This window comes from Canis lupus, chromosome 28 (assembly GCF_048164855.1).
Source record: "Canis lupus baileyi chromosome 28, mCanLup2.hap1, whole genome shotgun sequence".
Classification (NCBI taxonomy): Eukaryota; Metazoa; Chordata; class Mammalia; order Carnivora; family Canidae; genus Canis; species Canis lupus.
The window spans coordinates 2,060,412-2,121,359 of record NC_132865.1 but is presented as its reverse complement, the minus strand read 5'-3'; the positions used below and the strand labels follow the sequence as shown (position 1 = coordinate 2,121,359).

Here is a 60,948-nt window from a genome sequence, read left to right as displayed (position 1 = left end):
TCACAATAAGCTTCTCTGTTACATGCGGGCTTTTCTGTGAAGATACTTTGAAGACTCTTACTCTTGATAAACCTCACAGTAGTGGGGCTGCGTTGTGTAGGGACGCCGGCCCCCCACCCGGCTCACTGCTGGGCAGCTTTACCGTCCTTTCCTACTGGCTGCGTAGGCATCTCCCACCCTGGGGGGCCCCCTGCCTGGGGCTCCCCCCAGCCTCCCCTGGGATAGCCTCCCCTCCTCCTGTGTCCTTCGCTTGTGTCTCAGCAGGTGTCACCTCCCGCCTGGGCCGCTGTCCTTGTTATATGCTTCAGATCACACCCGCGTCTGCCAAATGGGCCCCCCTTCCCTGCTCTTGTTTTTTGCTCTGTCAGGAAACTCATCTGTCCCATTCTCCCCACACCCACCCCAAGCTGAGATCCATCGTCTTTATTTTCTCCTGGATGCTTTTCCGGAAATACTCCCATCCTCTTATGCATCCCCTCCCCCCTTAACTCTTCTTTTCTTTCAGGCAAATGAAAATAGCTCACTTGTTCCTCTTCCCCTTCCTTTTCTGTGCATTTCATGGAAACCCAACTCTGCCCACCTCCTAATTTTGTCACACTCTTGGGCAATTTGCCTGACTGTAAACAACTGGCGGTGTTCATCTTTCACGGTGACCCTTTCTCACATCTACACCGGTGTTCCCAACGTCGCGTGGCACTCAAGAGTTTTGAATCACACCTGTGTGTCCTCCACTGTCTCTAAATGGAATTATCTAAATGGATATTTTATTTTTTATTTTAAGAGGGGCCTTGGGTTTATTCCCAGAGCCCAAATACAATTCCCAGAGGTGGGAGCAGCAGAGCTGCCTTCCAGATTCCCTGGACCTTAGCTTTCTCTTCTCCGTGAATAAGGACACCTTGTCTTCACCGGGTGTTCCAGGCCTAATTCCTTTAGTCTCCTTTGGGTCCCAGGTTCCTAAAACTGTCATTTCTCTTCTTCTCCACTGGGCTCGAAGGCTCCCATCTGGCTCTTCAAATCTGAAAATTTCTCATGTTTGTTCCAATAATTTGCTGGGAGGTGGGCATATGGTTAACCTCAAGTTCTCCATGAACGTAATCTGATTCCATACTAATCATCTCCAGGCTCGGCCCCTGAACTTGGTCAGCACCTTTTATTAGGCTCACAAAGCCTTTCAAAGTAAACAGACTCACTCATAGGCACCCTTACCTGTGGAGATAGTATCCAAGACACACCTGACCCTTCAGCCACACAGGTGTGAACAGCACAGCTCTACTTAGATGCAGATTTTTTTTTCAATAAATATATAGGAAAATTTTTTGGAGATTTGCAATAACTTTTTAAAAAAGATTTTATTTATTTATTCATGAGAGACAGAGAGAGAGAGAGAGGCAGAGACCCAGGCAGAGGGAGAAGCAGGCTCCACGCAGGAAGCCCAACGTGAGACTCGATCCTGGGACCCCAGGGTCACACCCTGGGCTGAAGGCAGATGCTTAACCACTGAACCACCCAGGCTGCCTTTTTTTTTTTTCTCCTGATTTGTGATAATTTGAAAAAGTTTTTTTGATTTGTGATCATTTGAAAAAGTTGCAAGCTGCATAAAAACATCATGTCGTGCATATTTAACATACATGTAGATTCTAGTCTATCACTCGCTACCAGAAAATGTATATGACTCCACTATAAAAAGTTAAAATTTATCAAAATCTATGCACACGAACACTTAGAGGCTGCACGTGGGGCTATTCGCGTGGAGGAAAGTGTCAGCGATGTAGAGACGCGGTATTAAATCGGAGCCATACATTCCTGGAGTTCTGTGACCATCTCCTAGCCGCCCCCTGTTGCTGCCACGTGGAGCTCAAGTCACGGGGATCTGCTTAAAATGTCACATGATGCTAACTATGTCCCTAAAGAGTTTGTGTCTCCAGGATTGTGTATCCGTGTAAGAACTGACCCACTGTCCCCACATACTTTCCGTCGGGTTCAGTACCGTCCTGTAGCCTGAATAACCTCATGGCACCGCGCGAAGTACCACGAGTGATGCCGCAAGTGCTCCCCAGAGGCAGAGAGAAATTGCGACATTGTGAGAGAGAGCGACGGGCTTGCCACGTCCACAGCCTGAAGTCTGCACCTGCAGTTGCCCACCATCTCGAGATAAATGAATCCAGGGTTAGGATCATCATAAATAAAAAAATAAGAAAAAGAAAGAAGAAAAAGAAAAGAAAATTCGTGAAGCTACTCTGGGGCTACACCAGCAGGTTGCAAAAAGCTTGCACTCCTTGCAAAATACCTTTTTAGCTCATATTGAAGGTGCAGCTTTTATGTGGGGGCAGGACTGCTCCGAGAGAGCCGGACCTACGGGCTCCAATGTGACTTGAGAAAAAAAATGAAGTCATTATCTGGCTGGGGATAAATACCCTATGATTTCGCTCCCATGGGGCAACTAAAAACCAAACCAACGAACTTTGCTTTTTTAAAAATTTTAGTTATTTATTTACGAGAGAGAGAGAGAGAGGGAGAGAGAGAGAGGCAGAGACCCAGGCAGAGGGAGAAGCAGGCTCCATGCAGGGAGCCCGACCTGGGACTCGACCCCAGGACCCCGGGGTCACGCCCTGGGCCAAAGGCGGTGCTAAACCGCTGAGCCCCCCGGGCTGCTCCCAACAAATGTTTTAAAAAAGCTGGAACAGACCCGTCAATACAGAGGACAAAGTGGTGGCTGCCCGCGGGAGGGCTGGGAGGGCTGAGGGTGCACAGGACGGGTGAGGGTGCGAGATGCAGGCTTCCTGGAGCGAACAGGCCACGGGGCCGAAAGGTGCCGACCGTAGGGGGTCGCGGGGTGCGGTGACCCACGGCGGTGAGAAGCGTGGGGGTGTCGGATTGCGAGGTCGTGCCCTGAAACCCATGTGACGTCGTGTGTCAGCTGTAGTTCAATTAAAAAAGGAAAAGAAAATCATTGAGGAGAAAGGATACTAACCAGAAAAATTTATTTTCCTCCTTCCTTCCTCCTCCTCTTCCTCATTCTTCTCCTTCCTTTGCTCCAGTGAGCTCTGCAGCCCGCGGGGCGCCGCCTCACGCCCCAGGCCAGCAGCCCGTGGCAGCCCCGCGCCCTACCGGGGACTGTTCGCGTGAAGGTGCAAGTGTCCTATTTTGGAAAAAAAAAAAAAGGAAGGCCCCAGGGGCACCTGTTCGTGCAGAAGGGGCGGGGGCGCCGGGGCTCGGCGGGACGGGATGCGCCAGCTTCAGGGGTTCGGGCCGGTGCAGGCGGGTAGCGGCCACACCGCCCCTCCCGGTGAAGTCGCCGGCCCCTTCGGCTTTGTCCCTGACGCCAGCAGGCCTTGCCAGGCAGGGGCTGCCTTCCCAAGTTCTTTGCTTGGGACAAACGCCCCTGGCCACGCAGGACCCGTGAGCTCAAAGTGAAGCTGTCAAAATGATCCACTTGCCCCCAAATACGACGTTTCTAGGTCAGCGTCTAGATCAGGGGGTCTAGGGACCTCTGGAGCCCCTTCCTCACCGTCCACCCCACGAGACGCAGAAGCGCGAAGGTGGAAGGGTCGCCCTGTCGCAGGTGTCGCTGTTATGGAAAAAGCCTCGAAGCCCCCAGCCCGAAGCAACGAGTTCCTGCCAGAGAAAACCATGTCTAGGTGTGGTGACCCCGGGACTCACAACGGAGCCATCAAGGGGGCCCCGGGGCCGGGGCTGCGACTGGAGGCGTGGGGCGGGCGGCGCAGGGTCCACATGCGGATGGTGGAGAAGGTCAAGAGCCAAGAGATGCCCCAGAGGAAGGAACAGGAGGTGGCCCGGTGGAGCCGGGTGACTCCAAGCCAGTGCCGGGGGCGGGGACGGAGCTGCCGGTGTTCGGAGCTGCCGCGGCCCAGGGGCCCGACCGTGGAGGGAGCCAGATGCTGGACACGTGGTGGAGGAAGAAGGTGCGCCTGCGTAGGTGGAGGGTCCCCCGGCCGCCAGAAAGGACCAGTGCCCGCCACTATGTGGACGTGGCCGGAGCCGGGGGCATCATGTGGGGTGAAAGGAGCCATCGGAGGGGGACACTTGGGTCTAGCCTCGCTCGGGTGTGGGATGCACGGAACCGCGCAGGGGGCCGTAGGGGACGGGAGGGAGAGCCGGATGGGAGTCCCCGGGAGGGGCGACGCTTAACTCCTGGAAGGCCACCGAGGGCGCTGGGGGCGGGGGGACGGGGTCACCGGGCCACGGCATGAGGGGGCCCAGGTTGGGTGTGGGTCGCGGCTGGGGGACCTCTGAACGCTGCGCCTGAAGCCAGGTGTGAGCTGGATGGTGGCGACTTGAATTCAGATTCTAAAAAGGCCCAAAAAGGAATGACGAGGAAATAATCAGATATGTACGCGTATTCCTTAAAAATATTTATCAGTGTTGGGAAAAAAAAAAAAAAGGAAAGAGATTGACAGGAGGCAACCGGCCGAAGGGTCAGGCTCGGGACGCCGGGAGCCTCCTCGGATGGGCCTTTGGGGCGACCCGGGCAGCCCCCGTGGGATTGTCTCTCGGGAAAGAAGGAGCAGGCAGTCGGGTGGGTCACGCTGTGACTCCCACGCAGTTCCACTAAGCGAGCCGCCTGTCCGGCCTCATCCCCACCTGCCCCGCACCTGCCCGTTCTCGCCGCCCTGACCCGGGGCCTTCCCGGCTTGCGACACACCAGGGCCACCTCCCCGGCCGCCCACCTCTCCCCGCACAGCCCTGCGCCGCAGGAACCCCGTGGACCCGGGTGCAGCCGCGGAGGCCACCACGCGCGAGCTTCCGTGGCCTGTCCTTGCAGGCACAGACTGAGTGACTTTCGGTTTCTTTTTTCCTATTTTTGGAGAGAGAGCGAGAGAGTGAGCGTGCACACGAGTGGGGGTGATGGTGGGGGAGGGGACAGGGAGCTCAAGGGGCTGCCGGCTGGTGGGAAGCCGGGCTCGCGGCTCAGCCCCACGGCCCCAGGTCCCCGCTGGGACCTGCAGCCAGAGGCCACACGTCAGCAGAGCCCTCGGCGCCCTGAGGTCCCTGACGTGTGAGGCACAGCGACCCGGCCTCGCCTGCAGGCCCCAGCCTGACCTCACGGGGGGCGGCCTGTGGGCACGCAGCGGCATCAGTGGCATGACTGCGCCCCGGGTCACGGCAGGTGGCCGCTGCCGCCCGGCTCGTTCCGTTCGGTTGTCTTGTAAGATGTTATTCACTTACTCATTCAAGACCCACGGGGGGGGGGGGGGGTTAGGGACGCAGGCGAGGGACAATGGGGACCTGACACAGCCCCGATCCCGGGACCCGGGGTCACGCCCTGGGCCGAGGGCCGACGCTCCACCGCTGAGCCCCCTGGCGCCCCGAGTCCTTACATCCATAAATAAGAATCTGCTTCCTCGTGACCTCATCTGCTCACTCGTGAAGTCTAGCGGGAGGAGTTCACGGCGGCGCCGGTGGCCTGGCCGGGGGTGGTGTGGCCGCAGCCACTCGACGGTGACTCACCGGCCGCAGGTGACGGGGGCTTGCGCGCTGTCTGCTGCTGCTCATCCCCTCCCGCTGGCCAGCCCGCTGCTGCGAGGACACGGCCCACAGCGGCCACGGGGCACCTGTCGCTCACCGGCACCTGCAGCCCCGGCTGGGGAGGTGCAGGGCAGCAAGGGCCGCGCGTGGACACCCGGCCGGCACCCCGTCCTCGGCGTCGTGGGGGGCACAGCTGGGTACTGATTTACACCTTCTGGTCTACACTCCACGACCCGCTCAGGTGGCAATCAGGGTAATTTGGCATTTCAGCAACGGGCCAAGCGAAGGCCGCTTCCGCTGTTTTGTCCTGGATTCTTTCCGCTCTCGTGGCCTTAAAAGCTACCTGGCATAGTCTCGGTCCCAAAGTCTCTCTCTCAACCCCCCGAGGTAAAGACGTCACGCTGTCGCTGTAAACCTGCTGCTCTGACCACGGGGGATGCTTCCCTATTACGGGATATGAATTATAGGAAATCGATCACGATTTCACGTCGCTCACGTTTATACATCGGACGTCATTTTCACCCTTTTTTTCAGGCGAAGCAAGCGACTGGTGTGGGGGGGGGACCCTGACCTTCGGCAGTTAGCCTCCGTCCTGCCGCACGCCGTAAGGTGGCCCGAGAAACGCTTTTAGAAGATGGAAGCGTATAAAATTGGAGTCATCACACCCCCGAATATGCTTATTATATGGAAATAAAAATAAGCTGGTTTCCAAAAGAGCCCACGTGTTCAAAAACACAATCTCTTTTAACCCCGTCCTTGCTCCGGCCGCTGGCTCTGCTTTTTCTATTTCCGGACACGTGACTCTGTGATTATTTTCACAGTCAGCAGCCCGCCCGCCCCTACCGCGAGCACCCGTGTTGGCCCGTCTTGCCCTTCGGAGACACCATCCCGCCTCCTCGCGGCTCGAGCCTGGGCCAGAAGTGTCTCAGGAGCGGCCGCAGGGAGCTCCCGGGGCACCGTGAGGTTCAGACCCCCCCAAAGGCTTCTCATGGGGCCTCTCTCTCAAGGCTGGATGCATCCCCGTCATGAGTTCCTCACCCAGACGGAGGCCCCAGGTCTTCTCTGTCGGGGCCAAACCCCCAATAAGTTGACCTCTGATCCCCTTAAGAAGGTAAACTAAAGCTCGGAAAGTCACTGTACTTTTTAATCATCCTGAAAGAAGAACAACTGGGAACCACCGGGCTCGTCTTGGGAAGCCTAGGGCTTGGGTTCCGGGGCGAATGTCCACCCACCTCGTGTAAAACAGTGGTTTCCAAGTGGGTGGAGCCGGGCGAGCGAGGGCTGGCCTGGTTGCTGGCTCGCCACCGTCCCTTCAGCCGGAGGAGCTCCCACCTCTAGCGTCATCGGTCCCAAGTGTAGACGCTGCCACCGTGGAGTTTGCTGTGCTTGCTTTTTCCGCTCTGCCCCCCGCTGCCCTGCTTCCTGTCGGATACGATGTGCAGCTCTGCCCTAACGCGTTAGGTGGGCCGGAGCAAGGCAGGGGCCACGCAGAGGGGCGGCCGGCGGTGCAGGGCGTCAGAGGTGCAGAGGGCGTGTGGGGGGAGCGGAGGGGAGGGAGCCTGGGGCCGGGTGTCCACGTGGGGGAGGTGGTTAGAGCTTGAGCAGAGTGAGGAGGGAGGGTGCCCGGCTCTCCGTGGGGTGGCTTGGCACGTAGATCTACGCCCAAGCACGGCGGAAAGGGGGGAGGCTGGAGGGCTGGAGTCAAAGATCCCACAGGAGGAAGAGGGGGCTCAGGCATGAGCACGAGGGGAGTCGGAGAGTGGGAGGTCAGAGCTGGGGGGGAGGAGAGGGCCCCACAGGCAGGGGGCCCACCGGTGAGGACTGGACCCCTGGCGTGGGGGATCCCTGTGTGAGGGCAGCCCGGGACGAGGGGCCGGAGAAGCAACAGGGGGAGCGTGTTCACCGGCGCGGGAGTGGGGGGCCCAGCCTGGGGTGTTGGGGCCTAAGGGGGGGGGGCCCTGGCGGGAACAGCCTGTGCGAAGCATCAGAGCCCGGGAGGGTTAGAGGCACCGGCGTGAGACAGAGGACGCGGTGGTGATGAGAGGCAGATCACGGTCACGGAGACTCATCAAATAACTTGACTATACTAAAGCTGGGGCGCCTGGGGGGCTCGGTGGTTGAGGGGCTGCCTTCGGCCCAGGGCGTGACCCCGGGGTCCCGGTTTCGAGTCCCGCGTCGGGCTCCCTGCGTGGAGCCTGCTTCTCCCTCTGCCTGGGTCTCGGCCTCTCTCTGTCGCTCTGTGTCTCTCATGAATAAATAAACAGTCTTTAAAATAAAAATAAATGCACTAAAGCGAATGAGACCCGGTCTTTCACTGTCGGAGAAGAGAGAAACCCTGTGGTGTTGCTAGAGTCGGAGACCTGAGCATGAGGTCACGGATGCCGACACAGACGCACACGGAAATCCGCGCGTGAACGTGTGTAGATAGTGCACGTAGGCGCACGGTCCCTAGCTCGGGCTCCAAAGGAAGCCGAGGAGCGGGGTCTCCCCAGAGCAGCGGGCACACCCAGTGCCCACACCTTGGCCTTTGAGTGTTGGCCACCGGCAGACCCAGGGCTCCTGGAGACCCAAGGCCAATTCCTGGGTTGGGGCGGGGAAACTTCAGGATGAGTCTAGAGCGTCCGACTGTAGCCACAGGAACCAACTGGCCTGCAGCCAAACTGGGGACAACGGGAGCATCAAAATAGATGATGATAAAGGGTAACGGCGCGTGGCCCCCGGGGACTTCCTGGCAGCGCGGACTCCGGCCCCAGCGTCTGGGCCGGACGAGCCGTCCACGGAGTTCCCGCGCTCGGGTCTGAGAACCACTGAGCCCGGGACCACGAGTCCGCTGGAGAAACGGGGAGAGTGAAAGTTTGCCGAGGGACGGAATTTGTACGCAGCGTCCAGGGCACCCCGCACAGGACGGTCGCTGTGTCCCCGCCACTTTACGACGGAAAGGGCCGGACCGCGCCACCCGGTGAAGTGACACGAGTGCCGCGGGAGGTGGCGGGACAAATGAGGTTGAGCGGACGCGAGGGGACAGCGGTCGCGTAGTTGATAATGAGGAGGAGTCCGACAAGCTCCTTCTGAGGGTGAGTCTACAGAACCGCGGGCGCATTAGATCTAGAGACACCCAGGTCGGCGGCCCGGGGGGCCCGGCGGTTCAGCGCCCGCCTCCGGCCCAGGCCGTGACCCCGGGGTCCCGGGATCGAGTCCTGCATCGGGTCCCTGCGTGGAGCCTGCTTCTCCCTCTGCCTGGGTCTCTGCCTCTCTCTCTCTGGATCTCTCATGAAAAAATAAGTAAAATCTTAAAAACAAAAAACAAAAAACAAAAAACCCAAGGTCCTGAAATCATGCGAATCGCCAGGCAGAAGAGCAGCTCGTTCCTTCCAGGGCGGCAGACACGTCACAAGCGCTCAGTAAATGTTTACGAGCTTTGCTCGCCTTAAGCAGCTCTGGAATTCTCGTTTCTTCAAGTCACTAAAACGTCCCTATAAAATACACATAAAAAAATCTAAACTTTACAATTTTGCTCTCTTCAGCCAGCCTCGACCTTGATGCGCCCCGTGTGGCGGTCGGAACCGTGAAGCCCGAGTGTACTACGGCAGCCCCGGGTGACGACCAACCGCGTCCTCAGGGTCCGGGACGATGTGTTTCCGGAGTCGACCCGCCACCGCGGGCAGTTCCGAGCTGCCGACCTGGGAGAGGAGGCCGCTGCGCCCGCCGCCGCCCGCTGGCCTGCAGGTTCGCTACCGGGTGACCCGATTCACCGGCGAACGGTTCCCTCTGCTCTGCTGGAGGCGATACCCGGGATCCGCCGGACCACGAGGCCTCACGGGGCTCAGCGTGGGACTGAAGCTTCCCGACCTCGACTTAGGACTGAGTGACGCGCAAAGCACAACCCTTGTGCTTGAAACGGTACCGACGACGGGAGCCCAGGCCTGCGGATCGTGCCACGGTGGGGTCTGTATGCGGAGCCTACGGGTGGCCTCCTGGCTCGTGACGGAAGCCGTGAGCAAGGGACCGTGACAGCCGCCTCTCCCGAGACCACATGCAGGCGGCCGGCATCCCCCGAGGACGTCCTCAGCATCCTGAGCCGCTCGGAGGGCCCGGGGGGAAGCGGGGGCCCCCACGAGCCACGGCAGAGGCAGCGTGGGGAGGGTGGGGAGCCCCGGGGCCTCCGGACCGCGCAGCCACCGTTGCAACAGCTCAGCCTTTCCTCCAAAGGTCAAACGCAGAGGACGACACGGCCCAGCAGCCCCTCAAGGCACACGTCCCAAAGGAAAACGTGTCTACACGAAGCTTGAATGCGAATGTTCGCGGCAACCTTGGTCCTAACGGCCCCGAAGTGGAAAGGGCTCAGACGCCCACGGGTGGACAGTGCAGCGCAGCACGTCCCCTCCTGGGGTGGCCCCGCACCATGGGACACGGGCGAAGCCTGAAGCACACGGGGGACAGACACCGGTCGCGGGGGTCCACACAACGCAGGCTCTCGTGGCGGGAAGTGGGCCACGGCGCGGCCCGAGCAGCCGAGCATCCGGCCGCGGGGCCACGGCCCTCCCTGCTGGGGCCGCTCGGGGGCCGCGGACACGCCGGGAACCAGCACACTCGCGCCTCGGCCCGTGGGGGCGCGGATCGCAGCTGCGGGAAATGAGGTGTGCGGGGCCCGCACGGGCCCTGAGGGCTGGGGACACGACCTGCCGCCGCGCCTGGGGACAGCTGGCCGGGCTGCCCGCCCTCACCTGAGCCAGTGCCAGTAGCGCGGACACGGGACGGTGTCAGCGGGGCTGGAGGCCGACTCCCTGCGCTGTCCCTTCGCAATGACCTAGGGCACAGCCCCCGCGGCTGTCCCCCCAGCTGTCCCCCCCGAGCTGTCCCCCTCCGGCTGTCCCCCACGGCTCTCTCCCCGAGCTGTTCCCCCACAGCTGTCCCCCCATGGCTGTCCCCCCCAGAGCTGTCCCTCCCGAGCTGTCTCCCCCCGAGTTGTTTCCCCATAGCTGTCCCCCCACGGCTGTCTCCCCACAGCTGTCCCCCCCGAGCTGTCCCCCCCATGGCTGTCCCCGCCACAGCTGTCCCCCCCCGAGCTGTCCCCCCGTCCCCCCTGAGCTGTCTCCCCCCGGATGTCCCCGCACAGCTGTCCCCCCCCCCCCCAGCTGTCCTCTCCGTGGGCTGTCCTCTCCGCGGGCTCCATCCCCGAGGCCGGGTGAGCAGAGGCCGAGTCCCTCACCGGGGGTCACCCGGGAGCCGGGGGCACAGTTCTCTTGAGATTGGTTTTGACTTGCTCTTAGAGGGTGCGATCGGTGGTGACCTCTAGGGAAATGTGCCTTTAGAGTCTAGCACGCCCAGCACCAGATCTGTAGAGCCGGACATAAACTAAGTGTTGATTGGTCTTAGTTTTAAAAGAAAGCCTTGGATTTACTGTCAAAGTACAATTTCATGTATTTTAATCCTAGACTTCACTGTGAAATTCCGCCTGTGTGACGTGTAGCAGTCTAATCCGTGTGGACACGGGAATGGTGGCTACTATGCTCTTTAAAGCTACGAGCTCTATTTATTTGAGAACAAAATCGGCATTTCTGAGAGCGGAGTGTGTGGCTAAAGTACTGGAGAATCACTGGGCATACAACCGAATACTACCTATTTGTGAGAATTTCAGCATGAAGGTAGTAAAGACATAAATGACTTTATATTAACTATGGACATTTTACGCACTTGACCCAAAGGCAGGAATTCCTGTATTAGTATTTTTCCTTCTTATCTACAGAATCTTGCTTCCTCTACATCAATAGTCACCAATTTTGGTTAATGTGCTACAGTAGGTCCAATATAGACCAAATATATTTCATTCAAGAGAAATGGCATGAAAAATAGGCACCCAAATAATCTCAGGTTTAAATGTAACTGAGATTTAGAAAAGCTTTAAAAATTACAGAACACATTCTGGAAGAAAACATATCTTGGATTCTATCGGCATGTAAATTCCATGAAGAGGAAGGAAATTTTGTTTACTGCCCTGCCCCCGGTGCTCAGAACAATGCCAGCACATGGAAGGCACCTCACAGCTATCGAAAGAGGCAAAATATGCAAAGTATCCCCATTACTTTAAAAAGGGGAAACAAATCTTCAAGTCACAATATGCACAGAACAGATAATTATGTTGTAAAATATTTTTTATTGTAAAAACAGTGTCAACAGAGGTTGACAATGCAAATGTCATCCCAGAACATTTCCCCTTGGTTCTTAAATTTGCTTGCTGGGTTCCTATGTACCGAGCAAGTCTCCATTAGCACTTCTCAGGTTTCGTAGTCGTTTTGATATGTTGATTACTTATGTGTATATATTGCTTGGAAACAAATGTTCATCTGATATCAAAACAAATAAAAAAACTGTTGTGTCTTTGTTTCACATTTCCTACAGGGAAATCTATGTATCTCAGATACCTTCACAATTTAATAGTAAAGTTAGTGCCTTTACCAAATCCCAAAATTCTCCATTATTGACTCAAACTTGTGACATCTGCAATACACCCAGATTTAAAAGTTTAAAAACAAAAAGTCTGGAATTTAAAACAAACCTTAGGCTGATTTTTTTTTTCATATTTGAAAGACTGTAATTATTTGCAGCATACAAACGGAGAGAATAGTGCAAAATGCATCAAGTTTTATATGATAAATATACTTTCAACCTAAATGGCTGCCTCAAAAGCAAAGAGTGAAAAATTATCAATCCTCAAAAGCAATCTAGACTGACTCAATAAAGTTTACAATTTAGAAAGATCAATTTCTACTCTATTTCTACAGATTGCAAAAGGATTTCAGAAACAGATTAAACATACAATTGTTTTACAAAAATAGAAATATCGTTTGGGACTTTACAAAACTTTATAAAATATAACACTATATTTGCAAATTTAAGATAGTTTCACACTGAAATAGGCAATTCTTCCACTGACATAAAGTCTCATCAAACTTAACTGGTCTGTCTTGATCATTCTCTTACACATTATTTCTTCCAAGTCTTCAGCCTAAGTAGGTCTGTGCTCTATCATGGGATTTTCTTAAAGAGATTGTTGAATTTCAAAGGTTTTATAAGATTTTTCATTCTAGAAATAACGTTAAAGCAGATGAATTTACACTTACAAATGTTTTACTAAAAGTAGAAATTAACGCAATGTGACAATTCTGTATTTGATAAGTTCCAAACCAAATTCTTAAGAATGAAAAGCTACCTATTGATTTAAAATATATATTTGACAATTATAATTTGGAATCTATAAAACATAAAAATATAATTGCAACTATTTCATGGAAAAATAATTATTCATATAGAATGAAGAAGCTCTAAATTTAGTTATTGGCAGATGAGAAGTATTTTCTAATTACACCCATTCATAAATGCTCATTTTATCACTTCAAAGAGCACCAGTGTTATTTTCAAAAACTAAAAGTGAGAAGGTAAGGGCTTATTTCATGTAACAGTGCTATTATGATAAGGCACCACATGGTATGTGAAAAAGCCAAACAAAGTATTTTCAAATCACTTTTTTTTTTTGTTACTGGTGTCTTAACCATTAGATAGGATGGTCAGGAAAAAAGCTAATAATGTTCGCTAACTGCATTATCCTCCTTTCCCCATCATTTTTTGCTTTTAGTTTTTCCATATAACAGAACATATAATAAACAACAATGTAGTACATGATCTGTTAAATAAACATCTCTTCCCAACCTTCCAACAAAATACTCTAAAATTAAACAATAAGAAACCAAAAATTTATCCGATATACTTTGCAATAATCTATCCCTGGAGAAGAGTGGGGAGCTGGGTGGAGATGAGGGTGAGGACACAATGACAGGACCTATTTTCTATAGAATATACTGAGGCACATAGGTTAAAAGTTTCTCAGGCAAATTCATGGCTAGAGCAAAACTGAGAGAAAGCTCAGAATTTTACATTCCCCCCCAGAGCGGATTTCTCAGGTAGTCACACCCAATTAAATATTTCAAAATATGTCCTTAGTCACTGCTATCATCATCATCATCATCATCAGATACGTCGTTTAAAGGAGACTTCAGTGACTGACTGTACGAGTCCGATCTGGCGGGCTGGCACGTGGCCATGTCTCCCGTAGAAAGCAGGTCATAGCAGAAGTCACAAATCCGCACGGGCTTAGAGGACTGGCTTGGAAGAAGAAACCTCTTCTCAGAGCAGGGCCCGCAGACGACAAAACCACATTTGCGGCAATGGTGACGACGATTAACGGGTGTGAATTTTGCTTTCTGACAACGCATACATACGGTTGCTTCAGAGTCAGGAACCCAGACAGCAGCATGTTCATTACTGGGTGTCTTCCCACTTTTGGAGAGCAAATCAGTAACACATTTATTTATGTGATTCATCCACTCGGATTTCTCAGTGGCAGTGGCAGCATAAACTGCAAATGATTTAGTTGGTGTCTTGATAAGCCATCCGTTCCTCAAGTCCCCCTCGTCTTTGATGGAATCAATAGTGACATTTTCCAGGGGAATAATATGTTGTTTGTTGTATTTTTTCTTCTGGATGACAATATTGCCATATACAAGAATATCATTAAATAAGAAAAACTGCCTTGCTTTGGGCTTCTTTCTGCACAACTTAGTCAATACTCCTTCTCCAATAAGAACCCTTCCAGGTATAGTTAAGGGTTGACCAGCTGCTCCAAAACAGTTTTCTACTATATTTATACGTCTAGTATTTGCTTCACTGTTTGCCAAGCGATCCACCATCTTTTGCTGATAGCCTTTAAAAAAGAAAGAAAGAAAGAAAGAAATTAGCACATAAAAGTTATGAATTCATGTAAGTTAAAAATTATATAACCTAAATTTAATCTAACAAATCTTTACTTTTACTCAAAGGCAAATGCTCCCAAATGGTTACCAAGATAATCACCAAGCGTACCAAAAGGGTTAACATGTCCTGCTTTTATAATCATCAAAAATCTTACTAGTCCAAAAATCCATATAGCACTATACTAGTTAAGTAGATATTAATAAAAGCATAAACTTCTTACAGACATAAAGGAATAAACAACTGGACAATGAATATAAGTCTTTTCTGCAAAATAATAATCTCAGTTCCATGAAATTTAATCTCAGAGGGATTCTGAAGAAGAGGGCAAAATTCTGTAAAAACTAAGAGAAATTAAGAATTTTTTCTGGTAAGCTATTCCCAATGAGCTAAAGCCTTAATCCTCTCACCTGGATTACCAGAACTATTTGCCAATGTGTCTTTGGTCTTGCCCCCTAAATCAGTCTTCAGGCAGTGATTTCTCAAATGCAAATCTCACCATGTCATTATTCAAAAGAACTCTCCTTGACCTACAAAATGCAGATTTTCAAGCATGGCACACTAGGCTGTTCGTTATCTGGTTCTTGCTTACCTTCCCAGACTCATCAAGTCACTCTTCAGCTCAAACTTTATGTTCTAAGAAAACTCTACTCCTCACAGTCCACTTCATCTACACATGCCTTCTCTCATGCTGTCGTATCCTTTACTACTTGATACTCACAGTTAACTCTTATTGATCCTTTAGGACTCAGTTTAGGTTATCGACTAACTCACTTCCAGTTGAGTGTATCAAAGCCAGGAGTCTCCTTTAAACATATTTATTTACTTATTAAAGATTTTGTTTATTCATGAGAGACACAGAGAGAGGCAGAGACACAGGCAGAGGGAGAAGCAGGCTCCCTGCGCGGAGCCCGATGTGGGACTCGATCCCAGGACCCTGGGGTCACGCCCTGAGCTGAAGGCAGATGCTCAACCACTGAGCCCCCCAGGTGACCCTCTTTTAAATTCATTTAGACTAAACACCTTCCTCTGTGCTCTTCACATTCCATATACCTTCTGGCTTCATTCTTACCAAAGGATTGAAATCTGTCTCCTTTAAAGGCTGCAATGGAACCTACAAGATAGACCATCTGCAATCTACCTTTGAAACTGACCCCCCCCCCCCCCCCCCCCGCCGGCACAGCAAAGGTGTTCAAAATTGTTGACAACGTTTTGGCATTGTGTAAAAAACTCCTATGAATCTACTCTTAAATGGTCACAGATTTAATCATTAGATTCAACAGTGACTTCATTCAAGTCCTTGAGTTGTGTCCTATTTCAGACCTACTAACCTAATACTACCACAACTAAGTCATATTCAAGAGAAGAGGAACATTTAAAGTCTAACAGCATAGTCTAAATTCCAGTATTCAACTCACAAACTGATGATACTGTACCCTTTTCTGGCCTCCACTATAAAGATTCTGATTATTCCTGAATTTGTCTCCTCTAATCATGGGTCCTTATAAAGCCCCTTTGCTCCCCACAAGGGTAGGCTCTATCCTGAAAGCTGTTCCCAAGAAATTATATGATAATACAGGGCTCCAAACTATGACTCTTTTTCTAATTACACCAAACATGCCAGCCAATTAAAGGTTTACTGTCCTACACACTGTGCATCATGGAAGAAGAAATAAAAACAGTCCATAAACACAAAAAGAGGCTCAATCCCACTCATAACCCAAGAAATGATAATATGACATTAGGATATTTTTTTCACTTACGAGATTAACAAAAGTTTTTAAAATTTCCTCAGGCGCAGTACTACTGAGGATACAGGGAAATGGTGCCCTTATACACTACGGAAGATACGGGTACTCACTGATCTAGGTGTTTTATCAAAAGAAATTCCAGTTGAGTGTATGAAGACGTGCACAAGGATGTCCAACACAGCATGGTTTACAACACACACACACACACACAAAACTGGAAAAGCTCCAAATGTCTACCATGAGGAACTGGTTGGACAATTTATGATAACCCATAATATGCTAGATACCTGGGAATAAGGAGATAGATCTAAATATAGTGATATGGGAAAATGGTCAAGATATTTAGGCGTGGAAAGAGTGGAACATCATAATCTCATTTGTTTCAAATATATATCGCATTTCATCAAATCTAAGATGCTACAGACCTTAAGACACATCTTCATTTTATGTGCCACTGGAAATGAGAAAGGCTGCTAGTTACCTCACGGCATACCTCTGATTATATGACATCTCAATTTCAGAGACATAAAATATACTAAACCATGTTCATCTTTAGATTCAATGAAATATAGTATAAACGCGTAATCACAGACACTTGTGAACAAACACGTAAGCATACACACAGAAAATAAAATTAAAAAAGTATATACCATGGTGTCAACAACTGTTATTTACCTTTGAGAAGTACAATCATGGATAATTTTTCACACTTTACGCTATCTTTAAACATCCAACAAGTATTCACTCTGTTAGGCACTGATCTAAGTGCAGGGAAAAAATATACAACATGAGCAAGGTCCCTGTTCCTCAAGTTTTACACCCTAGTTGGTCAGGAGTGAAACAGAAAACAAAATTGAGAACAAAATAGTAAGTCAATGTTACGAATTTTAAAAATGATTTACAAAAACTAGCTGGGAAGCTATTCAGACTGGATGGTCAGGGGAGGCTTTTCTAGAGCGGAACTGTTCAGCGGGTAAGTGGGGACTACACATATGGACAGGTGTGGGGACAGAGAAGGGTACTTCAAGCAAAAGGAGTAACTGTGAAGGTCCTAGGGTAGAAAGAGCTTCACACTTTTAGGGAACGGAAAGTACTTATTTATTCCCATCAAAATCAACTGCAGAATCTACTCCTTTGGACACAGAGTTATTAGTCAGCTCGTGTGCACTGCAATCAGTTCCCTATTGTTGCCGCTACTGGAATTAGGACCATCTAAATTGGACAGTACTTTTCACATTTATTACCTTCTGATTTTAACGGTCTCAATTTCCGATGAAGTAATTACAGAAGTTTTTATATCTCCCAAAGAAGCTAGTATTAGCTGAAATGTGAGCTGAAGGAGAAACTAAGGCACACGGAGAGAGATTCAATAACGTTCAATGCAGAACAGCCCCGAAGTAGTTCTACTCACTGGGAGTCCAGTAACCAGCTGAGCACTTTGAATGCAATACAGTATGTCCTACTCACGGCAACTTTACAATAGGTATGCATTTTATTAGCTCCATTTTATAGATGAGTAAACAGATAAAAAGAAGTTAACTACTCTGCCCAAGGCTGTCACAGAACTAAGGCTCCAATCTGATCCCTTGGTGCCATTACCAGTGTATTAGGGTACACCAGTCACTCCTTACGGCTCCACTGACTCTATAAGAACTAAGAAAGCTACTGCTGACCCTTGGACCTTTACAGCAAACCCTACAAAGAAGAAAGAAGAGAATACTAGATTCAGCAAATAATCTGAAATAATAGGTCATCATGATATATTTAGTCAGACTCTTGAATGTTTCGTTCTGCAAATTCTGCAATGTATTAAGCCTGAATTTCTGCTCATAAATCTTGTCCCATTTAAGAATGACGCAACAAAAGAAAAGCTTGTGCATCATTAAGTGGTATTTGGCTAGAACAAATAGCTTTCAAAGTTTGACAGTGACCCACATAAAGAGTACATTTCATACCGCAAGGTTACAAATACATACTCATATAATTCTTTCAACTATAAATAATGTATTCTATTATCTCCATTTCTTTTAATCATAGTCACGGTCCACTTGATTGATTTTCACTAATGGATTGTGACCTACACTGGAAAAACAATGAGCATGAAGAATTTCAGAACTTTCCGTTATCCCTGTTGGTCCTAAAATATTTTCTGTATGTGTCTGATGTGAAGAAGGGAAGCACTGAGCTTAAAACAACAACAACAACAACAACAACAACAACAAACAAATAAAAAACCCACCTCAGGAATACAAAAATGCGTCCTCCCCGCCCCCCCAACACACACATAGGAAAGAGATAGCTGGGTGTCCAGCAGGGAGGGCATAGACAGGGATGGGAGAAGAGAAGTTACCAAAAGGGAACTCAAAGTACCACTTTTAGCTGGGTTACTGCTGGGTACCCCAAAGCAAGCTGCTCTGGTAAACTGGATGAGGGTACTACCCTTTGGCTCAGGGCCTCTGCTTTCCCCCACACCCAAATTTACCACCAGCACACTGACCTCTTTTAAAGGCTTTTGTGACAATATTACAAGATCACTCGGCCAGGCCACGCAGTGTGCCCTCTGCATAACTTACTCACTGAGCAGCACAGAGAGGAAGCAGAAGACAACGAGAAGACAAGGCCCAATTAGATTTCTGCCTACTTTTCTTAGGAAGGAATACCAGTGGCCATAGGAAGAGGTAAGACGAAAGCTTCCGCATTCTCTGGCAGAGATGACTTCTTTAGGACAGTTTCCAAGAAGAAAAATTACTAGGTCAAAAGGCATGAATGTTTAAGGCTCTTGCTACCTTTTACAAAATTTCCATTCTGAAGCGTAACACCAACGTACCAGGCAGCACAAGGACTGTACCCATCCCATCTCGTCTCACATATTTTTCTTTAAAAATATAAGTAAACAAGATAAATTTCAAAAATGGCATCTCATTTTATTCATTTACTTCTTTTTAATGTATCCAACATTTATTGAATACTTTTTAGATGGCATCCATATTCCTTTCCTCTCAGAGCACAGAATCTACTGGAGGAAGCCAACAAGGAAGCGAACAACAGGTGATTCTGAAAGGTGAAGTGCCAAGAAGGAAGTCAACGTGTCACCAAACTAGGAAAAACTGAGTGATTCTCAAAGGCCTCACTGAGATGCTGCTATACACGGAGTCCTAAAGCATGGGGAGTCGGCCATACAGAGGAACTAATACTACAGACAAAGGTCCTAAGACAGCAAAGAACAATACAGTACTTTTAGTTTAATGAAATCTTTTATTTCATAGCTGTCTAGTGAAGGCAACATTAGCATGTGTTTATTGACCCTGTATATTTCTAAACTTGTATATTTAGGGTTTATTAATTTATATGAGAGTGTTTTACACAGAAAGGCTATAAACCCATTTATTTCTTTGCTGTAATAAGCTGGTATATTAAGCTGTAATTTTATGGTGTTTGACATAGAAGCAGTTTTATTTCTTTAGTTAAACTTACCAATATATTCTTTTGCGATTTTTCTTCCATTACTCCTAAGCTCTCCTTATCCAGAGAGCAGATGCACCTGCTACAGGTTGCCTCTGCTATCAGAAAGTAGAGCATTCCTAGGAAACCTTTTGTAAGCCGAAAGGCTTAAAGCAAAAAAAGCCTTTTAAATCCCCATTAATTTACATAGAAAAATTTTTGAGTGTTCCCAGACCCCCAAAACCCCCCACTTTAGGCTTTTCTGATACCTTAGGACACATCTTGCTAATGGATATACAAAAATAAATCAAGATAAAACATAGATGCTTTATCAAAGACGCAGTCAAAACTACGACAGCTTGATGTGCAGATGCTGAGCTCCAGGAAAGGAGCTTGGTGGTGCCACTCCTGCTGCTCAGGGTATGCACTGCCTCTCTAATGGCTCACTGCAAAACAAACACTATTTTCTCTTTTTTAGTATGTCTTTTAAAGTAATCTCCGTGCCCAACATGGGGCTAGATCTTGATCAATGGGCTTGATCTCAACCCTGAGATCAAGAGTCGCATGTTTCAGTGACTGAGCCAGCCAGGTACCCCAAAACAGACACTATTTTTGCTTGTTTCACCTTTTTCCATAAAAGTAAAAAAAAAAAAAAAAAAAAACTTCTTTGGGCTTCTTTCAGCTGGCAAAAACAGGTACTAATGTAGGTCTTTCATAAAAGTGAGTGGTGTAATGCAAAGTTCAAAAGGTGGGGAATGCCTGTATTTATTATTTATATTTAGGAAATGAGCTTTATATTTTTTATCCATCTGAACTTTATTGATGTAGTTTTTAAAAGTGTCCCCCCTTTTAAAAAATATTTACATTTTAGGGCAGCCCCGGTGGCGCAGCGTTTAGCGCCGCCTGCAGCCCAGGCGTGATCCTGGAGACCCTGGATCGAGTCCCATGTCAGGCTCTCTGTATGATGCCTGCTTCTCCCTCTGCCTGTGTCTCTGTCTCTATGAATAAATAAGTAAAATATTTTTTTAAAAAATATTTACATTCTAAAAGAACTAAGCAACTGCTTCAGAATCACCAAATACCATGTGACCTCAGGTTTCCTCACTTGTAAATGGGAACAATAATAGCAGCGACAACTATGTTAGGAAGAGGATTAAATGATAATGTGTGTAAAATGTTCATCAGCACATAGTAAACAAGTGGTAGCATTTATTAATGGTATTAATAATCTAATCTGTGAATTTACAACATTCTTTTTTTTTTTTTTATAAATTTTTATTTATTTATGATAGTCACACAGAGAGAGAGAGAGAGAGGCAGAGACACAGGCAGAGGGAGAAGCAGGCTCCATGCCGGGAGCCCGACGTGGGATTCGATCCCGGGTCTCCAGGATCACGCCCTGGGCCAAAGGCAGGCGCCAAACCGCTGCGCCACCCAGGGATCCCTACAACATTCTTTATATTAAACTCTTATATATTCTAACATCTGCTTCTCGGCTGTTTGGTCAAATCCATTAACCTGTTTTCTTATTCTTATGTGAGTACCATGCACCTGGTCAGACTAATCTAGGCTATATTCCCATAACTTAACCTTTAAAAAAAGTCTTACCCATGGGGACCCCTGGGTGGCTCAGCGGCCTTCGGCCCAGGGCGTGACCCTGAAGACCCGGGATTGAGTCCCACATTGGGCTCCCTGCGTGGAGCCTGCTTCTCCCTCTGCCTGTGTCTCTGCATCTCTCTCTTTCTCTTATGAATAAATAAATAAAATCTTAAAAAAAAAGTCTTACCTAATCTCCTCTGTTTATCTGTCCAGATGAAGTCTCCATAGAACAGTGGTTCTCAACCCTAGCTGCACACTGCAACCACAGAGCTTTAATTCTCAGTATACCAGAAAAAATAGCCATTGCAATTTACTGAGTCCTATTTACTCCTTATATTTAATATTTTAAACCATTTTATGACTACTTTATAGAAATGAGAATAAAGGAATAGAAAAAATGACTTTAAGAACAATGTTTATAAAAATTTAAACATAGAAAATTTCTTTTTCCACATTTCCCCGTTATTGATGTATATATATCCAAAAAAAAAAAAAAATCACCCTTTGAATGCAACTAATTGCTCATAAGCTATCATGCATCAATATGTAATACATTCGCTTCTGTCTTTAGGAATACTGTTTAATGATTCTGAGTTTGCAAAAGCTCATCAGGAAAATCATCTGAACACTAAGCCTGAGATTTTACTTAAAATGATTCACCAACATTATTAGTTTAAGTGTTGCTGTTTCTTTATACTCATCTTCTGATTGGTAGCTCTGAAATGTCTAACTTTTCTGATTTTTTTCTTTGCAGTTAATGATAGAAAATGAAAATTTAAAAATCTAAATTCTCAAATATGTTAAACGAAGGGTTAAAAAAAAGAGAAAACAAAAAGGATGAATATCTCCAAACTTTTTTTGTATCTTTTTGAAAGATTATGTAGTACTTTGGGCAATGCCACAATAAAACTGAAAGATGATAAATACTGATGATTTATTTTATCCTTGTATCATCCTTCTAGCCAATGACCTCAGTCATCCATTTTTTTTTTTTTTTTTGGTTAAATAATTCTTAGGACATTGAAATAGTGAACAGCTTCAAAATACAGAAAAGTAAGGTCAGTAAGATTCTGTACTGTAGATTTATACATGTCTTATGACCCCAGATAGTGACTGCAAGCTAGAATGAATTTTATTCTATTTTTTTAGTAATTTTCCTTTTTGTTTTACAGATCTCTAAGAAATAATAAGTTACAAAATATCAATTACTATAAATAATTTGAACTACTTAAAATAGAAACTCAAAAACCAAAATGGAAGCCAATGGACTCTGATGATAAAGGGTTACAGAAATACTGATCCCTAGGCCCCTCCTTCAAAATAAAATATTCAGATTTTATTGGTTTGCAATATAGGAAGTATGGCTGGATACTGGAATATCTTATGTAATTTTTTTTAAGATTTATTTATTTATTTGAGAGAGAGAGAACATGAGCAGGGGACAGGGGGCAGGAGGGAGAGAAGGCTCCCTGTTGAGCGGAGAGTCTGACATGGACCCTGAGATCAAAACCTGGGCCAAAACCAACAGTTGGACACTTAACTGACTGAGCCATCCAGGTGCCGCTGGATTCTGGAATATTTTAAAGCTCCCCAGGTAATTCTAATGTGCAGCTAACATTCAGAACCATTTTTCATTTACAATATATAAATTAAAGAACAAACAAAATCCACTAAAATTTTTATGTAACTCATACTACACCCATACATTAATTTAGCCTAAGTTAACATTTTCATAAGCTTTTTACAAAGATTTTATTTATTTATTTGAGAGAGAGAGAGAGCATAAGCAGGGTACAGGGGCAGAGGGAGAGGGAGAAGCAGACTCCTCACTGAGCAGGGAGCCAATGTGATGCGGGACTTGAGCCTCAGACCCTGCGGTCATGACCTGGGCCAAAAGCAGACACTTAACCAACTCAGCCACCCAGATGCCCAAGCTTTTTTTTTTTTAAGATTTTATTTGTATATAATCTCTACACCCAATGTGGAACTCAAATTCACAACCCCAAGATCAAGAGCTGAATGCTCCAATGACTGAGCCAACCAGGACCCCAACATCTTTGTAAGTCTTTATTGTTCCTAGTCAGGTTAATAGTATCTCTTCCCAAGGTTTCATCTCTTCTTTTGTGGCCCAATAATTTTGCAGGTTTCTTCTCACAAGACAATTACGCATTTCACTTTTGGGGGGTGGGGGTGGAGGAGAGGGTCAGAAGAAAGAGAATCCTAAGCAGATTCCACGCTGGGTGCAGAGCCTGACCTGGGGCTTGGGGCCTGATCTCACAACCCTGAGGTTATGACCTGAGCTGAAATCAAGAATCAGATGCATAACCGACTAAGCCACTCGGGAGCCCCTACACATTTTTTAGTAGGTTCCCAGGTATTTCATATTTTTTGTTGCTATTTTGAATCTAATCTTTCCCTCATTATATTTTCTAATTTGTTACTAGTATTGATCAGAAAATTCCTGATAATTCTGTCTTTTCTCCCCCATGTCCAGTCATTTCACAGAATTCTATAAATCCCCAATTTTCCAAATGACTTCCCCTTTGTCCAGTGAACAGTGTCTGGCAGTGCTATTTCATAGCTAAAAATATAAGAACCATGGAAAAAGGATACAAAAAAACCCCTTTAAATTTTATAAAGCTAGATGTGTATACTCATTTAAAAAATTAATCCAAAGTTTCAAGTTATCTCCTTCACAACTATAGTGGACAAGAGCTGCATTTGAATTGTCCAAGCTCCACTCCAGGCTTCCGGTAACATCTTGTTTCTGAATGTTTTCCAGTGGAGCATCTACCACCTGTTAAAAATGTAACATTAGAAGAGGCAAAAAACTCTTCTAAAAAAGAGACAGAGTACCATTTACAATGGAGAAGAGAGCCCAGCTGTCACAGAATACTATGGCCCAATTCTTACTGAAAATCAAAGCTTCTTATCTCCTCTTTACAGTTGAGTTTAAAACAAAACAAATCATCTAATTAATTTCTTACATGTACCCATGACATCTGAGATCAGTGAATGTCAATATTCGACCATGCAATATAGTTGGAAAAACCAATAAACTATGAACCAAAAGACTTGGATTCTAGTCTCAGTTTAGGCACTACAATAACACAGCTCAAAAAATTTACCTTAACTGCTAGGGAGGTGGAGGGGAGAAGGAGAAGCAGTGGCAGTCACTGCCTTAAATAAAGTAATCTCTAAAGCATCTTCTGTCTTTAAAGTAATAAATTCTGATTGTAGTTGGGCCATGTTTCTAGTTTACTGCAAGCCTGACTTGGCTACAAATTTTCAATCAAAATTTTGATTGTGTCTTTGTATCAATCCAGATTTTAAAATCTGTGGTTAACTGCTGAATTGAGACTACAGAAAAGGGAGACAAGCAGAAAAGTGAGGAAAGAAGAGGAAAAAAAAAAAAAAAAAAGGCAACAAACTGTCAGAGATACATCCTCCCTGGGCAAATGTAAAGGTATTAAGGCAAACTACCCCTTCTCCTAATACAGGTAAGTCAAATCAACAACTATTCTGTGTGCCTACCGTATGCAAAGGACAGGACCATTCTCATATTCAAAAGTTCTATAGTATAGTAAGCATAACAACCATAATCAGGAAATTCTAGGTAAGATTTTCAATAAGGTATTAGGATGGTAAAGCAAAGAATACTTTAATTTGCTAAATTTTAAAGTAATTTTTAAAATTCTAATTCCAGTATATTTTACTTCTCCCATCATCAAGAAGAGACAAAGTTTTGTTCTCCCCTTTCCAATAGGATTTCTGCCACTATGACAACCAAGTACACAACATGTATTCTTTTGTTGAGATATGATTAACATATAACATATTAGCCTCAGGTGCACAATGTTTTGACATTTGTCTACATCACAAAATGATCACCACAGTTAAGTCTAGTTACCAAGTGTCACCATACAAATTTGTTTTCTTGTGGTGAGAACTTTAAGATTTACTGTCTTGACTTTAGAATGTGCACAACATTGACTACTGTCACCATGCTATACCTTCCCATGACTGAAGTTTGTTCTCCTTGACCCCTTAACCCATTTCACTCATCCTCCTGACAACCACCATTTTATAATTTTTTTTGTTCATCTTTGCTTTTTTAAGTTCCAATTATAAGTGAGATCATGTAATACTGTCCCTACTTGACTTACTTCATTAGCATGACATGCTCAAGGTCCATGCATGTTGTCACAAATGGCAAGATCTCATTCTTTTTTATGTCTGAGCACTATCCCATTTTATATAGAGAGAGCCATTCTAACAGGTGTGAGGTGATATCTCACTGTGGTTTTCATTTGCATTTCCCTGATGATGATACTGAGCATCTTTTCACAAGCCTGATGGCCATCTGTATGTCTTCTTTGAAAAAATGTCTATTCAGATCCTCTGTCCATTTTTTATTCAAATTGATTGGTTTTTTTTGGCTATTGAGTTGTAAGAGTTCTTTATATATTTTGGATATAAATCTCTTATCAGATATATGATTTGCTACTACTATTTTCTCCCATTCAGTAGGCTGCCTTTCTATTTTGTTGATGGCTACCTTTGCTGTGCAGAAGCTTTTTAGTTTGAAGTCTCTTGCAGGCAACATATAGATGGGTCTTTTTTGTTGTTTAAACCTACTGGTTTATTTTTACTTTTGTTCCCTTTGATACTGGAGTCAGATCCAAAAAAATTGTTGTTGAATGGATGTCAAAGGGCTTACCATGTTTTCTTCTAGGAGTTCTATGGTTTTAGGTCTTACATTCGAGTCTTTAATCTATTTTGAGTTGAATTTTATGTATGGTATATGACAGACCTGTCATTTCATTCTTTTGCATATGGCTGTCCAGTTTTCCAAATACCACTTTTTAAAGAGACTGTCCTTTTCCCATTACATATTCTCACCTCTTTTAGTATGGTTTGAAATCAGGGAGTGTCATGCCTCCAATTTTACTCTTCTCTCTGAAGATTGCTCTGGCTGTTCAGGATCATTTGTGGTCCCATACAAATTTTAGGACTGACTGACTGTTCTATGTCTATGAAAAATACCATTGGGATTTTGGTTAGGTACTGCTAACCAAGGTACTGAATCTGTACATTACTTTTTGAAATATGGAGATCTTAAGAATATTCTTCCAAACTATAAGATGGCATATTTTCCCATTTATTTATTTCTATGTTCTTCAGTTTCTTTCATCAATGTCTTATAGTTTTCAGTGTGCAGGTCTCTCACCTCCTTGGTTAAATTTATTCCTAGGTATTTTATTCTTTTTGATGCAGTTGTAAATGGGGCTGTTTTCTTAAATTTTTAAGAAGATTTTCTTAATTTGAGAGACAGTGAGACCCAGAGAGAGAACACGAGCAGAGGGGAGGGGTAGAGTCAGAAGCAGACTCCCCACTAAGCAGGGAGTTTTATGTGGGGCTGGATCCCAGGACTCTGGGTTCATGACCTGAGCTGGAAGCAGATGCTTAACCACCTGAGCCACCCAGGCACCCCTTAATTTCTCTTTCTGATAGTTTATTGTTACCATATAGAAATGCACCAGATTTTTTATTTTCTATGCTGCAACTCTACTGCATGCAATTATTAATTTTAATAGTTTATTTGGCAGAGTCTTTAGCATTTTCTCTATATAAAAGCATGTCATCTGCAAATAATGGGTTTTACTTCTTTCCAATTTGGACAGCTTTAATTTCTTGCCTAACTGCTGTGACTAGGGATTTCCAAAACTATGTTTAATAAGAGTAATTAGAATGGGCAGGCATCCTTGTCTTTTTCCTAATCTTAGAGGGAAAGCTTTCAGTTTTTTAAAAAAGATTTTATTTATTTATGCATAAGACAGACAGAGAGAGAGAGAGAGAGGCAGAGACACAGGCAGAGGGAGAAGCAGGCTACATGCAGGGGGCCTGATGTGGGACTCGATCCCGGGACTCCAGGATCATGCTCTGGGCCAAAGGCAGGCACTAAACCACTGAGCCATCCAGGGATCCCCCAAGCTTTCAGTTTTTTACTCTTCAGTACAATCTTAGTTCTGGGCTTGTCATACATAGCTTTATTATGTTGATGGATATTTTCTCTATACCCACATATTCAGAGTTCTTGTCATAAATATACACTGAATTTTGACAAATGCTTTTTCTACATCTGTTGAGATTGCCATATGAGTTTTATCCTTTATTTTGTTAATGGGGCATATTACATTGATTTGCAAATGTTTAACCATCCTTGCATCCCTGGAATAAATCCCACTCAACTATAGTGTATTATCCTTTTAACATAGTGTTGAATAGGGTCTGCTAATATTGTGTTGACAATTTTTGCATCTGCGTTCAACAGGAATATTGGCCCACATTTTTTTGTGTGATGCCCCTGTCTGGTTCTGCTAAAGATAATGCTGGCCTTGTAAACTGAGTTTGGAAGCATTCCCTCCTCTTCCATTTTCTGGAAGGGTTTGAGAAGGGTAGGTATTAACTCTTTAAATGTTTGATAGAATTCATCTGTGAAGCCCTCTTGTCCTGAGCTTTCGTTGGGAGGCTTTTGATTACTGCTTTGATCTCCTTACCTAATCTATCCAGATTTTCTATTTCTTCATGATTCAGTCTTGGAAAATTGTGAATTTCTAGAAACTTTTCCATTTCATCCAGGCTGTCCAATTTGTTGATGTATAAGTGTTTATAGTAGTCTCTTTGATCCTTTGTATTTCTGTGGTATCAGCTGTAACTTCTCTTTCATTTGAGTCTTCTCTTTTCTTCCTTGTGAGTCTAGCTAAAGCTCGGTCAATTTTATCTTTTCAAAAGTCAGCTTTTAGTTTCCCTGATCTTTTCTATTGTCTCTTTAGCCTCTTTTTTATTTACTTCTGCACAGACTTTTATGTCCTTCCTTCTACGAACTTTGGCTTTGTTCTTTTTCTTTTAGGTATAAAGTCAGATTATTAGAGAACTTTCTTATTTCTTAAGGTAGGCCTATAATGCTATGAATTTCCCTCCTAAAACAGTTTTTGCTGCCCATAATAGACTTTGGTAAATTGTACTTCCATTTTCATTTGTGCTAAAGTATTTTTTTTAATTAAAAAAATTATTTAAGTAGGCTCCACACTGGGTATGGAGCCCAGTGGGGCCTGAACTCTGAGATCAAGATCTGAACTAAGATCAAGAGTTTGGCACTTAACTATGTGAACCACCCAGGAGCCCCTCAAGGTATTTTTTCTTCATTGATATCTTCATTGACACACTGGTTGTTCAGTAGCATGTTGTTTAATCTCTAAATATGTGTCGTTTTTCTAGTTTTCTTCTTACAATTGATTTCCAGTCTCATACTACTTGGTCCAGAAAGGATGCTTGATAGGATTTCAATCTTCTTAAATTTTTTGAGACTTGTTTTGTGGGATAACGTATGATCCATCTTGGAGAATGTTCCATGTGCGCTTGAAGGGAATGTGTATTCTGCTGCTTTTGGATGGAAAGTTCTTTATGTATCTATTACGTCCATCTGATCTAATAAGTTAAGCTGATGCTTATTGATTTCTTATTTAAGTGATCTATCCACTGATGTAAGTGGGGCATTAAAGTCCTCTACTATTATCATATTGCTGCCAGTTTCACCCTCTAGGTCTTTAATGGTTGCTTTACATATTTAGGTGCTCTTATGTTGGGGTGCATAAATATGTACAAATGTTATAATCCTCTTGTCGGATTGACCCCTTATCATTATGTAATGCCTATGCCTATCTTTTTTCTTTTACTACAGTCTTTTTTTAAAGTCAACTTTGTCTGACATAGGTAGAGCTACCCCGCTTTCTTTTGGGTTCTATCTGCATGAAATATCTTTTCCCATCTCTTCACTTTCTGTGCATGTCTTTACATCTGAGGTGAGTCTCTAGTAGGAAACATATAGATGGGTCTTTGTTGTTGTTGTTTAAACCTATTCAACTGCTCTGTCTTTTGGAGAATTTAGTCCTTTTACATATAAAGTAATTATTGATAGGTACTTATTGACATTTTGTTAATTGTTTTCTGGCGGTTTTATTGTTCTTCTCTGTTCCTTTCTTCTTTTCTTGCTCTCTCCCCCTTTAATAACTTTCTTCAGTGTTATGCCTAAATTTCTATGTTTTATATATCCCTAATAAGTTTTGCTTTGCCATTACAATGAGGCCCACATATAACATCCTATATGTAAAAAACAATCTATTTCCATTTGATAGCAACTTAAGTTTAAATGTATTCTTAAAACTCTACACTTTACCACCCCACCCCCAGTTTTTTTTTTTTTAAGATTTTATTTATTCATGAGAGATGCAGAGAGGCAGGCAGAGACACAGGCAGAGGGAGAAGCAGGCTCCTTGCAGGGAGCCTGATGTGGGACTCGATCCCAGGACTCTGGGATCATGCCCTGAGCCAAAAGCAGATGCTCAACCACTGAGCCACTCAGGTGTCCCCCATGTTTTGTTTTTGATGTCATCTTATTTTGTGTATCCTTTATCAGATTATTGCAGTTACAGGTTAAAAAAAATACTTTTATTTTAATCCTCGGATTAGCTTTATAAATAATTTATCTACTGTCTTTATTATATATTTACCTTTACCAGTGAGATTTATATTTCCAGTGTTGTCTTGTTATTAATTAATGCCCTTTCTCTTCAGCTTAAAGAAGTTCCTTTAACATTTCTTATAAGTCTGGTTTATTGGTGATCAACTCCTTCAGCTTTTGCTTGTCTAGGAAAACTCTTTACCTCTCCAATTCTGAATGATCATTTTGCCAGATAAAATATTCTTAGTTGAAAGCTATTATCTTTCAGCACTTGGGATACATGGTACCACATTCCCTTCTGGCCTGCAAAGCTTCTGCTGAAAAATATGCCTTATCTTGTTACCAGTTGTTTTTTCTCTTGCTGCTCTTAAGATGGTCTTTAACTTTTGACATTTTAATTATAATGTTTCTTGGTGTGGATCTTTTGGGGTTCATTTTATTTGGAACTCTCGGGGATTCCTGGATATGGATGTCTGTTTTCTTCCCAGGTTAGGAAAGCTTTTAGCCATTATGTCTTCAAATAAGTTTTTTGCCCCTTTCCTTCTCTCTTCTCTCTCTGGGACCCATAAAATGCAAATGTTATTCTGCTTGATGTTCCATAGGTCCCTTAAACTATCTTCATTTTCTACAATTCTTTTGGCTACTCTGTTTGGATGAGTTACACTGCCCTGACTTCTAGATTACTGGTCCTTTCTTCCGCTTCATTTAGTCTGCTGTTGAATGCTAGCTCTAGTGTATTTTTCAGTTCAGTTACTATGTTCTTCAGTTCTGTGAGTTTGTTAGGTACTTTCTTATTTTTCTATCTCTGTTGAAGTTCTCATTATATTCATTCTTCTCTCAAGTTCAGTGAGCATCTTTGTAACAATTACTTTAGCAGGGCAGAGACCCCTAGCTTCTCAAGGAGTGGCTCCATTTGTGAGATCCATCTTGAATGTGTGTTGCCACAATAGGTGGGGTTTCTGGCAAGACTGCACATCTGCCTCTTCTACCTGTCTCAATGTGGCTCTATTACTGCCTGCTATGAAGGGGTTGTTTGGCTAGTTTTCAGATCTTATTCAAAGGAAATTGTTCCATAGGTAGCTATAAAGTCAGTGAGTCCATGGGCAGGGGGTATAGTTCCTATACCATCATCTTGAACACACCTTCCATAACATATATTGTAGAAATTAGTAGTGATTTTTAAAACGGTTTGTTTCTTAGATAAGAAGAAAAAAGGGATGAGCATTTATATTTTAAACTCATAAGCTGGACTGAGAGAATTGAACAAAATTTTGAACCACATTTAGAGAGTAGCCATAGTAATTTTTTAAAAAGTCTCTCCTAGACAAATCTGCCTATTATTGAAGAGTAAACTCAAATGCATTATTCTATAGGTGTAGCCAGAAAAGGAAAAAAGAAAAAGAACATTTACTCAACATCTATACACGTGCTAGGCACTTCCACATTTTACTATTTTTATGATTTAAATTTTGTTAAGTGGTAATTACATACATTTTACAAAAAAGTGAATTGAGTCATATACAGTTAAAGTTTTCCCACTATCTCACAGCTAGTTTTTATAAAAATGCATGATTTTCTATTATACTTTGCTACCTTCAGAAATAAATATTACAGAAATATTTAACTTATCTAAACCTTATCATGTATTTAGGGAAAGCCACTGATAAGAGTAAAAAATGAAATTATCATATGAAGTATAAAAATGCTAAAAGTGATCATTCAAATGCTAAAAGGAAGTGAAAAGTAAAGCTGTGACTAATTTAGGGTGTCAGTAAAAGGCAATTTCAAATAGGTTAGGTTTGATAGAGTAATTTTACCAAGGTGTGTAAGAACCAAGCCACAGTTGAGGATTTTAGACAATTTGGAAAACCAGAAGACCTGGGAGTTACAAAAGCTCTTTAGAGAGGTAGGAGACAGATGAAGAATATGGACCTCAAGTTTGACTTTTCAAATTTAAAAAAAATTTTTAAAGATTTTATTTATTTATTTGAGAGAGAGAGAGAGAAAGCAAGCAAGAGAGGGAAATCAAGAGAGAGCACACATAAATGTGGTTAGTGGCAGAGGCAGAAGCAGATTCCCCGCTGAGCAGGGAGCTCAAGGTGGGGCTTGATCCTAGGACCCTGACTGAGCCACCCAGGTACCCTGACCTCAAGTTTTAAGCAAGACTTTCAGATTTCAACTAGCACTTAAGGCATACAACACAAAGCAAGATTTAAAAAAAAATTTTTTTTTTTTGAGAGAGAGAGAGAGAGAAAGAGTGCCTACACACACATGGTGTGGGAGAGGGTGGGTAGAGGGAGACAGAGAGAAAGAATCTCTAGCAGGCTCCATGCCCAGTGCAGAGCCTGATGCAGGTATAATCTCACAACCCCAATATCATGCCCAAGCCAAAATCAAGAATTGAATGTCCACCCAAAAGCTCCAAGATCAATATTCTTTAACTACACCATCATCAGGTAATCCCTATTCAAAAACCAAAGGTTCCCTGGCCAACCAAATTAAATCTAAAATCCTTAATCTGGCATTCAAAGCCCTTCATGGTCAAGCCCCAGCCTGTCCTAGTCTACTTTTTCAAGTTTTACCTCTTTCTATATGTTCTCTCTGTTATAGTCAAACCAGAATACCAGCTATTCCCAGAGTATGCTCTGAGTTTCCTCACCTACCTCTTGAGACCAATATGCGCCTCCCCCTCACCACGCTATTCTGAAATTTTGCCAATTCTTAAAGATGCAGTCAGTTAAGTAGCCTCATAATTGTTTCATCTTTAAATTCTCATACCATTTTATCTGTACCACTTTATGGCACTTATGTTCTACTAGGTTTTATTTATGTTTTTATTCTTTATTTTTTTAAAGATTTATTTATTCATGAGAGCCACAGAGATAGAGAGAGAGGGGCAGAGACACAGGCAGAGGGAGAAGCAGGCTCCATGCAGGGAGCCCGACATGGGACTCGATCCCAGGTCTCCAGGATCAGGCTCTGGGCTGAAGGTGGCACTAAACCGCTGAGCCACCCGGGCTGCCCTACTAGGTTTTATAAAGATTTGTATACCTGCTTTTCCCTCAAAAGATTGAAGGTTCCTAGAAACAACTCTGTGCTCTTTAAAGCACCTACAATAATGCTTGCACATATATATGCCATGAATCTGTACTGAGTATGACCAGCAGTTAAAAGCAGCAGCAGCTTCTCAACCTAGAGTTTGACAAAAATCAAAGGCTTCATTTTCGACATCTGTACTAGTATTCACAGAAAACAGGAACCACACCCTACACATCAATTGCTTCACTAGACTGACAGATTTTAAATTTACAAGCAAATGTCCGGGTGCATTTAACTAGTATCTAATTATGAATTCTAAGTATTGAGCACGGCAGAGCCTATTTAAAAAAGAATTCAATCTCATGATAATATACAAAAATGACTTCTTCTCTTGCCAAGAAGCACAGCTGTTTAGTTAGCAAATAAAAAATGATGATGCATGCATATATTCACCACCAACAAAATTTAGATAAAAAAGTGCATCATTTCAAAAAGTATCTGCACAGGGACAGCTGTACAGTGCTGACTGCTGTAAAGAAACCACTGTATAATAATGAAAGTAAAGCTAGTAAAGCCCAAATAAATACTACTGTGGAGCTGGTTATTCCATCACATCCCTAACAAAGCAATTACAATCTTCTCACCACACTGCAAGGTTTCACACTTTGTGTTAGAGGGAAAAAAGAATGAAGGAGACACTGGAATTTAAGACATGCACCATAAAGTTTTAATAAAAGTACAATGAGATAAGCACTGTGATAAAAAGAGTAGCAAAGAGGTAAGGAAGCAAAAAAGGAAGAGTGAAGGTATGGCTTGAAGAATGTAGCATTTGAACATTTGAAACGAGTGTGAAGAGTAAGTGGAACCTCAAAGGCAAAACAACGGTAAAGGTACAAAGCTCTGCAAGAAAATGTGTGTTAAGAAAATTTACATGTACAGAGACAGCAGAGGTGAGAGGGAGTTAGTAGAAAAATTGGAGAAAAAAATAAGACCAGATCTTGTTGGTTCCTGAAGAGTTCTTTGTGAAGCTTCTGGAAGGAGTGGTCTGATGAGTTGGTAAGAGTGAAGTTTGCAACAGGAAAATAAAGAATAGAGATCAGGTCAGGACTGCTCTAACTACAAGTGGAAGAAGAAAGCTGAAATAAACCCACAGGTTTCTGGTCTAAGCAATAGGGAAGCCAGTAAAACCACTATTAGTTTTCCATAAATTTGAAGTCGTAGCAAACATTTGTTGACCATTTACTCTGTACAAAGCGGTAATGAAACAACAAGTACTCTAACAATCTCTGTGAAGGTGCAGTCAGTCGAGTAGCCTATAGACAGCTATAAATCCAAGTTTACATGCATAAAACTACATGTAATTCATGAGTGACATATTAGGGAGTGTGTCTACAGGAAAGAGAAGATGGGAATAAATGATAAAGAAAACAAAACATAAGACAAGAAAAGAGTGTGATACCCACGCAGGTGCTATGAGCTAAGGAATATCATTAACTTAAATCTGTGCACTGAGTCTAAAGGAGCAGAGAAGAAACAAACCAAAAACAAAAATAAAATAAAGTAAAATAAAATAAAATAAAATAAAATAAAATAAAATAAAATAATAATAAAATAAAATAAAATAAAATAATAAAATAAAATAAAATAATAAAATAAAATAAAATAAAATAAAATAAAATAATAAAATAAAATAAAATAAAATAAAATAAAATAATAAAATAAAATAGAAGTGAAGTCCAGGGGCAAAGTGTTTAGTTAGGAGGTAACTGTGGCAGGGGGAACATCTAGAAACAACTGTAAAATGACTAGAAATTCAATCTGGGCCTTAAAGTCAAAGTAGCAGGTCAAACTGTTTAGGGGCGAGGGTGAGAGGGAGACAAGGCGGACAGACGATGGTGCACAAACCTAAGCCTCAGAGAAGGAACAGTCGCACCCCGGCTGGAGGAAGTAGGGCCAGGAGACAGCACAGCGGGAGAACAGAAATCTGGTAAGACGCAGGAGAGTCCAACTGCAAAGAAAGTATGCATGAGACTACACAGCTCAGACACTGAACAGGAAGACTAAGGCTTTCAAATAGGAAAATATTAGTCAGTGCACAAAAGCAGGACACAGGACAGGCTGGAGAGACCACTGAAGCTAGAGTGAAGGCAAACAAAAACAAAACAAACCCCCAGAGGGTTTGTTTGAGTCACAATAACTGACAGCAGAAATAAAAAGGGGAAGAGAGATGTACTGAGGTATAGAGGACAGGGTTTAGAATATACGGAGGAAAAGTGAGTGCAAGGGGACTTCAAAGGTCTAAGCACAAGCCATTGGCAGACACTAGCTTTGCTTCAGGAGGGAGAAGGGACCGTGGAGTACCCTCAGGGTATCCGCCAGACAAACACAAATGCTGGCATCACCAGGGAGCCCCAGGCCCGAGAGACTGAGCAGTGGGGCAGGCCTGCTGGGGGATCTGCGGAGGGACTAAGAGGGCAAAGGACTGAACTCTGCGGGAAAGCCTCGTCCAGAAAGCGAGAGACCAGCAAGAGGAGAGAGAAGGAGGGAAAGAGAGCACAAAGCACCTTTTCAACATGCTTTCCTTTCACATGTCTCACAAGTCTCAGAGACTAAATAAATAACCTTATTGTGCCAAAAGGTCACAATAAGCATTGAAACACGTGGAAAAATTGAAGACTAATAGTAATGAATGTATAATAATAAAACGCTTCAGAAAGCACTGCCCTTTGACCCTGGAATTTTTAACCAGAAACTTATCCTGAGAAAGAAAAGTCTTGTGGAGGAATAGGGGGAGGGAACTATTTCTAATAATGAAAAACAGAATCCAAATTTCTATCCATAGAGAGGAAAGGCTAACTATACCACGAAAAAGCCAAATGTCTTAAAAGAATATATTTTACCACATAAAATTTTTAAATGTCAACACTGAAGGGAAAAAGCATTAAAGAAAAATATCTGTAACATAGGAAAGGTGGGGACGCCTGGGGGGCTCAGTGGCTGAACGTCTGCCTTCGGTCCAGGTCAGGATCCCAGGGTCCTGGGATCGAGTCCCGCATCGGGCTCCCTGCATGGAGCCTGCTTCTCCCTCTGCCTGTGCCTCTCTCTCTCTCTCTCTCTCTCTCTGGGTCTCTCATGAATAAATAAATTCTTTAAAAAAATGACAACGGGTCTATATTTTTTAATATATAATATTAAGCCAGTAATTAAACCAGTAAGAAAAAAAAGGAAAATACCCCAAAGAAAAATGGCTAAGATACAAACGGCAATTTCTAAAACAACAAATAAAAATGACCAGTAAATAGAATAATGTTGGTTCTCAGTGCTAATCAAAGAAATAAAAGTGAAATGATATATTATTTGCCTCTCTCACATTAATAAACAGCACATGCAATATAAACTTTTTTTTTAAAGTCTGGAAATATATACACCAAAAATGTAGTGCCACTTGTCTCTAAGTACTAGGATAAAATATTTTTAAATTGCCTAATTATTTTATAATGAACACATATTCTCTCATACACAGAGAATACTTCATTGCTGAAGTAACAAAATGCGAAGAACAGACAGAAAAATTTAGGTGTACAAATAAAAAGTTATAGGTACAATTGATAAAAATATGAAAAAACAGTAAAGATCTTTTTAATTTCCCCCAACTATTGTCTAAATGAAACAAGTATAAAGAACTAAGTATAATTCTACCTAAAAATAGAAAGGATGAAAAAGTTGATGCAAAGAAGAAAACAGAAAATTCACAGCACAAAATCTTAATCATTTTTAGAAGGAAGCAAATTTATCTCTACGGGTCAAGCGTTTCAAGATCAGGGTTAGCAATCTGAGTTAGACTGAAAACACAACAGAGAAAAGGAGTCAACTTGAGTCAACTTTGGGATGAGAAAAGGATCAGAGAGCAACTAGTACACAGGCCGCTGGAAAACAAACCCTCAACAGTCACCGAAGCTGTGGCTTTTTCCAGGGGTGCTGGGCAGAAAAGGAAATGGTGGTATTTACAAGTTGAGAATTGACCAGATCTAGAGAGCCAAGGTCAAGGAGAGGACCACGAGGTGCCAGGGAGTTCACAGAACGTGAACTGCAAGGCTCAGCACCGGAGAGAAGACAGAAAACAGCCTGGGAGGCGACAAGGAGGACAAAAAGCTGGTTCATCAGGTGTGATGGAAAACAGCAACACAGGCTCTTGAATCAACACCTCCGGTGAGTTTAGGCCTTGAGACAGTTCAAACGATGACAAAGGTTAAAAAACTCGGTCATCCATGTGGGCCGCTCACGTGGAGCGGAGGTGGAAGTCACTGGAGCTGGCCCACCTTTCTGGTCTGAAATGAATGTACCTGTTACGTCAACCTCTTACATCCTTCATTTTCCTCTGACTCAGATACATGCTTTCTCATCTGACTGATAGAACTTGGGTGGCACTTAACCTCTCTGCACTTTATTCAACCACAAAATGAAGAGTAAGGAGATGGGAGAGTCAGTTCTATCAATGATTCTCAAACTTGACTGCACATTAAAATCACAGGTGCTTTAAAACAAACAAACAAGCAGGCAAAACTACCTATGCCTTGACCCCCAAACCCAGTAATTCTGACTTGGTTCTTGGGTGGAGTTCAGGCATCAGTATTTTTAAGACGCTCCTCAGGGAATCCTAATGTGTAGCCAAGCTTGAAAAACTAAATTACTTCTTTCTAAAGGTTGCTTCCTTTTTTTTTTTTTTTTTTTAAGATCTACTGATTTGAGAGGAAGAGAGAATGCGCGAGTGCATGTGTGCACAAATGAGCGGGGGGAGGGAGAGAGGATCCCAGGCAGACTCCCTGCTGAGCGTGGAGCGCCACGCAGGGCTTCATCCCACCACCCGGACATCAGACCAGAGCCTAAACCAAAAGTCAAATGCTCAACCAGCTGTGCCACCCAGGTGCCCCTAAAGGTTGCTTCCTTTTTAAAATTCTATGATTCTAGGTAAAGGACAACCACTTTGTTCATTTACTAATAAAACTACTGTGCACCAAGCACTCCCACAAACATCTTTCAGTAAATCCTCACAACACTTTGAGGCATGTATGTGTGTTCATCTCACACACTGTGAAGCTCAGAGAAATGAAGCAACTCGTTCAAGAGTCACAGGCCAGGAAGGCACAGAGCTAGGACACAGGTGTGTTTGCTCCAGTCCACCCTACCTGCAACCTGCTGTCTCCAGCACGCACAGCAACTATCTGAATGCCTTCTCTTCCTGCCCAGGACCTCAAAATTGGGACACCAGTTTGTGGTTTGTGTATTGGAGAGAAAACTAATTTGGGTGGGGGCAGGGAATTAACAGTACAAATTCTACAGTAATCTCATTGTAGAGTTAGTAAACACCTTCACCTAGAGAGCTCTGCAACCCGACACGGCACTCTGAAAGTCTATCTACGAAGCATACTTTATTCAGTTAAGCCAACAAGAACACTGCTATTGAGCATGCAGCTGGCGTACAAAGAAGGTTCTCAAAGATAAGCTTATCAATAGAAAAGCAATTTTTATATGCTTTGCATTAAGTAAGGCATTCTAAACCAAACTCTAAGATAATTCTGACAAAATAATAACTGACAGAGAAATTGAGTTGTTCTATCAAAGAGCTTAAATGTATAAACACGATCTTCAAATTTATCCTCAGGAATTACATCTATTTCCATCTAGCACAAATAGGTTCACTCACACTTTCTAATTATTATTATTTTTTTAAAAGATTTTATTTATTGATTCATGAGAGACACACCACAGAGAGAGAGACGCAGAGACCCAGGCAGAGGGAGAAGCAGGCTCCATGCAGGGAGCCCGACGTGGGACTCCATCCCGGGTCTCCAGGATCATGCCCTGGGCTGAAGGCGGTGCTAAACCACTGAGCCACCCGAGCTGCCCACACTTTCTAATTATTATTCTTTCATTGACACATTGCTTCTTCTTTGTTGATTATACTTAAATCTATTATCTACTTGGAAATTTCATAAACATTCAAATTCTGTATTCCCAGGCCAAAATTCATTGAGTTGGCAAAATAAATTCTCCCCCAAAAAAAGGAAAAGAAGAGAAGAAAAAAAGTATTAGGAAAGATTTAACTTCTATGCTCACGGAAAGGGCAATTTATTTTATTTTCAAGATTTTATTTATTTTAGAAAAAGTGTGTGTGAGCATGTGAGCGAGTACAGAGGGGAGGCGCAGAAGGGAAGGGAAAGGATCTCAGGCCGACTCCTGGCTGAGTGCGGAACCCCACCCGGGGCTCGATCTCACGACCCTGAGATCATGACCTGAGCGGAAATCAAGAGTTGGACGCTTAACTGATCGTACCCCCCCCCCCCCCAGGCTCCCCTGGAAAGGGCAATTTAATAAGACATTCATAAAGTACATTTACAAGGAACACAGGAGTCCTCGTCCATTCAAAGCTTTCCTGAGCGTTCGCTCCGATCTCCACACAGGAGGGATGAAGAAGCTAAGCAGGCTCCGCAGGTACCGGGGCAGCCCAGTGTGGTGCGTGCTGGACTGCAGTGGGGTCAGTGGATTAGTCTTGGGGAGAGGAAGGGGCTGGGGTAAGAGCAGCCCAGAGGAGGTTTCGCAAAGCACAGGCTCAAGTGAAAAGTTCACTACAAGATTCCTTGTAAATCGGCTCTCCGGGAAATAAGTAAACTGAGGAACTAAAATCAGAGAGAAGAGCCACGACAGGGGAAACCAGGTAGGCCGAGCCCGCCGGGCAACAGCGACGAGGTCCTGGAGTCAATGCTGGAGGGAGAACCAGGGGCTCAGGGTCCTACAGGCCTCACTTACATACCGGTTTGGCGGCTCAGTTTAAGAAGTTCGCTAAGTCCCCTCACTCCTCGGTTAACTCTTCATCCAGAAAAACAAATGTGTACCGTGGTGTTTGCTTGACAATGAAGCCACACAAAAAGGATTTTTTTTTAAGAACTAAGGAAATTAGGGGCCCCGGCGGCTCCGTGGTTGGGGCGTGACCCGGCGGCCGGGCCCAGTGGGGGGGGGGAGCCCGCTTCTCCCTCGGGGTCTCTCCTGAGCACATACATAAATGAAGCCTTAAAGAAAAGAACTACGGCAACTAGGAACCAAGTCTGAGCGTGACCTCCACTCCCACCTCTAGACTAGGGCGGGAAGTTGTCCAGGACGTGTCTTAGGGTCTATCCTGCGGCCCGGGGAGCCCGGGGTGCCGGGGAGCGCGCAGCCCAGGCCCTTCTCGCGGCGCCGGCGCGGGGCGCACGGTCACCCGGACCCCAGGGCCGCCGGCTCCGCCCGGGACACGCCTAATCCCTCGGGGCTGCCAGCGCCCGGGCGGGGTAAAAACACGAGGCAGCTTCCCTGGCCCGGGCTGACCCGCCGCCCCCGACCCCCCCCCCCCCCCGGCGCAGGTGCAGCTCCCCCGGCGGGCGCGGGGCGGGGCGGGGCGCGGGGGGCCCGCAGGGAGCCCGGCCACTCTGTCCTCAGCCCGGCCGCCCGCGGAGGGGCACGACCCGCCCGGGGCCGCCGGCTCCGGCTCCGGCTCCGGCTCCCAGCCGCGCCTTACGGCCCGCGGAGCCCGCTCCCCGCCCCGAGGCCCTGGGCGCTCCGGCTCCACCACCAGGGCCCGACGTCCCGCCCGCCAACTCCGTGCCCACGACGCCACCGCGGCCGCTCCCGCTCGGCCCGCAACCCGCCGCCCGGCCCCTGGTCCCCCAGCGCCCCGGTTCCTAACCCCTGGTCCCTTGGTCCCCCGGTCCCTAAACCCCCAGCCCCCCGGTCCCCAACCCCCCTTGTCCCACAACGCCCCCCCAGACCCCCGGTCCCTAAACCCCTGGTTCCCCAGCTCCCCGGTCCCTACACCCCTAGTCCCCCGGTCCCTACCTCCCTGGTCCCTACGCCCCCGGTCCCTAACCCCCTGGTCCCCCAGCCCCCCTAGTCCCTAACTCCCTGGTCCCCCGGTCCCCAAACCTCCAGTTCCCTGGTCCCCAACTCCCTGGTCCTCCCGTCCCCCCCCCCGTCCCTAACCCCCCAGCCCCCTGGTCCCTACCCCCCTGGTCCCCCCGCCCCCAACTCCCTGGTCTTCCGGCTCCCAGGTCCCTAACCCCCAGCTCCCTGGTCCCCCGCCCCCCGGTCCCTAACCCCCCAGCCCCCTGGTCCCTAGTCTCCCTGGTCCCTGGTCCCCAGCTCCCTGGTCCCCCGCCCCCCGGTCCCTAACCCCCCAGCCCCCTGGTCCCTAGTCTCCCTGGTCCCTGGTCCCCAGCTCCCTGGTCCCCCGCCCCCCGGTCCCTAACCCCCCAGCCCCCTGGTCCCTAGTCTCCCTGGTCCCTGGTCCCCAGCTCCCTGGTCCCCCGCCCCCCGGTCCCTGACCCCCAGCCCCCGGTCTCCCCGGTCTCCCCGGTCTCCCCCGGCCCCCCGGCGCGGCCCCTGCGGACGGACGGCGGCCTCTCGGGCGGGGCGGCGGCGCGGGCGGGGGTCCGTCCGTCCCGGGGCCCGCGGGGAGCGGCCGGGAGCGCCCCGTGTCCCGCAGACCCCAACATGGCGTCGGCCGCCGCCCGCGACGACGACACCTCCCCGCGCCGCAGACGGCCGGGACCGCGGGGGAAGCGCCGGAAAGTTTCGCTTCTCCCCGGGCCGGCCGGGCTCCCGCGCACACGCACCTCGGGCTTCGCCTGCCCGGCCGGGCGGCGGCGGCGGCGGCGGCGGCGGCGGCGGGGGTCCGGCTCCTCCTGGCCCCGGGCTCCGGGACGGACTCTGCCCCCCGCCTCCCGGGGCGTGTGCGGCGGCGGCGGCGGCGGAGGAGGCGGAGGAGGCGGAGGAGGCGGAGGAGGAGGAGGCCCGCAGCCGGCGCGATCCGGACCCTGCGGGCGGGCGCTCGCTCGCTCCCTCGCAGGTGACTCCCCCGCCCCGCGGGTCGAGCCCCACAACGGCCGCCCGCCGGCCTCTCCCCTGCGCGTGCACCGGCGCCGCCGCCCACACGCCCCGAGCCCCGGGCACGAGCGCCTCCGCCGGGCCCGCGCCCCGCCCCCCGCCCCTTGCGCCCCGCGCCGCCGCCCCGCCGCCCCGCCCGCCCGGTGGGCGTGGCCCAGCCGAGACCCCGCCCCGCCGCCAGGGTGGGCGTGGCCGAGGCCCGCCCCACAGCCCGGGTGGGCGTGGCCGAAGCCGAGGCCCCGCCCCCGCCCCACCGCCGCCAGAGTGGGCGTGGCCGAGGCTGAGGCCCCCGCCGCCCGTGCCGCCGCCCCGCCCCGCTGCCAGGGTGGGCGTGGCCGAGGCTGGAGCCCCGCCCCCCCGCCGCCCCGTCCCGCGGCGAGCTCCAGGGGGCGGGGCCTCGGGCTCGGCCACGCCCACCCCGGCGGCCGGGCTGCTCCGGGACCCGGGGGCGTCCTGGGCGCGGCGGGCCTCGGGGAGGGGCTGCGCGTCTCCTGACCCGGTTCCTCGGAGGCGTCTCCCCGCCACGGAACGGGCGTCCCCGCGGACCTCGGGAACTTCCCGCGGGCGGGAGAGAAAGGCTCCTGGATGTGCGTGCCCGGAGGCGCGCGGCCCGCGCTGCCCGCCGCCCCAGGGCCTCGCTCGCGCGCCCCGGGCCGGGCCTCCTTGACCCAGGGCGCCTCCCCCGCACTCGGGCCCGCGCCCCCCGCCGCACGCTCAAGGGCCTCCCGCCCGCCCGCCCGCCCGCCTGCCCGCCGCTGCGCTCCTGCGGGGCTTCCCCGACGCCCACAGCCTCACCCACCCACGCCGCGTACCTGCGAGCACTCCCAGGGCCCCGGAGGCCACAGGCCCTGGCTCCCGGACACCCGCACACCCCGCAACCCCGCACACCCTGCACACCCCGCACACCCCGGACACCCTGCACATCCCGCACACCCCGCACACCCCAGACACCGCGCACACCCCGCACACCCCGCACACCCTGCACACCCCGCACACCTCGGGCACCCCGCACTAGAGGCGTGCAGCTGCCAGGTGGGTCCGGGTGAGTCTTACCTTTTCCGCTGCTCGGTCATTGCAAGGCTGCTTAACCTTGGTTGAAGACTCAGGTCTTGGATTAGGGCCGCCAGCACCCAGGCTGCACGTGAGCGAGCACCCACCGAGGGAAGGTGAGCAGGCCTTGGTTCCGATCCACTTTCTTAGGATCCCAGGTTCTACTCCCTCCGGGTCTTCAGCTCCTATCCTCCCTCCCCTATTGCAATGTCTCAGAAACAAATCTTTTTTTTTTTTTTAAATAAAATTCGTAACTTGAACAAAATTAGCAAGAATGAACTTTTTTTTAAATGGGGAACCATCTAGTATTGCTGTTATACACATCTTTTTTTGTATGTATTTTTTAATTGGAGTTCTATATGCCAACATATAGCATAACACCCAGTGCTCATCCCGTCAAGTGCCCCCCTCAGTGCCCGTCACCCAGTCACACTCCCCCCCCCATCTTCACACATGTGAGTCAGTTGTCTCTGTAGAGGAGTTTGAATGTCCCCAGGATGCTCGTTTTAGCCATCACCCTACCCCCCCACCTTCATGCAGCCTCATCCCCCTCTACATGCAAACCAACAGTTTATCAGTGAGGGGGGGTGGGTGGGAAAGGTGAGCTCAATCATCCCAAATCTCTTTTTTAAAATTTTGAGATTAGGAGTTGCTGTGTCCAGTCTACACCAATGATCACCAAACATTTTTGGTCACTCGACCATCAATAATAATGTTTACCTGCTCTCCCCTTCCAAAATACTTATTTAGCTTAACCTAAAATGCAGGGAGTGAGAAGCCAAAAAGACCACAATGAAAGTATCAACCTCACAGTATGATTATGAAGATTCAATGAGTTAATATTGAACTCACTGGCTAAAACATAGTGCCTGGTGCATGGCTAAGTGCTACCTAAGTGCTAGATAACAATTATTGTGTATAATGCATATTCATTTCATACGTAATAATCTATGTAATATATATATTACACATATCTTTAAGTATGTACCTAATTTATTAGGCACATTATAAAACATACACACAAAAAATCAGAAATAATTATTTAAAACATGGTGTGGGGTGTCTTTCTTCATGTTTTGTCCCCAACCTGGGCTGTGCACAACCCAATTTGGACTCCACAGATTCAGAGCTGTACTGACGTGTATGCTAGCCACTAACCACACATAGTTATAAAAATTCAGTTCCGCAGTCACACTGACCACACTTCAAGTACTTAATAGCCACATGACTACTGGACAGTGCAGTAAATACTACAGAAAGTACTATTGGATAGCCCTGACCAACCCAAAATAAGCAAGGGACTAAGGCAATAGGATCAACTTAGGACTGGGCCGTGTAACCACGGCACCACGTTCACATGGAGTGATAGATCGCTCTCTGAGCTTCACATCTCCTCTGTAAAATGAAGATAAAAATAGGAACTACCTCCTGGACTGCCGAGCGGAGGAAATGAGATAAGGTGTGTAAAGTCTCTAGCCGAGTGCCTGAAACCTAGAGGAACTTGGAAATATTGGTAAAAGTTGAGTTTAACCCACTTCGATAAACCCGAAAGGCGAAGCTCTCATTATTGTCCTTGATTCTAGTGGGTAAGTTTTTCGAGGTATTTATTTTGGAAAAGACAAGCGTTTGGTGAACTTTGAGTTGAAAGCAGAGCATTCAAGGAAAGCTGGCAAACACCTGGATTTTATTCACTCTCGGACGTCTTCCTTCTGAAGACCTTGGTCTGCTAGTCGCGCCCATCTCAGGGACCTCGCACGGCCACCCAAAAACCTGATGAGTCAGCAGCATCTCATCCTCTTCCCTCTTTCCTCCGTGCAATTCTTTTGCTTCCAAAATATTGTAGGCTCTGCCTCCAAAACCCTTCATCTGAAATCCTCTCCTGTCCTTGTGTCCCCTGCATGAGGGACAACACAGGATTGTACTCCTTCCCTGCAGGAGCTTTCCGTGGCTCCCCACAGAGGCTGCCGTGTACAGTTGTACAGGTCGTAGTCGAATTATACTTTGGAAGAGGGCCTTTCACACTGGAGCATTGCAATTTTTGTATTTATTACAAGTATCCTGGGGCAGATTTCAAAGAAGTGCCTTGTTCTACTAAAAACAAGATAGAGATGCCTTGAGGAGTGGATCCAACAAGATAGAGATGGATCCAACAAGATAGAGATGCCTTGAGGAGTGGATGCCTTTTTCTAATTTGCCCAGAGGTGCTCCCCGGAGTAGGGACTTTACTATTTCACTTAGAACAAAATCCCGGTTCGTCACCAGTCCTAGAAAGCCCAGCACCGTCCAACCTCTGCCAGCCTATCCACCGTGAAATGATGCCAAGCCCCGCCGAGTTCCCGTCATGTCGCCCTCCTGTTGTTTCTAAACTATGCCAAAGTCTTTTCTGCCAGGGGCCCCAGGGCTCCAGCCACGTCTCTACCTAGACAGTGAAGCCCTTCACGTAGCTGTGACTCCTGTCATCTTTCCTTGTCTTCTCTGTTTTTCCCCCAGCATTATTGCCGACCCTCTCTGCATCCTCCTCTTCGCCATGAGAGAAAGCCCAGAATTCAGTGTTCCAGAAGACTCTCCCCTGAATGTCCCAGGTCAAATCCTGCCAGTAGAGACACCTATGGGAGGTTCGAAGGGCAGAAGAAAAGGAGAAATCAGTATTCTCCAGGAAAGCCTCCAACAGGCAGCTCGGATCAAAGAAGGGCTGCTTCCCTAGGCTTCTGGGAAAATATCAGACAAACCTGAAAACATAATATTCTGTTTTTTAAAGAGGGTGATGGGGCTGTATTCTTTAAAAAGGGCAGTGGAGATGTTCCAGATAAAAAGAGGTGAAAGAGGCATGACAGGGACACCTGGGTGGCTTAGTTGCTTAGGTGTTCAACTCCTCATTTCGGCTCAGGTCATGGTTTCAGGGTCATGGGATCGAGCCCCGTGTCAGGCTCTGTGCTGGACGTGGCACCTACTCAAGTGTCTCTCTCTGTATCTCCCTCTGCCCCCTCTTCCTTTTCCCAAAAGAAAGACACATGACAACTAAATAGAATATCTGACCCTCGACTGGGTCCTGTAGTCGAAAGGGAGAACCCTACAGAGGATGTTATTGGGCTGGTTGAAAAAACTGGAATATGGACTGAAAAGTAGATAAAGGTATTATATTAGAGTTAAATTTGTCATCTTGGTTATATAAGAGAATGTCCCTCTTCTTAGGATATACACAAAAGGATTTTGGGGTAAAGGACCATGAGGACCATGAGGCATAGAATATACCCTCAAATGATTCAAAAAACATTTCATATATAACATATAATTTAAATAGTACCTCTGAAAGAAAGAAACCACCTATGTATATGATAAGGCAACTGGAGTAAAATGTTAGTAAGTGAATCTGGATAATGAGTGTATGTGTGTTCTTGGTAAAATTTCTATTTGTGCAAACTGTAAGTTTGAAATTATCCCCCCCGCCAAAAAAAGTTAAAACATATATAGAATAAAGCACTAAAGAAACTATACTGAATAATTGAAAGCAAGTTAGGATAGGTGTCTTAAATATCCAGTCTCAAAATAGGTCCAGACTGACCGCGACATGATTAAAAAATAAATGTATTTTATGCTTTTTTCTAATTCCCCAGTGAACAAAAAGGGAATTTATCCTTCCTGCAGGAGAAAAAAAATGCTCCCTGGCTATGGGGGAATAATCTATCCTACACAGAGGGTCTTTCTAAACATTTAAATATGGGATGTTTGTGGCTCTCCTGGCCACTTGTGTCCTATGACCAGCGTGGCCCAGTCACATTTACTGCAGATCCTGGGCTGCAGAAAGTGGGAACAGATACTATATTCCTTATGAAACTTCATTATGTGAAGAGAATAATCTGAGTTATAACCACATCCCCAAATTGCATCATTGCATACTTTCTTCTTTGAAGCAGGAAGGCCCAGTGACTCGTGGAAATACAGTTCCATGCTGTTTTATCAGAGAGCCTGATAGTCAGCTCTTACTTAGAAGATCATTTAGAAACGTTTTCCAATTAAATGACATAGTAAGTTCTCTAAAAAATATTGCAAGACAGGGGCGCCGGGGTGGCTCAGTCGCTGAGCGGCTGCTTTTGGCTCAGGCCGAGTCCCGCATCCGGCTCCCTGCTCATTGGGGTCTGCTGCTCCCTCTCCCCCTCCCCACTACTCATGCGCACTCTCTCTCTCTCTTAAATAAATAAAATCTTTTAAAAAATATTTTAAGACAGTAAAATGATCAGTGGTTGCCAGGTGTTTGGGGGAAGGGAGGGAAAATAAGATTGTTAGGGCAGTGAAATTATACTGTGTGATGCTATAGAGTGCATACTTGTCAAAAGTCATAGAATGCCTAATACCAGGAGTGAACCTTGATATAAACTATGGACTTGGGGTGATAAGAACATGTCGATGTAGGTTTATTGATTTTAATAAATGTGCCGCTTTGGCGCAGTATGTTGATAGTGGGGGAGGTGTGCTTGTGTGGGGGTCGGAGTTCTCTGGAACTATACTTTCCACTTAATTTTGCTCTGAACCTAAAACTGCTCTAAAAAGTAAAATCCCTGCAAAAACAACAAAAGAATATTACGTATGTCTCTTGGAAAATTTGGAATTTAAGCTTGGGGAGCTGAGAAGCTTTTTGGAAGGAACTTTAATTCATTTCTTGGAAGATTTATTGTAAATTGAAATTTGTTGTAAATTTCTCAGGTGACTGCTCTTTCAGCCATCTGTTAAGCTATCTTACCTTAGTATCAAAAACTGACATGCAAATTTGAACAAGGAAGAAATTTTAATATTTTAAAGAATTAAATTATCTTGGCAGAAATTTGATATTGATCTTGGGAGCTTTAACAGAGGAATCTAGTATCCATCAAGAATCCTGTGCATTTTCCCAACAGTGGGTATAAATTGATGAGGGATTTGCTTCACTCCAAACCAAGTTTATGTATTTCCAACAGGGACACCTCATGTCATCTTAGAAACTAAGGGACTAGTTCCAAGCTCATCTCTGTCATACCAGATACACAAGCTTTAACGCCCTGTTGTGAAATACATTCCAGGTAGTGTAGTCAATTACTTGTAAATGATGTAAACTTTTGTATAAAAAAGATATGTAATACATACGACTATATTAATTTTTTATCTTTGGTAGGATTATGCATGATTTTCTTCTGTGTGTGTGTGTGTGTTTTACCAATCTTCTGTAATAAATATGTATTATTTGATTTAAAAAAACACAAAGCACAATCACGGATAAGTTTTCAATGAAGTAAAAGTCATATTCACGTACTCATGCACAAAAAGGCACAGTGGCTGCTTTCTTCTGTAGAAAACTTCTAAATTGTTTGCACATTACCTTTCCTGCCGCTAGAGTGGAATTATACAACAAATGCCTTCTTCCTCTACATTAACTCTTATAAATGACAAAACATTAATGTCAACAAGCAGTTATTGAAAAAGTTTACCTTCTATATGACTAGCTTAAGATAAGTGCAGGACCTGCAAAGCTGGAATACTATATCATGTTTTTAAAAGTTGGTGCCAGATTAAATAAAACTGAGAAGAAACTTCAAATCCAAATATTATCAAGAGAATCTATTCTAAAAAGCAATATACTTACTTTCCTGGAGTACTAGTATAAATAGGTCATTCATACTGTTATGGAAAGAGAAGAGATTTAAGCGTGATTTCATTTAAAAATTCATTTCAAATAAAAATAAAAACTTTCAGAGTTTGGAGCCAGTTAGAGCCTGGGTTTAAATTCCAATTCTGCAAATTATTAGCTGTATGACTTTTTTTTTTTAAGTTTTCTGTCAAGTGTTTTTTTTTAAGATTTTTATTTATTTATTCATAGAGACAGAGAGAGAGAGAGAAGCAGAGACACAGGCAGAGGGAGAAGTAGGCTCCATGCAGGGAACCCGATGTGGGACTTGATCCCGGGTCTCCAGGATCACACCCCGGGCTCAGGCAGCACTAAACCGCTGCACCACCCGGGCTGCCCACTGTGTGACTTTGTATAAATGGGTTAACTCTTCTGATCTGCTCAATTTTCTTGTCAGTAAAATCCATAAAAATGGAAAAATAGTCCCTTCCATCCGAGGATCATAAAGATCGAGGATAATATAAGCCAAGCACATAGCAAACACTAGGCGCCTGGAAAACAGTAGGCACTCAGGAAACAGTGGATGTGGTGGTCGCGTTGTAGGAGTAAATGTTGTCGCCATTGAAATCATTAATAAAGTATAAATTTCATCACTTAGGTAAAAAGTCAGGAAATGTCATATTAAACCTCGACATGCCTGATTTATAGGTCTCTGGCCAGTTCTTGCAAAGGTCCTTCCTCCATAGTTGTGTCTCTCTAGTAGTGACTCCTTCCACACTCTAGATTGACAACAAACAAGGAGTGCTCACAAACGGAACAAATCCCATGAAAACAGGCCTGTAGCTACCCAGTCGCACTCCTCACCTAGGCTCCCTCTGGCTCTGGGAGCAGCCCCGAACACCCAGCTTTGTCCCAGAGGACAAAGGGCCTCTGGTTCCAGAGGAGGGCCGGGGCGGCCAACCGAGAAGAGCACTCTGGAAAGCTCTCCGTAGAGTAAGCAGTGGCCCTGCTTCTCCTCGCTTGAGGCCCAGCACGTACGATCACTGTTCACTGCGCTGACTCACACATAAGGAAACCTGAATTTGGAAATGAAACCGAGTGGCAAGGCAGGCAACCCAGCCAAGAAACAGGGAGCCCAGTCGGGAGACGCAGGCTCACAGCCAGAGCCTGTGGGAGGCGGTGCAGAGGACTATTCCCGAAGTGGGGCTCAAAACTCCTAAAGGCCGGAAAGAACATTTTGATCTGGAAAACACTGAATAGCTTTTTAATGATAGAGCAAAGGTATGAATGGCCTCTTCTGCTACATAAGCACTTTCTCCTCATGTTCCCCAAGAACAGAACCCTTTTCCCATCATTTTTCTTTCATATTATCTCCATCATATCTTCACTTTATTTTCTCTTAGCCTCTGCCTTCCTGCCTGAGGCTAGGAGAACATTTCCCCAAAATAGGGTTATATATATATATATATATATATATATATATATATATATATAAATATAAATAAACATGTACACCATGGATTTGAGGACCAAAATAATCCATGGAAATCTACTTGGGGATAGAGTCAGGATTGGAAATACAAGATAGAGTGAATCAGTCCTATTTATTTATAAAGTAATTCATTAACTTATTTAAAAAATCCTGCTATGGATTTTTTAAATCCATTGACATAGCAGTTGACTGCTATGAGTAGGTATTGTTCTTAGAGTTGGGGGTGGCGTGGGGCACGTAGGGAAGACAGACCAGGCCATGTCTCTAAGGACCCTACCTCCTAGCAAGGAGAGGAAACACAGATAATGAGGTAATTAGAGACAGTGATGAGTGCAGTGAAGGGAACAGACATGGCAAGCACTGTGACATCACCCAGGACTGTTGAGGGTGGGAGGTATTTTATCCCCATAATATCCATCAACCCCACCACCACTATTAACCGGTCTTTGAGGAGACAATTGATAATCTCTCGGTCTCACATAAGTTGTTCTGCAAACGCATCTTCAAGGCAGGTATCCTAGCTGAACGTTGCCACCAGCCCCTCCCACCATCACACACTCTCAGCCAGATTATTGCCCCTAAACTAATTCTTCTATAAAAGTTCTGGAGCCCCCATCAGCATTAGGAAAAAGAAAAGAAAAAAGAAAAAAAAAAAGAAAAAGCAAAAAAAAAAAAAAAAAAAAAAAGAAAAAAATAGTTCTGGAGCCCTCACAGAGTATTTAATGGAAAGTGAATGGATATTTTAATTAGAATAGTCCATACCACTTCTCTAAGAAGATGACAATTGAAAGATGAGAAAGATGCAACTCCTGGAAGAGCTAGGGGAAAGTGTTCTGGGACAATAAGGAACATAGGCAAAGGGCCTGAGACAGAAAGAGTTTATAGGGGACTCTGACTAGAAAGCTCAGGGTGGCCAGGGAGGATCAGGTGTTAAGAGCTAAGTGAGGTGGGTAGAGGCCTGAAGGGTTCTGGCCCGAACCGGAAGGGCGTTGAACTAAAGGGTTATAAGCAGGAGAGTGACATTATATTATTTATAGTTTTAACGTATTTTACTCAGAATTGAAGACAAAAATGGAAGCAGGAAGACCTCTCAGCAAAACATTGCAGTAGCTCAGGGGAAGACAATGCTAGATTGGGCCAGGCAGGCAGCTTTGGGAAGAAAGAAATGGAGAAATGAAGTGTGTTTTGGAGATAAAACAGGTAAGACTTGCTAAGCGACTGCAAGAAGGCAAGAGGATGGGAGGAATGAAGAGCGACTCCCACTTTCAGGCTTGAGCAGTTGAGCAGATTGTGGCTCCTTTACTGAGATTAAGACGCCTGGGAAAGGAGCTGGTTTGAGGAGTGAGTGATGTCAAGTCTAGAGTAAGCAGCGAGGTCTGGACTGGAACTATAAATTGGGGTGTTGTGTTGTCCATCGAGGTTACAGTAAGGGCTGATCTCAAGAAATTTATCAGGATAAAACCTTTCAAAATCAGAGATCTAAAGATGAATGAGTGTAATTTATCTAAAAGAAGGAACACTTTATGCACAAAGATATTTATGGCGGTATCATACATGGCGCTAAACGAAGGGGGGAAACACTCAATGTCTATTTGGAAGCAGTTGAGCACTTTGTCAATGAAATATTGTTCAGTAATTTCTTTACTAAGACTTCTGGGTAGGAAAGGGATATATTTATATTATAATTCCAAGTGGGAGGAAAACACTAAACTCCTCTATATGGCGTGATTAACTATATAAAACTGTGCATAAAAGATAAGGAAACATGAGAAAGGTTAATCATAGTCATTCTTTCTCTTTGGACTTTTTCATATTTTCTGTAATTTCATATTTTCAGGATTCCATTCTGTTTGATAGCTTAAGGGAAGCTTATTCTAAGGGAACAAACCAACCCCCAAATGTCAATGGCTTAGCACATTAAATCATTCCTAGCTCATCCAAAGGCCACTGTAGATCGGATATGGTAGATAATAAAAGATGGCCACTGTCGATGCTTTCCCCTCCTGTACCATATCTTCCTCCCTGGACGAAGTGTAGGAGTCTGATTTCCCTCGCTTTGGGCCTGGACTGGCCTTGGGGGCTTGCCTTGGCCAACAGAATATGGCAGCAGTGAAGGTACGGGATACCCAAGGATAAGGCCGAAGAGGCCTTCTCTTTCCTCCTGGGTCTCTTGAAACATTGAGCTCGGCATGCGTTCTTCTCAGAACCCAGGACCCAGGCGGTAAGAAGCCCAAGACACATAGGTTCGGTGGCTGAGAGCTCTAGAGCACTCAGTCCATTGCACCAATTCTGGCCGTTTTGGACATCGAGCTCAGGCGAGCGGTCAGAGGACTGCAGCTCCAGTCAACAGCTGTGCAACGGTATGAGACACCCTTAGTGAGAACTGTCTAGGCCCACTCAGCGCACCTGGAACCACGAGAGACCAGAGACCATTATCGCTTTAAAGCCAACAAGCTCTGGAGTGACCTGACACACGGAAATCAATAACCAGAATACGCGGCCACTTTCCAAGGCAGCTGACATCCTTGCAGGGACTACTGAGGGATGCAGGCCTCTTTGCTCTTGGGGCCCAACCACCTCAACATCTGGCCATCGCTGTCACCCTCAAGAGGAGGGCAGAAGTGAATATTTGCATAGGCCTTTTCTTGGGTATGTGAGAAGGAGAAAAAAAAACCCGGTGTGTTGGTAAGCTCCGGTGATGCTTCCTACGCCTGTACGTTACTTCTGCGCTGGGTATTAAAGGCCTCGGGAGAGCTCTCTGTGGATGTTGGGTGGTAACTGCGGATTACGACCCTTCAGAGGATGTCAAGCTCAGACTCCTTAACACTGGCCTTCACTACGACTCCTCAGCCTCCCTTTCTGCATAGCTCACGGTTCCCCCCCAACACACTTAATAGGGGATGTTGGTTACTTTTCCCTTCTTGTATCCACGTACTCTTCTTTTGGTAAAACGTTATTCCAGTTTTCTTTTGCGTAAACATTTTTATACCCCATTCTTAGCAAAATGGTTTAGGTGGGATCAACTCACCCTTGGCATCCTCGGAGCCAAGGGTGAGTTGGCTTTTGCCCAGCCCGCTGCCCCAGACTCCCGGACCCAGGAACCGGTCCCATTCCTGGAATGAAACCCAGGAAGTGTAGTCGACAGCTGAAGAAAAAGATGTGCTCTCTCCTCCTGACGTGAACAAGGAATCCTACGACCCCAGGACTGTTGGCCTTCACCTTGAGACCGTGAAGGAAGTCTGCTTGAGGATACAGCTCTCGAAGTGGAAGTCAGAACAGAGAGAGGAAAAGAAATGAGAGCCTTAGCCCATCAAGCCTTACCCATAGCCTGAATGAGCCCTGGCTTGAACAACCACATACCTTTTAGGTGAGACAATGAAATTCTTTCATTAAATCAGTGCAAATTGGATTCTCTGTTGGTTTCAACAAAAAAGACTAATTGTTATTAATTAATACCAACACTGTGGTCCAGCCGTCTTAAGTCGCTTTCAGTTCCCTAAAATACATGTATTTTCACTTCAGTATAGAGTTAACTTGAGCCTAAAATGTATTGAGAAAATATCTCCACAAAAAGCATGGTCTGGACCCCTGTCGTCATGGCTGAAGAACGCAATTGCCATGTGCAGCATCTAGGAAACATTTTAAAAATTGAGAACATTCCAGACTTTCAGCTGTCGGGGTGTGCTGTTCTTTAAGTGTTGACTTGCAGCCCTCAGTAATCTTAGGGCATTTGCGTGGATAAATAAATGACCATGGAAAGATCTCTGAGGTCCAAGTTTCTCGCAAAACTCTCTGTTGGGGGGCACCTGGCTGGTTCAGTTGGTAAGAGTGTGCAACTCTTGGTCTCTGGGTGGTGAGTTTGAGCCCCCCATTGGGTATAGAGTTTATTTATTTTTTTATTTAATTTTTTTTTTTTTTTTTTAGAATTCACTTTAAAAACAGCAAACAGTAACAACAAAACCAAAAACAACAGTTGGGTTAAATGCCCCTGAGAATAAACTTGGCACCGATTACAGACCCTCATCCGAGGCCCGAAGGCTCGTATACGGAAAACACGTGGACAGAAAAATTCCTGTTGAGTCAAAGTTATGCTTCTAACTTCCTGATGTGGTCACATGAATGGGGAAGCGTGTGTCCCTGGGAGTGTGTGCAGTGCAGCTCCAGCCAGTGCGACGCAGTCAAGTAGAGAGGGTTTCAAAGTAGCATAAAAGGGGGAAATGGAGAAACATTTTTCAATCAGAGGAGTCAGACTATCTCTCACCCTTCATATCCTAATTCTCTCATCTTTTCACCACATTCGAACAGCTAAGAAGCCCCCCACCCCGCCCCAAGAAATGATGATGGAACACTTAAAAGTTGCCAAGAGAGACCTTCCCAAAATAACGTAGTAAGTGAAATGGGCGTTTTGTGCTCTTCTCCGCCATATAAAATTTTTAAAGATTTTTATTTATTTATGATAGTCACACAGTGAGAGAGAGAGGCAGAGACACAGGCAGAGGGAGAAGCAGGCTCCATGCACTGGGAGCCTGACGTGGGATTCGATCCTGGGTCTCCAGGATCGCACCCTGGGCCAAAGGCAGGCCCTAAACCGCTGCGCCACCCAGGGATCCCTTCTCCGCCATATAAATCCATCTTTTCTTGAGTCCCTATGTAGTTTCCCCTCTCTCCTTCAGCCCGCTTGGTGTTGACCCATACCGAGGTGCTTAAGACGAACTTTCTAGACTTCAGTAGCAATGATGTGTCGACAAAGCACATCTGTGGAACATAGAAAAGGATTTTTGAAGACTTGGTCATCCGGTAAGATGAGCACATGAGTAGATGGGCCCTACAGCTGCCAGGCTCTCTGGATAGACACTTCTGCTTATCGCACATCTCAGGAGAACATTTATAGTAGCTTATTTGCAATTTCCGAACTAAGGTGGGGCACTAGCGTCAAGGTTGGTTTTAGAAGTCTCCACGGGATATTAAAGCAAGCCGTATCTGCCTTTTCAGTTGTTGTTCTTTTGATCTTGGGAAAAAAAAAAAAGAAGGGCAGAGAAGGTAAAAACATAATTATCACCTGTTTTCACTGAATGAAAGAATGTGATTACAGGACGGCGGTAGAAAATACATACAGCAGGTTGGCAAGATGACTCAGAAGTGCAAGCCCCGAAATAGCTCAGCTTTTGTATATGGTGTCACAGACCTGCCAACAGCCAACCCATGTCACAGAATAATGAATCACTTGGGACTAAGATTTGTTTAAAGGTTCCTGTGAAGCACACCTACAGATGTGGTTCCAGAAGAGGCCACCGACTTCCACCCGCCAAGGCTAGTAGCACACGTGGGGCCGGGGAGCGCGGGCAAGGAGGTCACGCTCCAGCAAATTCCATGGTACCAGATGCCCTGGCTTGAAGCAGGGCCCCCTCACTTTCCCTGCACCTGTCTGTGGTCAAACCCCAGAGGCCGCCTGTGGCCCAGGCTGAGGTAGGCCCCCCTGGTGCTCCTTTTTCTCTCCTGCAGGCCCCAGGCTGCTGAGGGCCCTTCCCTCTCTCAAGGCAATGGCACCCTCGTTATCTGTGGGTTCGCTTCCCCACTTGGAGGCAGGACGTACAGGTTGGCTTGCCTTCCCGGGGCCCAGCCCCTTCCTCACACGAGTCCGTGGGAAGTCTCCACCCCGGGGTTTCACAGGAGCAGCTCAGGGAAGGGGGGCGGGGGAGGAAAAGCAAGCGTGGGGAAGCCTCAGGCCTCAGGAGGTCTTACAGGTCTCACCCTGGGGCCCTGGCCCCGTCCGTGGGCGCTGAGCTCCCTGCCCCGACTGTATCACGAGCGTGGGGCCCGCCTCCACCACCCTGGGCCTGCGGCTCCCGCTGGGACGGATGATGTGCCGCCAGGAGGCCCGGGATGCCGCTCTCCTGCGGTGAACACGTGGTGTGTCCGAGGGCCCCAGGCTGGGTGACACTCCCCCTTGCAAGCATCGCCTTCTCCGGGGAGAAAGGAGCGCGCCCCTGCGCCCTGAGCCCTGCGGCCAGCCTCGGGCCCACCCGGCTCCCTGCCCGCCCTCTCTGGCCGCTGAGCTCTCTCTAGCCCCCATCCCTTCGGCCGTCGAGCTTGGTGGGGCTTCAAGGAGCCTCGCTCCCGGGGCCCAGTGACAGCTCCCACCGGGACCCTGGCCCGTGCCTGGCACCATGACCCGGCCTTGGGGGGCGCCCGGCCCGGCGGGGGCCTCTGGGCTTTGCTCCCTACTCCAACGGCGGGGCCCTGGCTGCCGAGCATTGTCCATCCTCGCGTTGGGCGCCCTGTGGGTATGGAGAGCCAGGTCCCCGCAGACGGGGTGCTCCGAGTCCCCTCGGGGGGCAGCTGGCAAGGAGTCCCCGGGGCCAGGCTGCCCTGAGCACTGGCCACCAACGGGGCTTCAAGACAGCAGACATGCCCTCTCCCCGGTCCCGCAGGCCAGGGGTCTGGGCTCCGCCTGGAGACTCGGGGAGACGGTCCTTCCTCGGCCCCTCCAGCTTCCAGCAGCCCCGGCCGGCGCGGCGGGCGGCGATGCAGCTCCAGGCTCTGTCCCGCCTTCCCGGGCCTGCCCCCGTGTCCCTGGCCCCGGAGGGCCTCCCGCCTTTCTCTTAGACGGTCACCTCTGGTAGGAGGTAGGGCAACCCGAGTCCGGGACCATCTTATCATGAGGTCCTAGGTGTAATCATGTCTGCAAGGAACCGTTTTTTTCAAAATAAGGTCATATTCACAGGTTGGGGGGGACTCAGTCTGAACATATTTGGGGGGCACCGCTAGTCAACCTACTTGGATCACACCTGCGGGTAGGGGTGCCTGGGGGCGCGGTTGGCAAGGCATCCCGCTCGGGTTTGGCTCAGGTGGGGATCTTAAGGGCTGTGAGGTTGAGCCCCGTGTGGGCTCCGCATGCTCAGCGCAGAGTCGGCTTAGAGTTTCTCTCCCTTTGCCCCTCCTCTCTCCTCTCTCTCGCTAAAATAAATATATAAATAATAATAAAAAAAAAGTAGAGGCCTTGGCACACAGGGTACTTAATAAATACTGTGGCTGATTCGTGTCTACATCGTGCTTGATGATTTCCAGAAGCCTGTGGTTCTACGCCGTCAGAGAGGATAATGTGGGAACGTGGGCGCTTACTCGGAAACGTTCCTTTGCACCATTGTCCTCTGGCTCCTTTGAATTTTTCCAGCTTCTAGGGGCCACCTTGGTTCACATCTTCCTCCTCTGAGCCTGGCCCTTCTGCTTCACTTTTATAAGGACGCATATGATGACGTCGAGCCCCCTCAGATATTCCAGGGTAATCTTCCCGTTTCAAGATCCTTGACGTAATTGCATCAGCAAAGTCTCTGTCGCCATGTAAGATAGCATAACCAGCTTCCGGGGATTAGGGTGTGAACATCTCTGGGGCCGCGGTTGTAGGGACCAGAGTTGGGAACCTGGGTTTCATCCTTAGAGCAGCAGAACTCGGTGGAGGGTTTTAAAGCAAAGGGAATGAGATCCACTGTGTCGGGGTGACAAAAGCCGAAGGACCACGCTGGACCGCAGGGACCGAAGTGCTACCCGTGGCCAGAGGACTGAGAAGTTAAAATGGAATCAATCGTTCCAGACACTATTTGACACTTACAGATTATCAGGTCATGTGTAGGATAATTGGTATATAGTAAGTTTTTCTTCTTTCATAGTCTAGGGTTGTTTTTTTTTTAAGTTAATTCTTTGAGTTCTATTTTTTTTAAGATTTTATTTATTTAGGGGATCCCTGGGTGGCTCAATGATTTAGTGCCTGCCTTTGGCCCAGGGGACGATCCTGGAGTCCCGGGATCGAGTCCCACATCGGGCTCCCGGTGTGGAGCCTGCTTCTCTCTCCTCCTGTGTCTCTGCCTCTCTCTCAATCTCTGTGTCTATCATGAATAAATAAATAAATTAATCTTAAAAAAAAAGATTTTATTTATTTATTCATGAGGGACACACAGAGAGACAGAGGCAGAGACCCAGGCAGAGGGAGAAGCAGGCTCCATGCAGGGAGCCCGAGGCAGGACTCGACCCCGGGACTCTAGGATCACGCCCTGGGCCGAAGGCAGGTGCTCAACCCCTGAGCCACCCAGGGATCCCCTTCTTTGAGGTCTTTATGAAGCTCTGGGTCCCAGGACACCCTTGGTTATGGTTAGAGGCAGCCAGTTGGGCAAGGTGGGCCTGGATGCCTCCTCGGGTCCAGATCCGTGGCCGCCCCGGGGAGGAGCCCAGGTGCACCTGTGCCGGGGGAACGGCGCCCTGGCAGGCACGCGGCCTTGGCACCCCTCCCGCACCGCGCAGTGTAGACGGGTACTGGAGCTGCTGCTGCAGGACCAAGGGCGTGCCGGAGAACGACAGGAAGGAATGTCATAAAACTGAGCGACGGGAGGCCGTGGACTACGCGGACTCCTGGAAGGGCTTCATTAACACCAAGTGAGAGCTCACAGGATTGTCGGAACGGCTGACATGCATATTGGAGGGAAATGAAAATTCAGAAGATTTGAATAGAGTTTAAAATTTTCTCTGAGGTTTGTGACATTTATTCAAGCGTGTCTGTGCTTCCGGCAACGACTTCCTGCCTCTGATCTCGCATAGAGTTACTCAAAACTGCCCGGAAAGCCCTCTAATGACTCTCTTTGGCTTGCCTCCTGTCTTCACTGGCTTTCTTTTATATATATATATATTTTTAAATACAAATTCGATGTACCAACATTATAGTATAACCCCCAGTGCTCATCCCATCACATGCCCTCCTGAGTCCCGTCACCCGGTCACCCAGTCCCCCACCTTCACTGGCTTTCTGAACCCATTCTTCTCTGCTTTAGCTCTTTTTACCTACATCAGTGTTACCTGGTTTAGGTGACCTGTTAGAGCAAACCTCCTGAGATGTCCCCAACCTCTGTCCCCAGCCTGTCCAAGAGTCTTGGGCTCCCCTTCATCGCCGTAGGTGAGAACCTCAGCCTCTCTGCCCGCCTCAGGGTCAGACAAGCCAGGCCAGCCCACCAGGCTTCACCTCCAAGCAGGAAATCTGAGAGATGGGATAGTCCCTTTCCAGGGGCCACTGGCTGGCTCCATCGATAGAGCACACGACTCGATCTCTGGGTTATGAGTTCGAGTCCCATGTTGGGTATAGAGGTTACCTTAAAAAAAAAATAAAACCTTTACAAAATAATAATCACTCCTTTCCAGATACTCGTCGCCTTAAAAAGCTTACGAATCAACACGAGAAAAACTGCTTCTAGCCGGAAATTTTCCGCAGCAACCCCAATCACAGAAGTTCCACTGAATGTTGGGATCCAGAAAGCCCATTAATTAATGCCATCGTGATTGGGGAGGGGGGACAAGCAACCAGCCCTGAGGAAGGCCAAATGTCCTTAGGAGACTGGAAGAAAATGTGGCTCTGATGCAGAACTGTCTACTACATCAAACCCTGTCCAGACAGGAGGCAAGAATCATGTTAAGATTTATTTTATTCATTTTATTTCATTTCATTTTATTTTATTTTATTTTATTTATTTTATTTTATTTAATTTTATTTATTTATTTATTTTATTTTATTATTTCATTTTATTTTATTTTATTTATTTTATTTTAATTTTTCATGTTAAGATTGAAGAGCACAGCTTCTGACTCAGGGTTTTCTGGGCTCAGACCCCATCTCTGCCGCTGACTGGCTGCGGCTTTTGCAACCGTGACTTAACTGCTCTTTATTTTAGTTTCCATACCTGCCTCATCAGAATAGTAATCGTCCCCACCGTACTGGGTTGCTTTGAAGATTGAATGATTAAACATAAAAAAAGCACTTAATACAGTGACTGGGACGTGGCAAGCATTCAACGTCCGTTTGGTTTATTTGTACTGGAATGTGTCTAACGCTGGAAATCGCTGGTGCCGGGAACTGCTTAAACAGCCTGTCTAGGCTCCTGGGGGAACGGCACCCGCAAACAACACGTCTCAGGGCTGTGAAACTGTGTCTGTTGATACGGAGCTTTGCAAAGGCGTCTTGATGGTTGCTGGGTGGGAGGCCGAAGCAGGTAGTGTGTGCTGCATGGCTTAGTGGGTGGGCAGCATGCGAGTGGGACCACAGCTGTCCAGTAAATATGTTCGTTCTGTTGCATGACCCCAAACTGAAGTCTTTGCTTCTCGAACCATCTCTGGGGTACATGTCACTGGTCCTAAGGATGCCCGGCCACCGTTACTGGCTACTGTTGGACTAAGGCACTGTTGTCGGAGGATTTGCCCCAACTCCATGGGCAACATTAGGATCCCCTTCCTGAATTGAGAAGAATGCATTCTATCATCACCCCGGGGGGGGGGGGAGGGCTGGATAAAGGTAATTCAAAGAGGATGGAGAAAAGAAGCGTCCCGATAAAGACCTACGGATACACAGCTTCAAATTGTTTGGAAGTGTAGCAAAATATTCCGTGGAGAGAGGCAGAGAGGGCCCCACCTGCAGCAGCATCTTGGATATTCCACTTTTATTTCGCAAATTAAAGTTTGTTTCCTAATCAACAGGGCGGTTGCAGAGGTGACCTAGGTGAAGCCTTATTGGAAGATCGAATCCTTTCTTCCGTGGACCGTGTGGAATGTCACAGGACACATTGTTAGAGACGCTGCCCTGGAGGGTCTGTAGTGAGGGGTGTCTCATTTATTATGGCCCCAGGGCACCAGCAGCAGCTCCCCTGGCTCCGACGGAGGTTTCCTCAAGTCCCTCAGCCTGTCCCTGTGCTCTCGGGTCTGGATGCCGTGTCCACTCGTGATATTGCAATTTGCGGGTTCAAAATAATATGAACACGAATATTTATGCATGAGCTCGGAGCTAAGGAGAAGAGAGCCCCTAAGTACTCCACGTTGGTCTGAGACTCATCTCCGTCCTCTCTGTTCAATTCTTCTGGGTCCTGTATCTTGATAAAACCTGAGTTTTTGGTGCTTGATTGATTATTTATTTGTTTGGGGGCTTCATTGCTAAGCTCCCTGCACTCCCTCTTAGATGCTCCCCACCCCACACCTGCCACTCGAGACAACAGTTCCCGTGGAACTGGATTTCCTCTTCTGTTGAAAACAGTAGAACGGTCTCTCCCCCATGGCTGCAGCGTCTTACTTTCCCACCAGCAGTGTCTCCCGCCCGCACCAACATTTGTTGCTTCCTATCCTTCCGTCAATAGCCGCCCTAATGGAGGAGAAATGCCAGCAGATGTTAAGCTCCTTCGAGGGGGAGGGCTTGCCAAGAGAAACTAAGTAGACACCTGCTGCC

The 60,948-nt window shown here is 46.5% G+C and overlaps 1 protein-coding gene across 2 annotated transcripts; it reads right to left on the bottom strand.

Annotated features, from left to right (window-relative positions):
- Window positions 1-11,621: 11,621 nt before the first annotated feature.
- On the bottom strand, window positions 11,622-41,494 carry PLEKHF2 (pleckstrin homology and FYVE domain containing 2). 2 transcript variants are annotated; one of them, XM_072803845.1, is made up of 2 exons: window positions 41,292-41,494; window positions 11,622-14,245 (listed from the first exon to the last, which is right to left on the bottom strand). In XM_072803845.1, exon 2 carries the CDS (start codon window positions 14,229-14,231, stop codon window positions 13,482-13,484), a length of 750 nt encoding a protein of 249 aa, XP_072659946.1. In that variant the 5' UTR covers window positions 14,232-14,245; window positions 41,292-41,494; the 3' UTR covers window positions 11,622-13,481. The 2 variants fall into 2 exon arrangements, with proteins under 2 accessions (XP_072659946.1, XP_072659947.1); XM_072803846.1 differs by lacking the exon at window positions 41,292-41,494 and adding an exon at window positions 39,458-39,746.
- Window positions 41,495-60,948: the final 19,454 nt, after the last annotated feature.

Coding starts and splice junctions, on each gene's coding strand:
- PLEKHF2 (XM_072803845.1), bottom strand. CDS start 14,231: ATGGTGGATCGCTTGGCAAACAGTGAAGCAAATACTAGACGTATAAAT.